This window comes from Pinus tabuliformis, chromosome 7 (assembly GCF_031772625.1).
Source record: "Pinus tabuliformis cultivar Carrire ecotype Pingquan chromosome 7, CPIR1, whole genome shotgun sequence".
Lineage (NCBI taxonomy): Eukaryota > Viridiplantae > Streptophyta > Pinopsida > Pinales > Pinaceae > Pinus > Pinus tabuliformis.
Genome location: NC_142293.1, coordinates 228,086,258 through 228,158,346, shown reverse-complemented (window position 1 = coordinate 228,158,346; position 72,089 = coordinate 228,086,258). Strand labels below are relative to the sequence as shown.

The window sequence follows — 72,089 nt, the reverse complement described above, 5'->3', positions numbered from 1 at the left end:
TTTGCCCCAATGACTTATTCCTCCTATAATCTTCTCAACAGGCCACAGACAAGGATTTTTCAACATCTAAACTCAGCCTCACACATAGGAGAATATGGTTGACATCATGGGTTTTTCCATGAGTCTTTGGCCCACGAAAATTATAGCAAATAATAGTCCTCCAATATGTTTTCATGTCCCATAGATAATAGGGAAATCAACCCTTCTTTTAGAGTGTAATACGCAACCCATTTTTCCACTGGAATACGCATCTCATGGGTTCACAAACTCATCTAGATATAAAGATGACTTCGACCTAGAAATATACAAAGAAAGTTAGTCTCTTATAGAATGAGATTCAACCCTCTCGAATGGTGCAACTCGTCTAGTTACAGGCATAATTCATCCCCCTTGAATCACTGGTAATTTTGGCCTCTTAGAAACTTCTATGATGGTCCCTTTAGCTCCTAAAACTTGTTTCCTTTCCTTGGCAACTTATCTTCATATTTTTCTTGGAAACCCCACCTGAAAGATGATATATGAAAAATATAAAATCAAAAGATCAATTGATAACATCTATTTACCTCAATATCTCTTGCAAATCATCTTCTACATTGAATTCCAATGGTGAAATCCGAGTGAATTCACTCTCAAGACCAACTAGGGTATATAGTTTCAACACCGAAGCTAGCAATGGTGGATATGGTTTCTCAAACCCTAAGTTTCTCTCCAAAAGCTCTCCAAGAGATTTTTTTCTCAAAAATGCAAGTGATAGAATGAGGAGAGATTCCTCACTTTTTTCCTTTTATAATTGAGTGGCCACTTTTGCCACCATTCTACCTTTTCAATTTTATTAAATTACTTTAGAAACTTTTTCACTTTATAAAATGGAAGTGATTTTTCATTAGCCTAGGATATGTCTCCCTTTCACCCCTTAGGCCTTTATAATGTTTTCCTAGGTGAATCATGTTTCCTTATTAAAAAAAATCCCCGCCTTAATGTATGAGAACTTATTTAGGCTAGCAGAACCTGACTTATATCTCCTAAGCGGTTGGGGACATTACAATCCTCCCCGCCCAAGTTTTCTTACCCTCAAGAAATTTTATCTCTTGATATTTGATTACATTTTCACCTTCCCATTTAGCATCCTCAATAAGTAAATCCTTCCACTTTACTAGGTACTCCTTCAAAGTTTTGTTCCTCAAATTTCATTCCCTTATGTCTAGAATATCTTCTAGAACAAAAATTAGCTCTAGTTCCACATCCAATGGAGGGAGCTCAATAGATGTGACTAGCTGCTTCCCCAAGGAATTATTGAGGCATGAAACATGAAATACGCTATAAATTTTACATCCTTCATGGAGCACAAGTTCATAGGCCACTTCTCCAACTCGCCTCACTATTCTGCATGGCCCATAGAACCTGGGTTTTAGTTTTTTTGTTCCCCTTTGTTTTGAGAAATGACTACTGATGGGGTTGAAGACAATGGTATACCATGTCCCCCACTTCAAAACTAAGCTCCACCATGTCCCTATCCCAAAATATTCGATCTACAAATGTTGGGGCATCATATCCTCATAGTGCTTTGAAGTGCGTCATACCAATGGACATGTGGAAAGTGGTGTTGTATCAGTATTCCCCAAGATGAAACCACTTAACCCATGCCTTTTGTTGGCTAGATACATGATTTCAGAGATAAACCTCCATCCACTTGTTGACTATCTCAGTTTGACCATTAGTCTGCGGGTGATAACTAGTGCTTAGTGTCAACTCAACCTCCATAAGTCTGAATAATTCCTACCATAAGCCACCAATAAATCTATTGTCTTTATCACTCACTATGGTCTTGGGTAACCCATGTGTTGGGCCTCGAATATGCCCATTTTTCCATCATACAAACCCGCCATTTATAGCCTAAATTCTGACACCAACATACTCATTTCACGTCATAATTCCATCATTTATCGCTCACATCCTATGCCTCATGGTTGACTATCATTAGTTTTATTAGATTTTATATGATTACAGATGATTACGCCATGATTTACTAATGACAGTTTCACTAAGCTCATTTTCACAGGGTTCCATCGCCGAGTTTCTTCACTAGCTAGTAGAGTACGGAAATGACCAATTTGGGGCTTTGAAACTTTTGGCATGCTTCTAGAGAAATCGAGAGAGGTTATTGGCATGCTTTTGGATTGCACCCAGGTCACTCATGTGGGTCTCTAAAAGGAAATTCATAAATTTTCCCAAATTTGCAATAATTTTCGAACTGCTCACTTCCGCCTCAATTTCCATGCAAGTGAGGGCGAATGAAGAAAATATGGCACATGGGTTTTGGTCCCAGTATATCCAATTTACTAATCCTAAAACAGTTTTCTAAAATTCCTTACGGTTTGGAAGATATATGGAGTTCTCTGAGGCCAGTTTATATAAAATAGCCAGATTTGTACTTAACAATCAAATTCGGATCTGCCTATTTTTATGCCACAGTTATGGTTTGATAAGTTCTTGTCCTATGTTGGGATTGGTTGAGGGTTTTTTAGGCTAAATCGAACAGGTTGTTCCAGCCACCCAATCTGGAAGATCGATTTAGCAATCTAAGCTGTTAAATTTGCTATGTATGGTCCAGGTCGTTTTCAACTAAGTCGATGCCTATAAAAGGCTGCTCTGTAATAATCAGGAAGGTAGCGAACAGAAGATAGATTGTCATTTTTTATCTTTCAGACTTATTATTTCTAATCGAAGACTTTTACGATGGCTATGCACTGAGTTCAAATCAATTTGTTCGATGGTTCGCTGTGGATTAATGAGTTAGCTATGATTGAAGTTTCTCGTTCTCTGTAAGTTAATAAGCTCCCCAGGTGTGGCTGGGCCCACCCATCTGGGATCAGCTCTGTACCATTGCGTAGGAACATAACTGTGTGATAGACATAATCGCTTTTCGTTTATCTTTGGTTCATCACTTGTTTACATGTTGTGTGGAGATTTCTATTGATTTCAAATGATTTTATTGTGCTGATGATATTATGCATTTTCAGATCCCTTTGCTTCAGCAATTTGAATATATGACTCTCGTGTGATTAGTGCAAGGCAGGAACATACTCTGTTCTCTGAAACCACAAATCATATTACCTTGACTGTGTTGTCATAGATGCATATAAAACTTGTTTGAATCACATTGTCCATTGAATGCTTATGACGAGCTGGTCTATTTACTAAGAGCGCAGAGAAACCCTCTAATGTCGAAGTCGGATAACATACTGAGTAATCAGAGTTGATAGGGTCTGAGTTTAATTATACATTGGATTGTGTTCAGTCAATTTTGAAATCGCATCTTCTTGTTTCTTTCAGTAATCGAATTGATTGATTTCCTTCTAAATTGTTTCCATAGATGCGTGTTGGTTAATTAGAATAGTGTGACTTGTCGTGAGTTTGATCTAGTCTAAAATCGATTGGTTTCTGCTAAGTTATTTGCGTAAGTGTGTATACCATAGAAGCCTTGCTTTCCAGAGTAATTGATTCAAATGGCTTATCATAGTTTGGGTTAGTTTCATTTATCAAATGGATTCTCAGTTTGTTAAGTAGAATTCGTGGATTAATTTTAGAGTGCAAAAGAGTGATTTAGTTTTAGTTTTCAAAGCGATTCCATTTGTTTCATTTGGAATGCTTGATTATATTTCCATAGCTTAGAATCTGGTACTGTGAGTCAAAACGTAGCTCGAATTAATCCCCATCAAATGCATGCCTAATTGGATTTTGAAAACAGGGTGTTGGTTTGCCAAGGTTTCGAATAGGTTTACTTGAATTTAATTTGAAGATTTATGCAACTATAAGATAACTTTTTTAGTACAGTTTTGTGTGCCTGGTAGTAGTTCATAGTTGTTTCATTTTTTTGTCATTTTTCAAAATAGAGTTAAGGCTTTAAGCTTGTTCTTAGGGTTATGATAGATTAAGAATATGTATGCAGCTTAATTGAGTGCAAGAAGTCATGTTTGCTTGGTTAAGTGTGAAACAGAGTATTCAGATTAGTGCCCAGCATCAAGATCTTTTGTTTGTTGTCAAGCTAGTAGGATTCATGTGAAGATTTTCTCGTTCTAGGTTTTGAATTAAAACAGTTATTGAGTGCAGTTTGATTGCTTAGTTAGAGTTGAATTACCATTGCAAGTAGAGTAGATCTTTAATTCTTTCAAGTGAGAATTGTAAGAGTTAGAAATTAGAATTTGGGTTTTGAATGATTAAGTTATGTGTGGAGTCCGCTTGATTAGGCATTCACTTTCATAGCCTGTCAGATTGGAATCTGTGATAAAGAACCAAGTCGACATTTAAGTCCAGATTTCAGTTCCAGTTCCGAATAGGTTAAGTTCATAGAGATTTCAAAGTCTTTAAATTGAATTTGATTATTGATTCTGCCTGTGTTAGCAAGATGGATTGATTTCTTTTGAGTTGTGTGTTTACAAGAATTTGTGTGTTTCATTACTTAGCTAATCATCATAAAGGAAACATTAAAACTCTGACCTACAAATTGAATCAAGAAGTGCAGTGCAACTCATGTTCACGAGCCAGAATTGACATATAAATATTGGAGGATTAATCCATCAATTAAAACTCTCAACACAATGTAATTGGAAGACCTATCTACAGAATAGTTTGACCACCTATGATGTTGTATATTTGGATGGTATGGCAAAGAAGTGTGCAAACTTCATGATTTGATCCACCAATACATATATATAGTCCTTTCCTTGTACTAGAGGTATCCCAGTGATAAAGTCCACGAAGATACTCTCCCACTTCTGCTCATGAATAGGAAGTGGTTGTAGCAACCCTGATAAATGAGTATGTTCAGCTTTGTTTTTCTAGAAGATGTTGCATTATTTCACAAACCTCAACACGTCGATCTTGAGGCCCTTCCAAGTGAACCTCTCCCTAATTTTTCAATAGGTTTTTAGGTACCCCGAGTGTCCTGCCAAAGGTAGGCTATGAGCTGCCTGAATAATTTTATCCTTCAATTGTGATTCTGGTACAATATAGGTCTAGTCCTTATAGTAGATGATTCCATTCATGACTTGATATTTGTCATCCTGTATTAACCCCTCCAGAATCTCACAAACAAATTTGTTTTTTTAATATTCTAGTCATTTGTTATTTCCATGAGTCGGAGAGTGGATGGTATCCTTGAGAGGGCATCAACTACTACATTTTCCCCCCCCTTGGCATACTCGATCTCGAAGTCATCGACCTATAATTTGTTGATCCACTTTTGTTTCCTCTCACTTAGCTCCTTTTGTTCCATGAGGAATCTCAAGTTGTTATTTACCTTGAACCTGTTCCCCATAAGATATTATCGAAATTTGGCCATTGCATGCATGATGGCCAACATTTCCTTTTCATAAATTGGGTAATGTCGCTCACAATCTCTCAGTTTGTAGCTCGCAAATGTTATGGGTTGGTGATCATACATCAATTTTTCTCCTATTCTGGTACTCGAAGCATCACACTCCAACACGAATGGCTAAGTGAAATCTAGTAATGCAAGCACATGGCACGAACTCATCACCTACTTCATGTTCGCAAATGTTTCTTGTGCCTTATCGGTCCAACTAAAAGCCCCCTTTTGGGTAAGTTTGGTAAGAGGTGTTGCCAACTGCGAGAACCCCTTGAAAAACTTCCTATAGTATGTGTAGAGGCCAAGGAAGATTTTTAGTTCAGTTACATTTTTTGGGGCAGGCCATTCGATGATTAACTGAATCTTATATTGATGAACTTAAACCCCATCATTCCCAATCACATTCCATAAGTAGAGTATCTAAGTCATACAACACTTTTACTCCTTTGCATATAGTTCTTGCTCCTCTAGTATAGCCCAACACCTCATCCAAGTGCATCAGACAATCTTCCCAAGTCTTCTTGTAGACAAGTATATCATCAAAGAAGACAATCAAGTACTTCCACAATTGTTTATTTAACATGTGGTTCATGTATGACTGGAAAGTTATGGGGGCATTGGTTAGCCCGAATGGCATAACCAAGAACTCATAATTCCCATAATGGCATCTGAAAGTTGTCTTTTGGATGTCCTATTACCAAACTAGAATCTGATTGTAGCTTGAAAGAAGATCTAACTTCAAAAAATATTTAGATCCTCTCAGCTCGCATATCCTAGGGATATGATATCGATTTTTTATTTTTATCTTGTTAAGAGTCGGGTATTCAATACACATCCACAAGGAATCATCCTCCTTATTGGCCATGACCACTGAAGAATTGAAAAGACTGGAACTAGGCCAAATGTGACCTAACCTCAATAACTCCTTAATGGCCTTCTCAATCTCATCTTTTTAAACCTTCGGATGTCAGTAGGAACTGGTAATGACCACATGTATAGCCTTATCCAATTATATAACAAGCTCAAAACCACTGTCTGGTGGTCTACCTGGAGGAATGTCAGAAAAAACATTTTGGTGTTTACGAAGCAATACATAAATGTTGTCGAGATGTTGTCACAGATGATAATATATTTGGTGGAGACAGATGCATGGACTTCAAAAATACCTTTTTTCCATCCATCAAAATTTGAATTCCATCTCCACGTTCCGTTGATTTGTATTATACTTCCCAATATCGTAGAGCCACTGAAATACTAACAGCACATTGGTTTCCAACACGTCCACCGCAAAGAAATCATTAGTCATTGTGTAATTCCCCATGGTTAGTTGCAACTTGGGGATGTATCTAGCGCAGTCCATTTGATTCCCACCTGGTATGTCTACCACAAAACCATCGAACTCCTTTGTAGGTTTTTCTCGGCATTCAACCATGGTTGCATCTATGAAGTTGTGGGAAGCCTCAACATCAATCAATATCGTCATCTTGTGCCTCGCTAAAACTCCTTAATCTTTGACAGTATGATATATGGAGAATCCTGACATGGATGCAATAATAACGGCTTTTCCCCCACCCTGTGATTTCCCACCCCCAAATTTTTGTTGTACTTGTCCCTATACTTTCTTTGGTGCTAGCTCCTCCTCATCATCATCATCATCATTGTCACTATTTGAATAGACCTCAATTTAATGGGCCTTAACCACCTTATCATTTCCTGCACACTTGTGTCCTGATGCCCAAGGCTCGTGACAGCTGAAATTAAGCTTCTTCTTTATCATCTCCTTCCAAGTTTCCTCACCTATCTTTGGTTTCCCAGTGCCCTCCCTCTAAAAAGGATTGTCTTCTTTGATTTTTTAGGGAAAGGAAGGCTTAGGAAGTAATTTTCTCTTAGGAACAACATCCTCCATGTCCCTGGATTTGTTAATTGTCACACGGAGAATGGTTGTTTCAAATCCTTTGACCCAACCACGTAGAGGTCCAGACAACCCCTCCACAAATAACATCTCCAATCTAGCCTCCGAGATATTCATGACCATAATTGCTAGTCTCTGAAACTTTGAAATGTAGGCCTCCAGACTGTCTGTCTGCCTGAGTTGGGCCAGCTTCCTTAAATGAAGCTCCAATTCCTTCCTATCAAATCGCTCTATGAGACTTTAAGTGAACTCAGTGTATGAGGTGATGTTTTTGTGACCCATCATCATCAACCCATGGTACCACCACTCATGGGATTTCCCATCCAATTGTAATGTGGCTAATTCAATGGCCTCCTTCTCTGTCATATAATGCAACTAAAGATATGTATCTAGCTTTTGTATCCATGACCGAGATGAGCATTTAGATGGCTTTTCAAAGCAAGGGATGGTCACCTTCCTCAATTTATTTTTCTTTTTAACTGGAGGTGACATAAGTAAGTGAAACTCATAATGGTTTGGAACTCATGTCCCAATGCTCTATACTCCTCCAAATAATTTGCATAAGGAATCCCCTGACTCATTTTCTCTATCTGGTCCTCTGTTGTCTCATGTATGAATTGAGGCATGTTGGGCCTAGGTTCTCTACTATATGCACGTGAACGGTTCTACATGGAAGTATGTGCATGGTTATCCTTTGCACGGTTAGACATGTTACCACTCAAACTAGCAGGGGTACTAAAAGGGGATCCTATAGGGGAAACTGCTAAGTCAAGGGTAACAATGGAGCAATAGCCCATTACCACAAAGCTCCCTACTCTTTACAGACTTTCACCGATGGGAGGAGACCCAGTATGAAGGGAATCACCTAGATGAATTGTTCAATAAAGGGAAAAGAGTGATTCCTAAAGAGGCTTATTCACAAGAGAGGCTCAATATATGGCTTGCTTGCCCAAGAGGCAAGATGAAAGGCTCTCTAATAAGGGCCAAGATTGTATTAGGGGGTAGGTTTATGGAATGAGACTTCTTTAGGAGGGACCTAGCTCTAAAAACCCTTATGAAGACTTGGTTTCCAAATGGTCTTTGAAGAATTAACTTCCAAAAGTTATGGGACCATACGGGACAAAGTGGACCCCAGGTTAGGTCAAGGGGATAGGATTGAGCAACCAATGATGTGTTTGACCTAATTAGGGAGGAGAAAGGGATCAAAGAAATAATTTTCAATGAAAGGTAATGAAATGATCCCAATGAGGTCACTAGCCAAGGGAAACCTAAGGAAGGAAACGGTCCTTGCTAGGGCTCACAATATCTTGAGATCTCATTGTCAGATTTGCTTCAAATTTGGAGGGCCTCTAGAGAAAATTCCAACACAGTTGTGGAACAAAAATCAAAGCATTTGCATGGATAGATTGTGAGATAAGTGATGCCCTAGGTGACCTATGTAGGCTAGCCCTAGAAAGAAAGGGAGAAGGTGAGAAAAATATGATTTAATTTGATCACCTATGGAAGAACAGTGCCTATTCCTTTGGGAGAAATGGAGTCAAGAAGATTTCAATGATTAGGATGGTTTCATTTAGTCAAGGAGGCATCTAGAACAATTTTGCATGACAATTAGGGCATGAGGAAAATTGCTTCAAGGTCTTTATACTTCAATGTGCAATATGTGATAAACTACCGAGATAAATTTCAATGAAATGTATCTAGGAAAATTCAATTATTCAAACATGGTTGATAACATGATGCAACGCTAATAAAAGACAAATTTATACTCTTTCACCAAAGAAAAGCAGCAAAATTTCGCTCTAGTATAGCGAAAATCCCCACATCATTTATGTGACATAGAAAATAATGACAAAATAGCATTAAAAGAGCACTTACATGTGAGAGCAGGTATATCCAATCATCATCATATGCCAATATAGAAGCTCCAAGCCAAAAATGAAGATATCCAAACATCAAAATTCATCCATCCATCCAATTTCGTCCTCCAAAAAGATTAGAGAAAATCTCTTAAGAGAGAATGATCAATCCAAGTGATGATGATAGAATGAATCAACTCATCATCTATTTATACAATGTCTAATGAATTTTATTTAGCTTATTTTGGCCTAATCTAGCCCCTAGAATAAAATAATGTGCAAAATAACAAGTACTTTTGGTGACAAGCCCACCAAATAGCTCAATAATACATGAATAAGCCTCTCAAGAGGGTCAAATGATCAACTGAGTGAGTCGTTGGGCCATTGAGGAGGCCCAATGAAGTACAAAGGGTTCCATGATGTACAAATGGACTCCTAACATAGTGGACAAGGGGTTGGCCCCTTGTTTTCCAAGCAAAAACCTATGGTGCTCCCAAGTGGGTGTGGGGGACATGAGGTCATCCGCATGGGTCTCCAAATGGATTGGAAGTTCCTGTAGAAAATCTGTAAGGGATGGAATGATCACATAAACCTTGCCTCTGCAGTGGGGAACAATCCTCTTGGCCTTGGAACATCTGCCAAGTGTATGGTGCATCTATGGTGCTGGTTGGGCTTGGTGAACCAGGCAGTGCTTTAAAACTCTGACTCCGGTTCAGAAATGGCCGAGGGTCGGCTCTGATTCCGACTTTGACTCGGTATCAACTCGGACGGTTTGATTTCAATGACTCAGTCATTGTAAAAAATACATTAAATATTTATTTTTTAATAAAAAAACATAATTTTAAAGATTTTCATTCATGTTTCCAAACACAAAGCTTTAGAATATAGATAGACAACAACATATGGTCAAAATAGGCCCATGAATATATCCATTATATCAAAATGGCACCCAATGCACTATCCAATACATAAATGATATAGAGATGAAAACAAAAACACATAACCAAGGAGGCTCTAAATGGCCTCTGCAACAAAAGTAAATTGTAAAACATCACTAGTCACCAGTACTACTGGCTACTGCTAGAGGATCCAACATCATCTGGCTCAGACTCTGAATCAGAGTCAGACAAGGAAACCCATGGCTCGTCCTCATCATCATATCCAACTGCAACTATTGAAATGGTAGCACTAGCAGTGATCTGGATTTAAACATGAATGCAACAAATTACAGATATAACCATAAATACAGAGATGCAACATAAATAACACTTCATTTCATTAATATCAAATACTAAAATATGCTTACAAACAAAATGGAAGTAAGACTAGCTCGAGCGATGCTAGCTTATCTCTAAGAAGAGATGTGGCAGCTACATGCCTCTGAACTGTGTTACAGTGAGGCTCAAAGGCCTATTTATTATTGAGAAACAATGGAAAACCCTAAACATCCAAAAACCTAACCCTAGGAGATGAAGCGCCAAACTATTGGCCCTGTTTGGTTAAATTGGTACATCAACTTCCCGGGGTCGTAACTTTGGCATACAATCTCTGTTTGACTCGCTTAATACCTCGTTAGAAAGATCTATCCGAGGACTAAAACTTTTGAATGGCTAACATTGGTCCATGTCCCATGTTGGCCCCGATTTTCCCAAAAAAACGTCATTTGGGGCATCAAAACGGTTTCGGAAGTTCAGGACACGAAAAACTACCAAAGATAGTAAATTGTGCTATAAATAAGGAAACTGAAAAACTGAAAGAAACAATTGTGGGGATCCAAGTGGCATAGGCAGGTGGCCACCAATATCCACTTGGATCATTCCTCCACCTTATTATAGGTCTATTTGGGCACATCACTCCCATCATTCAGATCAGTACTTTTAGGGCTCATCAAACCCTAATTTAGTTGCTACATGCCCTAGACAAGTCATCATGAATGCCATCATTCCTGAGAGTTTCTTCGCCTCAAGACATCCTGAAATGACTCCTTGAGGGACCAGTGCAGCCTTGGTCAAGGGTAAGTTTGTTGTGGAGCACTTAGGCCCATTCAAGCCTGCTCTGCAGAGTACCTAGGCCCACTTTGACCTTCACTCGGAAAGATTGAGCGAAATCTTCATAGGGTTTTGGGAATATTCTTTCATTCCAGATAATTCTAGAAGATTCCCACCTCTTATCATCTCCTATGAGCTCAAAATCGGATAGGGAATGAATCAGATAACCTCCTACCCTCTCATCCCTTCCTCCATGGAAACTAAATCCCAAATTGGAAAGCCATTCAATGGCCAATTTATGACAAAACCACCTCCATTTCCCTATAAATTGAGCACTCATCATAGTGATCAGGGGCTAGACTTTGAGAATTTGTAAGGAGATACTGCTGGTGTGAGGTTTAAGATTGTAAGCAAGTATTATTATGCTGCCAGATTGTTGTGCTTTTGATGTGATGTTGGATGGAACTCAAGATGGAGGAGTGACATTGGATCGGACTTCATGGTGGTAACTCTTCATTCTACTTAATAAAGTTGTTTACACCTTTTCCCATATTCTTGTCTTTAAGTATGATGATTATATGTGTAAATGCTTTCGATTCCATTTGCTTATAGTAGATAGCTCTCTTGCTTTGATTGGTTTGTGTCCTCTGTTTATGATTGTAGGTAGTTGTCAAGAGAATTAAGTTTGAGAAGGAGTGACGAGAGTCATACAAAGGAGACAAAGGGGAAGCAAAAGATAGCAAGTAGGTCCCTTGTCTTATTTATCTTCTATAGAAAAAGGATAAATGCTTTAAATCTGTTGTTCTAGGTGTAGCTACCCACCTAGGGAAATTGTATTTATCCGTAGATGTTGTTATCTCAAAACTAGACCCTAGAAGGCTGCTGACTAGGAAGACTTTGAATAACTATTTCAAACCTACTTCAGGCTGAGGCTTAGCCTCCCCAACCTGAGAGGGCTCTCTCAAATGATTAATGATTTTTTGATTATGATCGAGATGACTAACTCTTGTGAAACAAAGGTAAAAATGTAATTGGTGGAAACACAACTAAAAAGTATCCATTGGGCTTATGGATTCAACATTGTTTCAGTATAACAATGATATCAACCTTACATAGAAGTCAGGGCATTCAGGATTCAACACATTTAGAACATACAGAAACATATAGGACCACACATTCTATTAATGTATAAAGGAAGTTAGAGCACCATGAGTGATTTCTAAGTAATTACACATTCATACTACTACAAATATTGAGAAAAGAATAATACAACACATTCTGAGCATCGAATCCCTCTTGATTCCTGAGAAGCAAAGCCAATCTTGCATTACTAAAACAGAGTCTTTACATAAAGCCAAATATCAGAGCTTTTCTGAATAATTTTCCAACCCTTGGTCCATTGCTCTCTCTCTTATTTATAGAATTATTTCCATAGCTGAGATTCCTCCTCCAGCATGAGGGGAATTCGAATTCTGCTTGCTATGACACCTATTCAAACTTTAACTAACTATTGAATGCAATAAACTGCTAACTAGAAGTTTTAGAAACCTAAGACAATTAGGAGTCTAATTCTACATCATGCTGGTAATAGCATTGATTACAATCAAATCTCGTTCTCTGACAAGTGGTCTCCTTCAGTTTAGCTTTGGTGGATGTTTTTAAAACTCCTTGCTGGTCCTTAATGTATCATCTCTTTACTGCTCCTGAAAAGTAGGAAGCTGCCCCTGTTTTTCTGCTTTAGGTTTCCTTAATGATATTCGAAACCAATTCACCACGTTGTTCTTCTTTGATCACAAAAATGTATTGGAGTGCCACGTTCCTCATGTGCTGTAGACCTTTCCCATATACCTGTGTGAAGACAAAACCTCTTCGAAGCTGCTTGAACAGATTGTCACTGGTGATGCCTATGCTGCACAAAGTAGCTTTTCCTTGTTCTCATACATTACATCAACTAATATGACAAAACGATATGCTGATGTCCTGTTGTGTACTCCAAAAGTAGGTACACCTTCCAGTGCAAGAGTATGGAAAATGCTTGAAAAGCCCAAAATAATTTGCTGCACCCAAAGGTTTCTGACAGAGGTCTTCAAACTGGAAATAAGCACAACCATTGGCTCCAAAAGGAGTCTGTAATGTCTGTCTCATGACAACTTCAACAGCTGTTGGAGTGGCCATATATCCACTTATCAATTCTCGAAATTTTTCTTTGAGCAAATGAGAAGAATCTTTGCCACCAAAATACAATCCTTTCTGAGCTGAAGTGAGCTTTCGATAGTCAGTGGAAGATCCAATCTCATGAACAACACATCACTCCTTCAAAAGTGAGATGAAAGGCAAGAATAGATTCCTCTGAAGACCACCTTCATATAAATTATCAGGAGCCCTGTTGGAAGTGGAAACCAAGATAATTCCTTTGTTAAATAAATATCTAAACATCTGATTCAGGATCAATGCATCTACCACATCTGTTACCATGAACTCATCAATGCACAACAGAATTGCTTCACTTGAAATATCATTAGCAACAACATCCAAAGGATCACTTAGACCTCTTTGCTTTTGAAGAAGGCTATGTACATCCAAAATAAAATCATGGAAGTGAATTCTCTTCTTCCTCCAAGATTCATGCAGTTGCTCATAGAACATGTCCATTAACATTGTTTTGCCTGTGCCTACCCCACCATATATGTACAAACCACGAACAGGTAACAAAGAAGCTTGTGGCTTTATGAATGAGAACCAGCTGTTGGATTTATTAGAAGGTGCGGATCTTTCCAATCCACAAGATTCAGCTGCATCTACCAGCTCATCATATAATATCTGGGAAGCTCTGAGGGTCTCTTCCTGACATGTGTCACCTGCCATGAGTTCTCCTGCTGCTATCCACCTTTCATACTCTATTAGAGGACCCCCTCTCTCCACATCTTTTCATAGGGTAAGAGAAACCCACAAGAGAACACTTGCAGTTGAAGCTCTAAATAGAAAATAATCTACTCAGTAACAGACAACGCTGAAAGCTCAAATGGCCCTAGAATGGATTTGATTGTGCAGATTCGAATATAATTCACACATGAACAGGATCCAGCGCTTGTACTTAGTATATTATCCACATTGTTGTCTACACTGGGGGATATGAAAACACCTAAGCTATATGGCCAAGAGTCAGCAAATGAAGTATCTGAGAATCCAATTTTGCTGGACGAGTTGTTGGCAGATATGGTGGTGTTTGTTATAACAGGAGGCCAATTGGATTTCAGGCCAGAAACTCCACAAAATCCACCAGCGAAAACACCAAGAGCTCTGCGGGGAGCATTGTGTAGCTATGAACAGGCAGCAGTAGTATCTAAATAGTAAATACATATACATGAAATCTCAATTTCATGATAAAGTTCAAGATGATAATTCAGGGTTTCCACTGCATTTATTTTCAGATCTCTTCTTGAATTGCACTATGATGATGGTCATGTTATCACAACCCTCACCTAAAGCTGTTGATGGCGCAAGACATTTGGCAAGCACTTTTTCACAAACTGTTGAAAGTTTATCATCAACATTAATGTGCTCATGTATAAAGTCCACAACTTGTTGGCTAGACATGACATCCCAGACTCCATCGCATGCCAAGACAATGAACTCATCATCCTCGCATAGCTCCACAACATTTATATCTGGATTTGCAGTTACAATCTGTTTTTCAGCAGGGAGAAATTTGTTTTGTTTGAATTCCATATCTCCAATAGCCCTCGCCAAATTTAAGCTTCCATTGATACGTCCAGCATGAAGGAATCCTCCAGCTCGAAGAATTCGATCCCTTTCGATCTCAAGCTCTGGCTTGTGATCTCGTGACACGTTGTATGCCTGGACCTTTCTTGAGAGGACACAACGGGAATTACCAGCATTTTCCACAATAAGATGATTCTTTTGAAAAAGTGCAACACATGCCGTGCTTCTAGAAGTTGGCCTAGAAAAATCAACATGTGGTCCCTGTTCAAATGCCCAGTCATCTTCTTGATCTTTATCTTTTTTTCTCTATGTTTCCTGGAGAAGAAGACCAAATAAATCCCTCTGATAAGCCAATGAATTTGTTGAACTTATCCCCAAGTATAGCTAATTTCCTCCAGCCCCTTTGCCCATGCATCATCTCATCCATCCTGTAAAATGCTCTTCGAAGACTTCCACATAAATCACCATTTGTGTAGGCCTCACTCTTCAAAACTTGTGTATGAAGATATTTTAGAACAACCTTCTGATAGATAATTTCATCAAGTTCCTTTTTCTTAGTGACTTTCAAATTCAGGATACCTGATAAGATGTTTATGAGATTTGGCACTTGTTTAAGTAAAGGCAGTTGGGTGAAATTTGCTATGGATCATAACGAATCTCCGATTTCGTAGCGCAGCTAGTTCAAAATATGGTTTTTGCGCTACGAAATCACCTAGACAAGGTTTCTGCGCATAAGAACTTTGAAACGAGTTTCGACATATGATATTCATGTGAAATATGAGACCAATGATAGGCTAAAGCAGAGAATTGACCCCTTTTGACATACCAACAAGACTCTAAAACAAGATGAAAAGACTAGACCCAAAACTGACACCAACCCTTTGACAAATTTAAAAAATTGATGTTCAGAATTTAAAATATTTTTTCTTGAGTGATAACAGATGCAAAATTCCACATAACACCCCATTAGGAAGCAATGGTCCCCATTCCATTGAGTTCCTCCATGAGATGAGGAAACTTTTGCTGAACTTGGTCCCTGGTGAGCCACTTGCCCTGGTTAAGGAGTTGACCTGCTTTGACAACTCAATATAGTTGTATCCTTTGTTGTTGGGTTTTCTTGATCTACATGTCCATGATTCGATCAGTTGTGGCTTGTTCCATGCAGTCTAGATTTAACTCTGAAGGTGTGAGTTGTTCTACAATGTCTAATGTGTCCAGCAATGGTGGGAAGTATGGTTGAAGGCCGTCCACATTGAACACTAGGTGCAAGCCAAGGAATGGGGGAATGCTGAGCTAAAATTCATTGTCTCCCATAGCCTTGGTAATGGTGTAAGGACCATATCAGAGTGGTCCGAGTTTCTGATAGGCTCCGGTAAGGTGTTCCTTCTGCAAATGCAACCAGAGTTTGTCGCCCACCTAAAACTTGTGTGGCACCTGATGTTGATCATGTCGTTGCTTGTACTTTCCATTTGATTTCTCTAGAATAACATGGACCTGATGGTAGATGTGTTGGATGTGCACAATGAATTTGTCTACCTTATCAGATTCAGACAGAACATGAGCTGAATCTCCTTGAGTAGCTGAAAATGGTATGGCCACATCAATGGGACATAGTGGTTGGAATCCCAAGCCCACCTAACAAGGGTTGTGGTCAATGGAGCTGTGAAGAGCCCAGTTATACTATGTTGGACATAGGGGAGGCTCTCATCCCATGTGTGTGGATGCTTTGAGTTGTACATGCGCAGAATATGTACAATCATCCTATTGACAACCTCTGCCTGGACATCAGTTTGGGGATGGAAAGTTGTGGACTTAGTGACCTTGGTGTCCAGCATCAACCAGAGACTGGACCAAAATGTACTGAGGAAGTTGTTGTTCTGATATGAGATGATAGAATGTGGGATCCCAAAGTGTACCCACACTCATTCAAAAAAGAGTTTAGTAGTGGCTTCTGCTGTGATATTCTTCTTGCAAGCCGCCATAATGGCCATCTTCGAGAATCTATCGATAACCACAAAAACACAATCATTGTCATGCTTAGTAGAAGGAAGGCCCGACATGTAATCCATGGATATGGATTCCCAAGGTCGACTGGGGGTAGGAAACAAAGTACGAAGGCCTTTCTTCTGAATGGCCTGTATGGCAATGGCGCGCGCAGTGTAGGATCTGATGTACTTCCCAACATCATGTCGAAGATTCAGACAATAGAAATACTTCTACAGTATTGCCACCATTTTCTCGACCCCAAAATGCCCAATGACACAACTGTAGAGCACTTCGCAAATCATCTTGGCACGCTCGCTTGAAGGAACATAAAGGTGTCCCAGGTGGCATAACAGGGCATTCCGGAGGTGAAAATTTGGAACTTGCCGACCCTCCAAGAGCATTTGGTATGTGTGGCCGAATTCAGGGTCACTTTTGTAAAGAAGTGGCCAATCAGAAGTCTCGTGCCAACAAGAGTTGAGCACAGTGGTGAACGCCATGATCGGTGGTCGGCTGAGGTAGTCTGCAACATTATTGATGTTGCCCTTCTTGTACTTGATATTCAAATGGAACTGTTGCAGGTATGTGGACCACTTCTGATGATGATCATTCTGCAACTTCCCTTGCATCTGTATGTACTGTAGAGATTGGTGGTCTGTGTGGATGACCGTTTCCTTCCCCAAAATGTAATGCTTCCGTTGTTGGTAGGCCTGCACAATGGAATACATCTCTTTGTTATAGGTGGGATACTTCCGAACTATGTCTGAAAGTGTCTCACTGTGATATGGCACTGAATGCCCCTGTTGAGTAAGGACTACCCCAATAGTATAGTCAGAGGCATCTGTCTCGATCTCAAATGGTTGTTGCAAGTATGGTAATGTGAGCACTGGTGCAGAGAAGAGGCGATGTTTCAACTCTGTGAATGCCTTTTGTTGATATTCAGACCAAAATATTTTTTCTTTCGCTCCTCTCTTGGTGACTTGACTCAAGGGCCAAGTGATATGAGAGAACCCCAATACGAACTTGCGGTAGAAATTGGCAAGACCCAGAAAGCTGCGGAGCTCTGTCAGAGTGGTTTGGGTTGGCTAATCACGAATGAATTGGATCATGGCCGGATCTACATGCACCCCCCTTTCATCAATAATGTATCCCAAATACTGAACCTGGGTCATGCCAAAAGTACATTTCTCCAAATTAGCACACAGCTTTTGTTGCCGCAGTGTTTGGAGAACCTGTCGGATGTGGTGGAGGTGCTCTTCCCAACTCTGGATGAAGATCAGGATGTCATCCAAGTATACCACTACAAATTAGTTGGTGAATGGCCACAATATTTCATCCATTAGCCTCATGAAGTTTGCAGGAGAATTTGTCAAACAGAAAGGCATAACCAAGCATTCAGAAAGGCCCTCCTTGGATTTGAAGGCAGCCTTCCACACATCGGAGGGTTCGATTGGTACTTGATGATATCCGGACTTCAAGTCAATCTTGCTGAAATATTTTTCCCCCTTGAGTTGGTCCAGAAGGTCATCAATCTGTGGGATCGGGTACCTATTCCAGATAGTGATCTTGTTCAGCGCCCGATATTCAATACACAGTCTCCAAGTCCCATCCTTCTTCGATACCAAAATGATCAAACTCCCATAGGGCGATGAACTTGTCTAGATGTGACCTTTCTACAGTAGCTCCTGAATCTGCCTCTTGATTTCCTCATTCTCCAAAATAGAGCATTAATAGATTGTTCCATTGGGAAACGATGCACCTGGAGTCAGATCGATGGAGTGCTTGACCTGACAGTGCAAAGGCACCCCTATGGGGGAGGTGAAAATGTCCTCGTACTCCTCCACGACCTTGTCCATCTGTTGTTGTCGCAAGGAGGTGCCATGTCTGGAGGTCATGGCCACCATCTTCTTCTTTCCCTAAGGGCGTATTATTAGGAAAACAAATTTCCCGATTTTAGAAATGAGCTTACTGCATTGTTTTGCAGTAACCAAAGAGATGGTGGTAGGTGGTGCGACCTCTGGTATCCTGTACAATTTATTTCCCAAGGTAACAATAACAACACAAGGCCTTGACTCATACACATCATGTCACTTCCACAAGTATGTTTGGCCTAATAATACATCACAAACATCAAGGGGAGCAATGTCACATAATACCTCATCCGTGAAGGGCATGCTGCTGTATGGAAGGCACCATTACTGGCTCACGCAAAGATCCTGTCCTTGGTGAAGCCACCCGATGGTGTACAGTTGTGGGTGTGTTTTGGTCAGTAAGCCCAGCCGCTTCACGACCTCTCTGAAATTATGTTCTTTTGGCTCCCACTATCGACAATGAACTGTAGCAAGGAACCCTTTACCCACATCTGGGAGTGGAAGAGGCGCTCCTCCTCCTCTGGATCTTCGAGTTCCTCCTTCTGGATCTTTGTGGTGGCAGCAGTGGAATTTGGATCCGCATCAATAATCTGCTTCCCTTTGTCATTCCCCTTGTAGGGTTTTGACTCATAGTATGAACATGCATCTGATTCCAAAGCCTTCAGCTTGGCCACCAATGATTATTTGGCCCGACACTCACTTGTGCTGTGAGTGGAGCTCTTATGGAACTCACACCACTTTCCTATGTCCTTCTTCGGCTTCGCGGTGTTGTTCTTTGCTTGTAGCTTTGGTGGGTTGTCCTGGGCCACCCCGCCTTGGCTTTGTCCTTTGTTTATTGGTTTGGGGGCACCTTTCCCTTGCTTCGGATTCGCAGATCCAAAGTCTCGCTTTTTTTGTTTAAACTTTTGCTCAATCTTGACGACGTATGAGTACGTCGTGCCAAGCGAGGAGATGACCAAGAACTCCATCTCATCCTAGATGTACCTTTGTAGGCAGCCATGGTACTTGAGTACCAAATTTTTCTCAGAATCCTTGATACCCATCTTCGTGCGAAGGGTATGAAAAACATTGGTAAACTCCAGCACATCTTGGTCCCTTCCCTATCATAGTGTGGTCCACTTTATGTATTTATCCGCATAGCTCCCAACAAGGTAGTATTTCTCCTTGATGGCGTCCCCGAATGAATTCCAAGTGGGTGTAGCTGAAAACAGTGAGGTCGTACTTCATCCTTATGCTCACAGTAGGTTTCCCACCAATCCTTGACATGGGGGGTGGCTTTGAGAAGAGCAAAAGTAATCTTTTTCCAGCTGGAAAAATCATGAACTGAAAAATATCCTTCTAGCAGATTTAACCATTTATTTATGGCGTCTATAGCTATTTGTCCCTCAAATATGGGAATGTCAAAGTTTACTTGTACCTTAAAAGGAGTGGAGCCTCCAGAGTGGCTATTGGATGTGGATGTGTCGTCGGTGGGCAACCATTGAAGGATCTGGGAAAAGTTATCCATCATCGCGTTCCTTTGTTTCTTGAGGGCCTCCTCGAGCAATATTTTGATAGGATCTTCCGCTCCCTCGTCTTTCTTTTCTTCCCCCATGGGCGGCTGTTGGGGTTTGTGAGGCTGATATTGCAAAGGTTTAACCAGATCAAGCCTTAACTCCTTATATCCTGACCTCGTTGGGGACATGCAAAGAAAAATAGAGAAAGAGTATACCACTCTGATACTATTGATTCAGATTTAAACAGGAACGTAAAAAATTATAGATATAACCATAAATACAAAGATGCAATAGAAATAACACTTCATTTCATTAATATCAAATACTGAAATATGCTTACAAACAAAATGGAAGTAAGACTATCTCGAACGATGATAGCTTATCTATGAGAAGAGATGTGGCGACTACATGCCTCTGAACTGTGTTACAATGAAGCTCAAAGGCCTATTTATAATTGAGAAACAATGGAAAACCCTAAACATTCAAAAACCTAACCCTAGGAGATGAAGCGCCAAACTATGTGCCCCGTTTGGGTAAATTGGTACATCAACTTCCCGGGGTCGTAGATTTGCCATACGATCTCCATTTGACACACACAATACCTCGTTAGAAAGATTTATCTGAGGAATACAACTTTTCAATGGCCAACATTAGTTTATGACCACTGTTGGCCCCAGTTTTCCCAAAACAAAACGTCGTTTAGGGCCTCAAAACCGTTCCAGAAGTTTAGGACCCGAAAAACTGCCAAAAATAGTAAATTGTGCTACAAATAAGGAAACTGAAAAACTGAAAGAAAAAAATGGTGGGGTTCCAAGTGGCATAGGCAAGTGGCCACCAATATCCACTTGGACCAAACAGGTTGTCTAGCAGTTGCATGCTGAGATAGACGAGATATGCGCTTTTGTCATGGTTGAGGAGAGGAAGCGCCTGCAACTGGAGGACTTGGGGCTGAGCCTAAGGTTGGTACAAGTGGATCTTGATTCAAATGAAAATTTTGTTCAAGTGATGCCTCCATCTATAAATCCAAATCAAGATCCTCATCAGAATGAAACTCTATTGGATGACTCTCCACTACCCAATCTGATGTTGGATCAATTTCTTCCAACACAATGGGATCTGAATCAGGTTTTTTATTCAAAAATTGGTTGCTTCTGAGCTAGAGGTTGTATTGGACATAGACTAGATCATTTAATTGTTTTTTATCCAAACGGTTTCTCTTCTTCATGTGAATCCTCTCAAAGACAGACCAATTGCGCTCACACCCAAGTTTGACTCAAAATACAAATTGCAAACTCTTGAAATTAAGGATAATGGCTACCAAAAGACTCCCACCATTGTGTCGCAAAATACATAGCAGTGTAAAGAGTTAGGTCAAAAAATTAAATCCAACAATCAACTTTCAAATTATAAACAACTTAAGAAAATAAGAATTTGAAAATTTGTTAAAATTGGCAACTAGGGAAAAACTTCATGTGGGTCATCTTATTCATGGCTAATAATATGTTCATTAGATTCCTCTTGTCGAGAGGTGTAGGATTGATATAAAGATCATGCGATTCCGATAAGTATTCATGGAGTTATGAATTTATTTTGATTATGGAATTATTATCAAGCCGACCTACAACTCATGTAGGCTCAGAAGCCCAACAGTTGCATCTATTCAAACACCAACATTGTGTATAAATATAGGAGGACCTTTCCCATTTGGACTCACTCATCTCATCACATCTCTCTCTCTCTACTGCGCAGAAAAGAGTCTCTTCTCTACTGTGCAAAAAAGGGTCTCTCCCTCACACATGTGAAGCCGGAAGCTGCTGAAACTGAAGCTGCAACTGCAGAAGTAAAGTTTGACCTATGTGGACTAGAATATCTCCTCATCTGAACTGTGTTGTAGGTTCATCTGAACCTCCTCTGAAAGCCGCAACTTTTGGTGGTGGAATCAAGTCAATCTGACGGACGGTTTGCAAGATATCGACTGCCCTAGTTTGAAGGAAGCTGCTGAAACTGAAGCTGCAACTGCAGAAGTGAAGTTTGACCTGCGTGGACTAGAATATCTCCTCATCTGAACCTCCTCTGAAAGCCGCAACTTTTTGTGGTGGAATCAAGTCAATCCGACGGACGGTTTGCAAGATATCAACTGCCCTAGTTTGAAGGACACTGCTAAATCTGAAGCTGCAACAGCAGAAGTGAAGTTTGACCTGCGTGGACTAGAATATCTCCTCATTTGAACTACACTATATGTTCATTTGAACCTCCTCTAAAAGCCGCAACTTGTGGTGGTGGAATCAAGTCAATTCGATAGACGGTTTGCAAGATATCGACTGCCCTAGTTTGAAGGAAGCTGCTGAAACTGAAGTTGCAACTACAGAAGTGAAGTTTGACCTGTGTGGACTAGAAGATCTCCTCATCTTAATTGCACTATAGGTTCATCTGAACCTCCTCTGAAAGCCACAACTTTTGGTGGTGGAATCAACCCGATCCAACGATCGGTTTGTGATATATCGTCTGCCCTAGTTTGATGATGAAGTCGCTAATGCTGATGTTGCTGATCTAGGGTTTGCTACTGCTGATATAAAATCAGATTTATTGTACTATTTATCTCTACTGAATTAGTGAAGATAAAAGAAGATTTGATCAAAGGGTTTCCCCACACATTGTGGGGTTTGTCCCTGGATAGCCGCCACATCTTGTGTCTCTTGTCTTGGCTTGTTTTCTGTCGATCATTTAATGTTCTATCTGCACTTTACTTTATGTACATGTGATTGCTAATCTGTGGAATATAATAAGAAAAAGAAGTAAATTGTTATAAGCATAGAACATACCATAACTTAACATGGTATCAGAGCTGAGGTGAAGACAAAGCCCGAGCAAGAGCAAGAGCAATCACCGAAGAGAAGATTGGCAAGGCTATCCTAAAAGAACGATGGGGTCCTCAACATTCTTTCTTGCCGAAGACAAGCACTGTGAGAAAGTTGACTATCACAGATGGAAGATGTCTATCAATCTAACCCTTGAGGATCAAGGAGTGTTGGATTATGTGAGAAGCAATATTATTGAGCCTCCATCAAATGCACCTCCTACTGCCAGGAACAAATGGAAGAACAGTGAAGTTAAAGCAAATAAGATCATCCAGGACTCTATCGACAAGCACTTGGTGGCCTACATCTCTGAACTGGACACCTCTAAGGAAATTTATGATAGGCTGGTAAGTTTATTTAAAGTTAATGATGCAAATCAAATTTTTTTTCTTAGAAATAAGTTGAGGGAAATCAAGAAGGGTAAAGATGAGAGTATGCAAGCATACTTCTTAAGAATCAACGAGATCAAGAATGATCTCCTATCTATTGGGGAGACTATTATTGACAAAGAAATGGCACTCACGACTCTTGGAGGATTACCATCCGAATGGTACGTGTTCAGGACTACTCTTCTGAACAATAATGTAATTCATGTTTTCGAGGAATTAATGGCTAGATGCATTTAAGAAGAAACAAGGGTAGAAGAGCAAGAAATGCCCTTACCTAAAGGTCCTCCTGCTGCCTTTTCTTCTCATGCTAACAAAAGAAATAATTTCGGGACTAAATCAAAAGGAAAGGCTAGACCTAAGGGTGGAATAAAAGGACAATGTTACATCTGTGATAAAGCAGGTCACTATGCAAGGGAGTGCCCTGATAGAAAGGACTCACACCGGGACAATGATCAAAATCCCTCTGATGGCAATCATAGGAATGACAAATTCAATAGAAAAGGTAAGAGGAGAGATGGGAATCAAGGAGAGGACAACCATTCAAGAAGGCTAGAAATTTCGGGATGTATTAAATGCACCTGACCTCAAAAAGAACCTGGTGTCCATCTCCGCAATGGAAGACAAAGGCTACAAGGAAACCTTCAGTAATGGCAAGGTACATATATGGAAAAATAATGTTAAAGATGCCTTCACTCTTGGGTTTCGAGTTGATTCATTATATCAGGTCGATGGAAGTCCGCTAGGTGTCATGTCTTATGACACATCTCTTTAGTCTGAACTTTGGAATTGGAGGTTTGCCCACCTTCATTATAAATCTCTACTCAGTGTAAGACAAATGGTGACAAGGATGCTCGAATTCCGAGTAGAGAAAGAAGGTGTATGTCCAGGATGTGCCGAAGGAAAGCTCAAAAGGGGACCATTCCCCTCAAGCCAAAGCAAGACCTCCGATATATTATAGTTGGTTCACTCAGGCATATCTGAGGCTGGCATCAAGAGGGAGACTACTACACCATATACTCTTGAACAGAATGGTGTGGCGGAAAGGAAGAACCGCACGATTATGGAAGCTGTCCAGGCCATGCTACATGCTCAAAGACCTCCGAAGTTTCTGTGGGATGAAGCTGCAATCATTGCCGTATATGTACAAAATCGATGCCCTCATCAAGCATTGGGTTCCAAGACTCCTGAAGAAAAGTTCACCGGTAAGAAACCTGATGTTTCTCATTTTAGAATTTTTGGAAGCCCTATATGTTTTCATGTGTTGAAAGAGAAAAGAAATAAATTGGGTGCATCTGGAAAGAAGGGAATTTTCATGGGCTATGGTGAAAATACTAAAGGCTATAGAATCTATGTAGCTGGTCAAAGGGAAGTCGTGATTAGTCATGATGGCACCTTTGACGAAGATATGGCTCTCAGCAAGGTGGATAATCTTCCGACTTTGAGGAGCTCTCAAGAAGCCGACACCAGGGAACCGAAAGAAAAGGATGATGAATCAATGCCTGATGTAGAAGAACCCATGGATCCAATTGATCCTCCTCCACATGAGCCTTCCTCTTCTAGGAAGAGGCCTTCATGGCTTAGGGGGCTACTTGATGACGCTGAAGGACATGCTGCACCCCAAGGAAACTTTCATGAAAGTAAGAAACCTAATAGGTATCAGGGATACCTAACCATCATGAGCACGATCATTCAAAATGAGCCTTCATCATTCTTAGATGTCGTCAAGCATAAAGTATGGAAGGATGCCAGGACAAGACAATTGTTACTTCCAAATGGCTTTACAAGATAAAGCATGCAGCAGATGGAAGTACGGAAAAGCATAAGGCTCATTTTGTTGCTCGTGGTTTCTCCCAGAAGGAAGGTATAGACTATGATGTGATATTTGCACCTGTTTCCAGATATACGACCATTCGCTTGATCATATCCCTTGTGGCTTCACAAGGATGGAACCTACATGAGATGGATTTTAAGACCGCATTCTTGCGCAGCCTGATCAAAGAAGAGGTCTATGTGGAGCAACTGGAAGGATTTGAGATTTACGATTGAAAATCTCATGTATGCAGGTTGAAGAAGGCTCTCTATGGGCTGAAGCAAGCACCCCGAGCATGGTATGAGAGGATCGATAGCTACTTGATGAAGTTGGGATTCACTAGGAGTGAAGCTGATCCTAACCTTTATTTTAAGGTTGAAGATGGTAAGCCTCTCATACTAGTGTTGCATGTGGATGACCTCTTTCTAACAGGTGCATACCATCTCATTCACAAATGTAAGAGGGAGTTTGCTTCTGAATTTGAAATGAATAACCAAGGACTTGAAGCGTGGCAGAAGCCAAGGGAAATTTTCCTATCTCAAGGAAAATATGTGGTGAAGATTCTGAAAAGATTTGCTATGATGGACTGCAAGCTTGTGACTACCTCGAGGATCTTAACTTTCGGAAGTTATATGGTAGTGATGTCGGACCTGATTTGGGAAATGCCTATGAGTTATAAAAAACTCATTCGCGTTGATGTTCTTGGTGAACCTCCATCCGAACATATGTTTTGCAGTTAGCATTGTGAGCTCATATTTGGTTGAGCCTCACTAGATTGGTGCCAAGAATCTTTTGAGATGTCTTCAGGACACAATCTCTCATGGATTGAGATACACTGCCAGAAATATGAAACTACATGATTATTTGAATGTTGCTTAGGCAGATAGTGTGGAGGATCACTGGAGCACTTTTAGTGTTGTTTCTCCTTGGATTCTGCTTCGATATAATGGATGAGCAGGAAGCAGAAGTCGGTTTCCATAAGCATCGCCGAGACCAGATACATATCTAAGAGTATGATCTCATATGAAGCTGCCTGGTTGGGAAAGCTCTTCAGTGAGATGTTTGAACACATACCACTATGATTCTCTGTAACAACCAGATGTGGGATTCAATTACTGAGGAATCCTGTATTCGTCGGTTGCTCCAACAGATAGACATCATCTGGGATACGGTAAGTCATTGAGCAAGGAGGCTCCATCGCATTAAGATGATCTACAGGTCAATACACCTTGTCAAAGCCCCGAGGAAAGATCTAATCTATTATTTTCCAAAACAACTTGGAGTCATCAAGAAACCCTTGTACAAGGGTCCTGCATGTTGCATACATTGAGCTATGGGAGCTCTGAGGGCTTGTGATTCTTACTGGAGCAACATACGACTACAGGGTGACTCACCCTCCCCTGGTGGTGCGCACTGGAACAAGATGATTCGCTCTCTTGTGGGACAAGATGATTCACTCTCTTGTGGAACAGGATGATTTGCTCTTCTGCGTAGCAGGATTGATGTGTTCTCTTGTGAGGCCTGGATTGATGTGTTCTCCATGGCAATTGTAGCAGGATTGATGTGTTCTACTGTGAGGCCTCGATTGATGTGTTCTCCATGGCGATTGTAGCAAGATTGATGTGTTCTCCTGTGAGGCCTGGATTGATGTGTTCTCCATGGCGACTGTAGTAGGATTGATGTGTTCTCTTGTGAGGCCTGGGTTGATGTGTTCTCTTGTGAGGCCTGGGTTGATGTGTTCTCCATGGCACTTGTAGCAGGACTGATGTGTTCTCCTGTGAGGCCTGGATTGATGTGTTCTCCATGGCGATTGTAGCAGGATTGATGTGTTCTCCTGTGAGGACAGGATTGATTAGTTCCCCTGTCGAGGCATCCTACCCATGCAGTCTGGGATTCATGGGAAGTACCTCTCATCTGATCAATGAGAAGGGAAATGAAGTTAGGGACCATAGTAGTACCGATGGATGCATCGTTGTATCTACCGTAGTCCCTACACTAGGATGACCTCCATTGATCTGGGATCAATGATACTGGTCTAGGACCAATGGTAGGAGTGGTACTTACTATGAAGCTGACTTCGAGTCGATTGAGACTGGTCTAGGACCAGTGGTACGCACTCTAAGACTGACTTTGAGTCAGTGGAGGATGATACTGGTCTGGGACCAGTGGAGTTGTACTCACTATGACGCTCACTTTGGGTTGGTTGAGACTGGTCTGGGACCAGTGGTACATACTCTAAGACTGACTTCATGTTAGTGCAGTATTGGTCTGGGACCAGTGAGAGTGGTACATACTATGATGCTGACTTCAGGTCGGTTGAGACTGGTCTGGGACCAGTGGTACACTCCCTGAGACTGTAATACTAGTCTGGGACCAGTGGTAGGAGTGGTACTTACTATGAAGCTGACTTCGGGTCGGTTGAGACTGGTGTGGGACCAGTGGTACGCACTCTGAGACTGAATTTGAGTCAGTGGAGGATGATACTGGTCTAGGACCAATGGAGTTGTACTCACTATGACGCTGACTTTGGGTTGGTTGAGACTGGTCTGGGACCAGTGGTACATACTCTAATACTGACTTTGAGTCAGTATGATACATCCTCGATCATTTCTTCTTCTTCATAATTCGGACAAAAGCAGAGCAGAACAGAACAAAGCAGAGAAACGCATAACAGAGCAGAGCCGTACAGATCAGTACATGGCAGAACAAGACAAATCAGAACAGGTAGAATAGAGTAGAGCAGGTCAAGGGTCAGGCTGTACAGGCCAGTGCATTTGGTGGATGAATAGTAACGACCGATAGACAGATTGCAGATGAAGTTCTCCCTAGTTGAGAGGGAGTGTTAAAATTTGCAACTAGGGCAAAACTTCATGTGGGTCATCTTATTCATGGCTAATAATATGTTCATTAGATTCCTCTCGTCAAGAGGTGTAATATTGATATAAAGATCATCCGATTCTGATAAGTATTCATGGTGATATGAATTTATTCTGATTATGGAATTATTATCGAGTCGACCTACAACTCATGTAGGCTCAGAAGCCCAACAGTCGCATCTATTCAAACACCAATGTTGTGTATAAATATAGGAGTACTTTTCCTCATTTGGACTCACTCATCTCATCACATCTCTCTCTCTCTCTATACTGCGCAGAAAAGAGTCTCTTCTCTACTGCACAGAAAAGGGTCTCTCCCTCACACATGTGAAGCCGGAAGTTGCTGAAACTGAAGCTGCAACTGCAGAAGTAAATTTTGACCTGCGTGGACTAGAAGATCTCCTCATCTAAACTGTGTTGTAGGTTCATCTGAACCTCCATTGAAATCTACAACTTTTGGTGGTGGAATCAAGTCAATCCGATGGACGGTTTGCAAGATATCGACTGCCCTAGTTTGAAGGAAGCTGCTGAAACTGAAGCTGCAACTGCAGAAGTGAAGTTTGACTTACGTGGACTAGAAGATCTCTACATCTGAACTATGATGTAGGTTCATCTAAACCTCCTCTGAAAGCCGCAACTTTTTGTGGTGGAATCAAGTTAATCCGATAGACGGTTTGCAAGATATCGACTGCCCTAGTTTGAAGGAAGCTGCAGAAACTGAAGCTGCAACTGCAGAAGTGAAGTTTGACCTAAGTGGACTAGAATATCTCCTCATTTGAACTATTTTTTAGGTTCATCTGAACCTCCTCTGAAATCCGCAACTTTTGGTGGTGGAAACAAGTCAATCCGACAGATGGTTTGCAAGATATCGACTGCCCTAGTTTGAAGGAAGCTGCTGAAACTGAAGCTGCAACTGCAGAAGTGATGTTTGACCTACGTGGACTAAAAGATCTCCTCATCTGAACTGCACTATAGGTTCATCTGAACCTCCTCTGAAAGCCACAACTTTTTGTGGTGGAATCAAGCCGATCCGACGATCGGTTTGTGAGATATCGTCTGCCCTAGTTTGATGATGAAGCCGCTAATGCTGATGTTGCTAATCTAGGGTTTGCTACTGTTGATATAAATCAGATTTATTGTACTATTTCTCTCTGTTGAATTAGTGAAGATAAAAGAATATTTGATCAAATGGTTTCCCCACACATTGTAGGGTTTGTCCCTGGCTAGCTGCCACATCTTGTGTCTCTTGTCTTGGCTTGTTTTCTGTCGATCGTTTAATGTTCTATCTGCACTTTACTTTATGTACATGTGATTGCTAATCTTTGGAATATAATAATAAAAAGAAGCAAATTGTTATAAGCATAGAACATACCATAACTTAACAAAATTGAAGATTCTGTTTACCTGGCTCATATGCTTCCCTTGCAATCTGTTCTTGCCAAAGGTACCTGTGGCTTTTGCTAAAACAAGTGACCTGTTGGTGTATCTCTAGCTGATCACTCTCCAATGGGATCATGTGATCAATGAAGTCAATCAATCCATCTCTAACCTCCCCACCCAAATCTCCTACCTCCAAATCTTTATAATGATACCTTGGGTTCAAAAGATACCCAGTTGCATGTATAGGGTGATGGAGTTGCTTGATCCATCTTTCATCAATGATTGCCCAAATGAGCCCATACTTAGCCACTCTATCCTTGTATTCCCGCTTTATTTTCTCATTTTCTTGATCCATAGCCTCATAAATGAAGCCCATAGCCAATCTTTCCCCATCCACCAACCGCAACACCTTAACTAGTGGCTCAACAACCTTCACAATCTTTGTTGCCTTTTTCCAAAATATTTCTTCATTAACTTTCTTTTTCAAACCATTGCCATCATGTTTATTAGACCACTGGCTTTGATTCCATTCATCACTGGAAAACATATTTTTGCAAGTTTCTATGTTGGGAAAGCATAGATTGCAATGTCAAAAAATGAGTTGCAAATCCAGTGATGGCAGGCCTAATAATATCTTTGCCCCCTGTGTGTCTCCTCATCAGGATCAAAATCCATGAATGATTGTATATAAATTTTGTTATGCTTTTGGCATGATCTACGGTGCTCTTGACCCAATCTAATTTGCCAATATCCTCAAGCATGAGGCCTATGCAATGTGAAGTGCATGGGGTCCAAAAGATTGTTTTGTGTTTTTCCTCTAACAATTTATCAGCAAGAACATAGTTAGAGGCATTATATATGATTATTTGAACAACATTAGCCACCCCCACCTCCTCAACAACCTCATCCAATAGCTGAAACAACAATTTTCCATCTTTCACCCTATCAGATGCATCAACTGATTTTAGAAACATGGTTCCATGTGGGCAAAAGATAAGAAAGTTTATGATGGTATGGTTCCTTTGATCAGTCCATCCATCTGAAATGATGGTAGATCCTATTTTTTCCCATGATTTTTTGAAATCTTTCAAATACTCATCAATGGAGGAAATTTCTTTCTGCAAACGAGACCCCCTTAACTCATGCATAGTAGGGCCTTTGAAGCCTTTTCCAGCAACAAATATGGCATCAAACATAGGCTCATAATATGGTGAACAAGAAGCATTGAAGGGGATATCAATAGCATGCCACCATCTAGCTATGTAATCACAAGAATTATCCCTCAATTCTTTCTTCCAACGGTCATCTAAAGTGGGCTACAAAGTTCTACTAGCTTGAGGACCATGTGCATTTGATGGAGAGGAGGGTGTGACAGTGAAATAACTTTTGATATTCATATCACCCTTCTTTTTCGTTTTACCCTTATCCTTTTTTTCTTGCATGAACTCCAAAGAGGGAGGAACATAGCGAAAGGGGTTGGATAATCAGTACAAGGGATAGATGAAGAGCCCTCAAAATCAAAATGGGGGTTGGTAGCCATCATTTGTTGTATACTCCTCTTCCTCCTAATTTCAGCGTCTATTTATTTTTGCCTAGCTTTTTCTTCATGAAACTTTTCAAAGCTATTTAACAACTCCTTCCTAATCTCCCCAATTTTTGGTGATTCACATGGAGTAATTTGGCCTCTAATAGCTGCCAAGTGTTGTTTCAGCCTATGAATGCCCCCAAGACCCTCCTTAATTTTTCTATGGAAAAATTTTCAATGCATTTGATTATCAACCATTCCAGAATATGCCCAAGCATCATCTTTCACTCTAGGAGCCATTTTTTTACTTGCAAATGAAAGGAAAAAATCTGAAAATTAAGACAAAAAAATAACATTGCTTCAATGTTCATTTATTTCACAAAAAACACTCTTTTCAATTTCCAGATTTGCACAAAAAATAAATAAGAAAAAACATATTTTAGAAGTGAAAAAAAATAAAAATAAATAAATACCTCTAGGCACAAACTGCCTCCTTAATGTTGCTCCAACAAACCAACTCTTCAATGTTGCTCCAATGGCTGCCCAAGAAGCTCCTCATTGTTGCTCCAATGCTTGCCCAAGGCTCCTCATTGTTGCTCCAAAAACAAACTCCACAACTCTTCACAATCTCCTCACAAATTCTCACACAAATGCAATGAGATAGTTGTGAGGAAATGAGAGGGGTTGGGTAGCTTTTATAGGGTTGGGAGAGGTAAATGGACCTCAAAATAACCCTAAGCCAAATTAGAATTGGCTTCGGGGTCCTTCCCCCTCCCCCCCAAAAAAAATCCATAGGCCACAAATTAGCCACGGTCAATGAGTGAACCGAGTTAGCTCAGGCTCAGCTGAGCTAGTCGGGTTGTTACCAAGTCGGCTGAGTCAGTCACCGGCTCGACCGACTCGGTAAAAACCCAACCAGCCGAACCGTTTCGGCCACTGAGCCGACCCATCCAGGAAATGGCTCTGTCTGGCTCAGTCGTTTCGGTTTTGACTCGGCAGTTTCTTAAAACAATGGAACTAGGTGCATCATCCTCATCCAAAAGGTGGAATAAGAGAAATCAACAAACTTTGTTAGGGATCCATGAAGTAATCTCAGCTATGGTGGAGGCCCATAACTCTCAACGCTAACCCTACAAGTGTCAATATATCCCTCCAGAGGGCTAGGGCCCTGTATAGGGAGACCAAACCCCAAATGGCAATCCACTTGCAATCCTACATAAGATCCAATGGGTCCCCTTGCCCTCCAATACAACAAATTATTAGAATAATCAAGTAAAACAACTTACAATTCATGGAACCAGTGGGGCACTTCATGGTGGCATGCCCTTCCATAGTGGGCTTTGGTATGTATAAGTGTCTCCAAGCTTAATTGGGGGTTAGCCAAGGACCCTACTAAGTGGTTGCAACCTCTAAAGGGGGTGACATGTCCATGGTGCATCCTTTAAGTGGAAGGTGGAAAATGATATAATAATGGAATGGAGTGGGGATCAAGGGAAACATCTAGGCCACATGTCAAGGTGCTAGGGTAACTATAATAGGGGAAGCCCATACCTCAGTATATAAGTGTAGGAGGGAGAAAATTGTGGTACATGAGTTACTCTGACCTTTGTTTTTCCACCCTTCTTCATATGCCTTTTTAATTTTATTATTTTTTCCTCATAATTGCTTGGGGCTCAAGGGAATGAGAGCATGATGTGTAAAGTATAGCAGCAGACACCCCTTTTAAGGTGGCAAAGTTCCTTTCCCACCAGAATTTGGGACAATCATGGGTTTTTGAATGATAGAGGAGGCAGATTTAGGGCCTATAGGAACCAGGGTGATGGCCATGGAAGGGTGTATAGCTAATGTATTGGCTTTTTCCCATGTGCTAAATGAGTTTGTCCCGACCATATTTTTCATTTTTTGGTACAATTTCTTGTTAAATGTGGCTAATTATGCTTTTTATTTTCTTTTTAGCTACATAAACCTTTGGGGCATCGTTCTATGCCCAAGCCAAGGTGTGGACAAGGGGAGGGGGAGGCTAACCCCATATGGACCCAGTGGAGACATGTGGACCCTAATGGGAAAATAGATGAATGGGAGTAAAATGAGTGGAAGGGGAGTGATGTAGGTGGTATCGAGGAAGCGATACCATGCAACCAAAATCAAGATTTCTCGTGTAGTGTCAACCCAAAAGCCAAATGGTCAGTAAAGGAGACCCCACGGGACTAGAATACAAGGGTAACCATGAAATCAGGCAATGGAGACAAGAATATAAGCCTAACCCACTCTTTCTGCCGAATCCCCCCACTAATCTATGTCCAAAAGTGCCCATGACAAGTAAGGAAAATTACTCAACTATATCAATGAAAAGCCATACCTTTGGGGTCAGAAGGCCCGCCTTCAAACATACATTCATGAAAAGTGGTTGAGGGACCACATGATTAGTTTAGGTGGTGAAGAAAATGGCACATCAAGCTATCTCATGGCTACAAGGGGTTTTTTGCTACTGACTGAGGACCATCTAGGTGAAATTCTTTCTCCCATATACACTAGCCACAGGTGGTGGGTTACAAGAGCTTCTCCATTAAAAGGTTGCTTCTTAGTGGAATTCCTTTTGTTTTTTATATTTCTCATCAAGTCTACCATCTCCTTTTGGCCCTTATCCAAATCATTCAAAGCACTGAGCAAGTTATTAAATGCTTGGTTTTCCTTATCCCCCATGTCTATCTCTTCTCTTATAGGTGATTCTTCTATCCCTTTCCCCTTCCTAGGGGTCTCTTCTTTCTCTCTTCTCTTCTCTGGAGACTCTTCTTCACAAATGGGAGTGGGTTCTCTGATTTGAAGGCTCCTTTTGTAGGTTACCCCATTGAAACGATTTCCTTCTGAACCCATGAATAATTAATATCAACCCCTATACTCCATAATTGTCCAGGAACATGCTATGATACCATTGTAATATTCCCACATGGAATTGAGCCAAAAATATCACTGAGTTTTCTTAATATGATTGATTTTTTCAATAAGTTGTTTCATCAAACAATTTGTAAATGGATTGTTGTAGGTGTATGTTCTTGTTTATTCATCAAAAATAAATGTACAGGACCAAGTCAATGTTCATATAGAAAACCCATCACATAGTATAATAATCATATGGAACCCAACATCTTATTTCTCATTGAAATATGAATGCTACAATAGTCAAAATACTTGTTTCTCCATTACGAACAAATCAAAAGAATATGTTAGCAAGGATGCAAGCTTTACACATTCATTTATTGAAGATTACAATGCAAAAAATTAAAAGGAACCCAATCATTAATAATGGTTATATGCTTCAACACCACAACATATTTGACTATCAAAGAATTGGCCCTACTGACTTGTCCCTCCTATCACTTTCTCAAAAGGCCACGAACAATGGATTTCAACATCTAAACTCAGCCTCATGCATAGGAGAGGGGTCTTTGGCCCACGAAAACTCCAAGAAATAATGGTTCTCCAATATGTTGTCACATCCCACCGAGAATAGGGAACTTGACCCTTATTTTAGAATGTAACATGCAACCCCTTTGTCCACTAGAATACCCAGCTCGAGGGTTCACAAACTCCATCCAGATATAAATATGACTTCGACCCAGAAAGAGACCAGAAAACTCAACCTCTTGTTATCACCCCAAGAAACTCACCTAGGTTGTAAATCAGTGATGCTCAGGAACATTAAAAATTCAACAATTATGGTTGGATAAGATGATAGATAAATGAAGATATGCTACACATTTAAGCCAGATAACCACTCCTACTATGACTATCCCCAGACATGGGTGAAGACCCCCAAACTACAAGGCTTTCAACTACCAACTACTCACAGTTTAAGGTAAAGGTGATAATGGAGAAGACTAATTGCACCAGCAGATGCACAGGACCCTGTGATGGCCAGCTGCAATCAGTTATAAGATCTGTGAAACTATTGTTTAACACACAGGCAGGATGACAGCTCCCTGAGGTCAAAGCAACAGCAATCTGCAAGCAATTTCAATGGACCACTAAATTATAACATAGAGGTGGGATGACAGCCCCTCTGATATTAAAATCCACAGCACATCAAACAAATGCAAGCAGGCACAGCCTGGAACAAGAAAGAGAAGTGGAAAGTGAGCATATGACAGCAAAAGAAGCTTGTATTAGTGAAGATCAAGACCAGAAGCTGCAGGTCTCATAGTATTTACAGTCTCCAGAAGTTAAAGGCAACAACAAAACTATCATTCATCAAACACTCATCAATCCCACTACATCTGTTTTTTCAGTATATATGGTGTCTCATTACACAATCTCTCTGTTAGCTATGCATGGAGGAGCCCATAAATGGCCACCAACCACATTTGCATTCAGAAGTGGACCTCTGGTACAAATCTGGCTGTGTTGTAAATGGATTTTACCCATCTGTTGCTCTGCAGTCCTCCGATGAGCAGGTGGCGTGAAATACCAAAGGAGACATAACCATTGAATGCACTGATCTGATAAACGGTGTCCTGCTTCCTTCTCGGCCATACTGTTGATTAATTGCAGCAGCTGAACATTAAAAATGGCTCCATTATGACTGTTTTGCTTATAAACAGTGAAACGATGCCCAAACTGTTCATTCCCACCCATCATTGCTTCAATCTTGACTTTAAAAGGTTCGGGCATGGTTCAATCATCTATCGGGTCCGCCTTTCGGGTCGCAATGCATATATTAACCGACCAATCCTTTGTTTCTTTATATTTCCTTATACACAGAAAATGCGCCAAAAACCATTTAAAATGGCTTAAGCGCGGATTTGAAATTTTATAAGAAATGATTCATAAAATATCGGGTCCGACCCATCGGGTCCGAACTTCATCACAATCGGCACCTGCCCAAGGCCTCCTTTGTAATTTCTTTATACAAAGAAAATACATTAAAAAACATTAAAAACGCGAAGGCCGCAGACCCGAAATAATATGAAATGGAGTATTGTATGGCCGTCGGATCTAGCCCATCGCTTCGCAACATAACTCATGTTAAAGCCCACCCCTTTGAAAGCGCCGATAGCGATATTGCCGCGGACCCGATAATCTATCAGAAGGAATTAATACTACCGTCGGGTCCGGCCCATCGGCGATCACTCATATATATGCAAAAGGCCATGCTCCGTTGGAAATGTCGATGCAATATCGGCGATCGCTCATCGGCGAAATATAAAAGCCCTTTTGTAAGTCCTCCATTACAACTCGTCGATGCGATATCAGCGATCGCTCATCGGCGATGTCTTGTGCCCCAATCGTTGCGGACCCGATAATCTATCAAAAACAACTTATAACGCCATCGGGTCCGACTTATTGGGTCGGAAGCATATCATATGTGAAGGCTCTGTCCCTTTGGCAACCCCGATAGCGAAATGCCGACGTGATCTCGGCCGTTGATTCGGATACGTGATCGACGGTCCTCACAAAATCGCCGATCACCATCTCCATTGCCTCTTTTTAAAAGTGTCGATACGATACACGATGCGATATCGGCGATCACTCATCGGCAAGGTCTCCTTTGTCGCTGCCACTGCCTCCCCCCGACTTGCGATATGCCGACGCGATCTGGACCGTTGATCGGCCGGATCTAATGGCTGAGATTGATGCAGATCCTTAAGCCTGCGCTTTTGAGTTTTACATGGTTTTTGGGGTATTTCCACCTCCCGATAGTGTATTTCTGCCCTCCAAAGGGCTTTCCCCTTGCAATTTTTTCGATCGATGGAAGACTTTTAGCCATAATTTGAGAATTTGAACAGCAACCATGGATCCTTTGGCATATTTATAAGTGTAATTGCAGCCTTTGAGAGTGTTTGAATCCATTTTTGATGCTTTTGCACAGCAAAGCTAACACTGGCTCCTTCTGGGGATGAGATCCTCCCTGTGAGGTCTCAAGAACCTGCAGATCAATGCCTTTCCAGCAACAAACAAATTAGCCAAAATTCCTAGTGTTCCATTGGGCATGGAGTCTACTACAGCTATACCTAAAACTGATAAAAGCACAATATTTACAGCTTTTAAGGCCAAAAGACCTTAAATCACATAGTTTTTTAAAAACCGCCCATTAACTGGGCCATCAAAGACTGGTTCTCCTCCCATACTTTTCAGTATGAAGGTATTGTTCCCTTGAATCTGTGAAATGATGAAAGGACCTGTCCAGAGAGCATCAAACTTCCCATGATTGACTTTCTTTTCTTTAAATTCATCCCATTTCAGAACCAAATCCCCAACCTGCAAACTATTCCTTTTTGCCTTCTTGTCAAAGAGTTCCTTGATCTTTTGCTGATGTGTTGTAGCTTTTTCAATCAACTGCTCTCTGATCTGATATAATTCTGTTAAATCAGTGATTCTATTTCCCATATCATCTTCTTCATTCTGCGTTGTTTGGAGCAACTTTGCCACAGGGAGGGTAAGTTGAATTGGAAAAACAGCATCGGTACCATATACTAGCTTGAAAGGAGAGCAGCCTGTAGATCTCTTGATGGTCACTCTGTCTGCCCAAAGCGTATACTTGAGCTTGGCATCCCAATTCTTCTTATTTTCCTCTAATAGCTTCTTAATAATTCTGATCAGACTTTTATTAGAGGATTCTGCTAGACCATTCCCTTGGGGGTAATCGGAGGTGGAATGAACAAGTTTAATGCCCATTGAATCACACATTTCCACCAACTCTTTTGCCTTGAAGGTTGCTGCATTATCTGTTATCAGCTTATGTGGGCAACCAAATCTGCTGAAAATGTTTTCTGATAAGAATTTCATGACCACATTATGATCAGCCTTCCTTGTTGGAATTGCTTCAATCCATTTTGTAAAATAATCAGTGGCAACTAATATCCACCTGTGATGGCCACTGGAGTGTGGTTTGATTTCACCAATGAAATCCAAGCCCCACTGCTGAAAAGGTCCTTTTACAATTATTGGCTTTAGAGGCAGGGATTTTAATTGCTGCTTACCTTCAAATCTTTGGCACCTGTCACAAGATTTAACAAAATCAAATGCATCAGAAAATAAAGAGGGCCAATAGTACCCAGCTCTAAGAATCTTTTGAGCTATAGTCCTCCAATAATGATGTCCTGCACACATGCTGTCATGGAACTGCTGCAAAACTTCTATTGGCTGTTGTTTATCCAGGCATCTTAAAAGCACTCCAGATGGATCCCTCCAATAAAGCAAGCTACCATTGATGCAATATTTCGTTGCCTTGAGCTTTAACGTTCTTGCTTGAATTTGAGAAAATTCTGAAGGAACTTCTAGCTTTAGAAGGAAATTAATTATTGCAGCATACCAGCTACATGAAGCTAAGTTCTCGGCCACTGACTGTCCTCTCTGCGATTCAGCAGTTTCATGCTCTTCTATTTGACCATTTTCTGCTATATTGAACAAGAAATCAATGTCCAAAGACCTCCAATTTTCTTCAGCCAACAGTTTAGCAAGCCCCTGACCTCTTACCAGCTTGGTGGGCTTCAGTTCTATGTTGAATTCTATCATTTTTGCAATCCATTTCGCTCTTTTTCCATCAGCATCAGGCTGCTTTAAGACATCCTTTATTGCAGCAGAAGGCACATATGCAACTATTTTGGAATGCAAGATGTATACTCTGAAAGCTTTCAAAGATTTGATAAGAGCATAAGCCTGCTTTTCAATAATATCATACCTCAGTTTAGCATCCCTCAGATTCTTGCTAAAAAGGGCCACTGGATGCTCTTGACCTGCTTCATCTTGCTGCAACAGGACAGCTGCAATGGTATCCTTAGAGGCAAATGAAAATAGGTGAAACTCCTTGCTATAGTCAGGGCTTATTAAAGTAGGGGCTTCCACAATAGCCATCTTAATGGACTCAAAAGATTTTCTGGCCGCATCAGTCCATTTTACCTCTGCTCCTTTTTTCAACATGGAGGTTATGTGCTTAACCAGCTCTGCAAAATTAGGAATGAACCTCCTTACAAAGTTAATTTTGCCAAGAAAAGACTGTATGTCTTTCTTTGATCTTGGAAGAGTCAAGGCCTGAATCGCTTTGACTCTTTCTGGGTCAATTTGAACACCTGCAGCAGACACTACATGCCCCAACAGTTTGCCTTCTTCCAAAGAAAATTGGGATTTTTTGGGATTGAGTGAAATTCCAAATTTCCTGCACTTTAAAAACACCTTCTTTAAATGTTGTAGATGATCATGATGGCTGCCTGAATAAACAGTTATGTCATCAAAATATATCAGCATGAATTTATCCTTTTCACCCACAAAAGCAATGTCCATAGCGCGCTGAAAGGTGGCTCTAGCATTCATTAGCCCAAATGGAATTTTGGCATACATGAACGTGCCCCAAGGAGTAGTAAATGTTGTCTTTTCTTGATCATTTGGATGCACAGTGATTTGATTAAAGCCTGAAAATCCATCTATAAAAGACATTACTTTGGCACCTGAGACTTGCTGCAACAAATGCTCCATTTTTGGCAGGGGATAATTATCCTTTTTAGAGCGTTTATTTAGATTCCTGAAATCAACACACAATCTGATTTCTCCATTCTTCTTTCTCACAACAACCAGATTGGCCACCCATTTAGAATATCTGAGAGGCACTATAATCTTAGCAGCCAACAGCTTTTTAATTTCTTTCTCAACCAGAGGAAGGAGCATAGGATTCATTGGTCTCAGTGTCTGTTTGAAAGGAATAGTGTCTTTCTCAAGCGGAATTTTATGCTGAATTATATTCCTGTCATATGTTTTCATATCACTGTATTCCCAAGCGAACACATCAGCAAATTGCTTCATTAATTTGCAATATTCAGCACTCTGATCAGCAGATAAATTAGTGGACAAATTTATGAATTTGGGCTGACCTGGACTTCCTATATCATGCTTACAAACTGCAGACTGATCTTCTTTTTGGGCAGCTTTGTAAGGCACATCATTGTGGTCAAACAATCTCTCAAGGGGAATTAGACCCTTAGGGATATGGTTACTAGGAAGCTGGACTATGCTATTCTTGCCAATTTTATTTCTAAGTTAGGTCTTGGGATCCTCTAACAAAGCATCATTATTTTGGTCAATATGCATTTCATAGAACTCATCAATGACTTGAAGGAACCTATTTAACTCATCATCATCATCAAAAACCTTCCAATGGTGGACATTATCAGGCACAGAGGGTCTATACTTCATTTGTACCTCATAAACTAGTTTGGGAGGCGATGGAGGGATGAACAAACTAGCAAAGACAGCAAGGGAATCAGCAAGCTGATTTTGGGCTCTAGGAATATATGAAATGCAGAAAAAATCAAAGAACTCTTTGACTCTCCATACCTCATCTCTATAAGCTCTCAGCCTTGGATGCTTTGCTTGGAATGTTTTATTTACTTGCTGAATTATCAGATCAGCATCTCCAAACACCTTCAAATTTTTTATTCCTCTAACTTTGGCTTCATGAAGGTCCAAAAACAGTGCTTCATATTCTGCTATGTTGTTTGTCACCTGAAAAACCAGCTTTAGAGACAACTGAACTGTTTCTTGTTGTGGAGATACTAGCACCACCCCTGCTCCTGCAGTCTCCTTGGTACATGCTCCATCAAAGGATATCTCCCAAATCTGACCACCTGTATCATGCTCAGCCTGAGTTGTTGGCTTCCTGATCTGCAATGCAGCCTTCTGAGATTCTTCTATTTGGAGAATGCAAGCTCCAAAATCAGTTTCCACTGCATATATGGGATGGTTTGTAGGATTCTTCTCATCACTAATGACATATGTCAGCTATGCTTCTCTATATAATCTCCTGCTTTCTCCTCCAAACACTGGAACCGTTGCATAAGATAGATCATTCTGCAATGTCCCACCTAGTCTCTTAATCCATCCTCTAGACAACATCATACCAAACTTCGGAGGAACATCAGCCACCACTATATCCATCATCATACTTTTCATGGGCAGCTGGGTTAAGGTAATGGCCAGATCCTTAATTAATCCAAGGCATTTTACCTTCCTTGAATCAAAAGAGAACAAATCATGATAAGGTCTAGTGATATCAAGGCCTAACTCTTCCATGACAGTTTTAGGCATTAAATTGTGGTTGGCCCCTGTGTCTAGCAGGCAATTGTGGAGGATTTTATCATGGATAGCTAATGAAACATAGAAAGATGGAGAACTATTATCAGCAGGTTCAATCATGGGGCTAAGCACAATAGCAGGCTTGTCATCTTGCAAATTGACAGAGTCAATGGAGGTTAGTTTAGATTCTAGTTCAAGGGCCTCAAGGATGGGTTTTTTGAATAATTCACTCTTCACCAATTCAGCCAGAGGCATGGATATTTTCAATTTCTGAACTTCTGACTCAAGACTAAAAGAAGAGAATACTTTATCAGCAGTTTTTACCTCTTGAACTGGAGCTTTGAGGGTGATAGGATCAGCTGCTGATGTTCTTTGCCTGCTATTCTATGGCATTGTTCGAGCAACTGCTTCTTGTGCAACATTTTCTTTGAAATTCTTTGCATTGGATCTTAAATTATATCTTTGCTGCTGCTCACCAGATTGCAGAACAGCACCACTGTCCCACCTCTGAATGTTTTGCTCTTGCAGCAATGACTCTTCATATTTGGCCAATGTTAAAAATGCAGCGCTGCCTTTATCCTCCAAGCAGTGAATTTCATCCTCATCTTCTTCAAATTGTTCCCCCTCCATGACTGCATTCTGAAAGGGAGCTTTTACTTTATGATCTTCTTTTGCTTCTTCACCCCTTTGCATAGTTTGTAGCTGCTCATTTGCTTTTCTAAATGGGTTTGTATTTCTTGAAGCAAATGTGTTTTGCTGCCTTGTTTTGCCTGAAATCTGCTCAACCTTTAACTTAGAAATTTCAGCAGCCAATGACTCGATCATTTTAGTCATTTTCTCTAATTTAGGCTCTGAAGTTGATGCAGGGGAAGAAGAAGCCTCACCTCTCGGCCTTCTTCTATCAACTTGACTCTTTAACTTCTCTGTTGCCAAAATATTGGATTCCACTTCCAGGGCTGCCTCTTGCATATCCCCCAAAGTAGCACATCGTCTTTCTCTCAACAATAAGAAGAAATCAGAGTCAAAAGCATTGGCATATGTGATTTTAGCAGCAATGGGGGTAGGCTTTACCTCGGCTGGTATTTTACTATACATTCTATTAAATCTTTTATTGGAGTCAGGCAAAGACTCACCCTTTTCTCTTTTCAAGTTTCCAAACTCTGTATGATAATACAGCAAGTCCTTCTTATCTCCCCATTGCTTCAAAAATGCATCATCTAATGCTTCAATATCTATTATGGATCTTTGGGGTAATTCTCTAAACCCCTTCCTGGCCTCTCCATCAAGGCTTTGGACAAAAACTCTCATCCATACATCATTCTCACTTATATCTAAATTATCAGCATAACTGTAAAAGGCTTCAAGATGTTCTTCTGCTGTCACCCGCTCTGTTCCAGTAAATTTAGGCATATATTTTTTATATTCTCCCACAGGCATAGGATTTAGAGGCACAGGAAATACCAAAGGTCCATATCTAGCAGCAACAATCCTCTCAATCCTAGTAGGTGCTTGCTGTCCTGCCATGTTTGGAATATGTGGAAGAACACTAAGAGATGGAGCAATAGGAAATAATGTAACGGATGGCAGAGATATTGGGATGTTTTGGACAGTATGGGAAGCTTTCTTTGGACTGAGATTCAAAGGGGAACTAACTGCACAAGGGGCTGAACTAATCTCTGAAAGAATTTATTTATTAACAGTACTGGGCTCTAAGACTTCAAGTTGTAATTCTTCAGTTATAAACTCATCTTTCAGAGATAAATTGGAGTTTTTAGGCTTACCTGATCCTGATGCCCCTTTCTGTGATGATTTCTTCGATTTAACAACTTTCTCAGGGTCATGCAATGGTTCGGCTGGAGACTTCTGCGGATTTCTTCTAGTATGCCTCACAAACTGAGCCAGAACTTCAACGTGGAGTCACCAAAGGATGGTCTTCCACCAATGGAGTCCAGGGAAAATTTTAAAAACCCCCCCTAAATTTACATGTATAATAAATGGGCGAATCTCCATGGTATATAGGAAAAATGAAAGGCGATTTTATCAATAATATGATATGTATATATAATTTTTTGGCGAATCTCTCACCAGGCATGGTGAATATTTTACTCAATTATAAAATCTTGTGTTTATTGAATACACAAATGAAATCATTGCATTTCTTTAAAATATCTTTTGAAATCAAAATTACCAAAATTACATATCGATAACCTAGTGGGTGTAGGATAAAATTCACCTGTGCCATTCACAGAAAGCATGAGAAAAAACCTAATACTATATATAAAACCAAGAAAAATTCAAATTCATCACTTCTAGGGACCTCGTAACCACCCTGTCAATACACAAGTATGTTCCTATTTGCAATTAGAAAAATTACCCAAATTACAATCTGTTTACTCCAGCATATGTTGGAAAGTTATAAAAGGATGACTAGTGCAATCAATCCATTCCTTTTAGCCCTGGATTTGTTTTAGTTTAAAACATAAGTATACAAATATACTTGTCCAATGTCTATGCTTTAACCATTCACCTTAAGATGTTTTTACAATATAATTTCCTAAGTCTATTTAATATCTTCATTATCATAAAAACCAACCTATACCCATCTTAACTCCACATCTACCACTCTTACGGGGATGAAATCTATTTATCCCTCTGAGCACTTGGTAGACCCAGAATTAAAATGGATCTAAGATGATAGAATTTCCCCTTTAAATACTCTATTCTCACATGAATACCATGGTATTACCATGGGTCAATACCATGGGTTATCATAAACCTGGAGCTTAAAAATTACTATTAGTAGATTATAAAAATTAATCAAATTAATAGTTGATTTTTATTTTATTTTTTATTTTAACCAAGCTAAAATGTTTAACATACATTAAATTACAACACCCATTTTTACTCTTGATCGGATCAAATATTTTTTCACTCTATGCTAGTTTGCATATCACGATATTTGATACCTCTCGTAGATCCAGAGTAAAGATGGACCTATGCTGGTTTAATTCCCCCATTTAAATAGGCTACATTCCAGGTGAATATCATGGGTCAATACCATGTGCCATTTTGGTGAATACCATGGGTCAATACCATGTGCCATTTTTATTTTTATTAATACTAATATTAGGGTTAATAATGTTTTTTGCATGGTATTAATAACAATCTAGTCCATGGTATTGTCGCATAGTATTTTGTCCATAGGTTTCACCTAAATATAACGCATTTTTTGAGTGTTCGTAAATATAAGGTGACTTATGGAGTAAATATAAAAAATGTTTTATTTGTTTACCATACCTCTCGTTTATTTATATTTTTATTAATTTACCATACCTCTTTTACAAATATGGTATTTGGCCCATAGGATTCACTTAAATAAAACCTCTTTCTTGAGCCTTCATAAATAGAACGAGAGTTATGGACTAAATATAAAAAGAGGTTTTATTTATTTACCATGCGTCTAGTTTATTTATATTTTTATTTATTTACCATACCTTTTGAGTAAGTATAAAAAGACGTTTTATTTATTTACCATACCTCCACTTTACTTATATTTTTATTTGTTTACACCCTTGCACGTATATAAGGTGACTTATGGAGTAAATATAAAAAATGTTTTATTTATTTACCATACCTCTCATTTATTTATATTTTTATTAATTTACCATACCTCTTTTATAAATATGGTATTTGAGCCTTTGGCCCATACGATTCACTTAAATAAAACCTATTCTTGAAAATGGGCGAATGGATTCACTTAAATAAAACCTATTCTTGAAAATGGGCGAACGGAAGGTTGTAACTCCTAATTTCAAGGGCTAAATTTACCTTTTTTACCCTCTCCCTTAATATAAGGTGGGCTATTTGAGGTGATTTGTAAAAATGTACTATGATACAAAATATTCGCCCACTAAAAATTTAAAACCCCTTAATTTCGCCAAAGGGCGAACATTCGCCCCTAAAATTTTCTATGATGGAGTCGCCAGACAGAAGATTACAACCAATACTATGTTCAAATATTGTCTGTCATCAAAGCTTGAAACTATGTCGTTTTCCCAGGGAATCTTGAGCTCCAATTCTCCTCTCCCTGGCAACGGCGCCAATTAATGTTATCACCCCAAGAAACTCACCTAGGTTGTAAATCAGTGATGCTCAGGAACATTAAAAATTCAACAATTATGGTTGGATAAGATGATAGATAAATGAAGATATGCTGCACATTTAAGCCAGATAACCACTCCTACTATGACTATCCCCAGACATGGGTGAAGACCCCCAAACTACAAGGCTTTCAACTACCAACTACTCACAGTTTAAGGTAAAGGTGATAATGGAGAAGACTAATTGCACCAACAGATGCACAGGACCCTGTGATGTCCAGCTGCAAACAGTTATAAGATCTGTGAAATTATTGTTTAATACACAGGCAGGATGACAGCTCCTTGAGGTCAAAGCAACAGCAATCTGCAAGCAATTTCAATGGACCACTAAATTATAACATAGAGGTGGGATGACAGCCCCTCTAATATTAAAATCCACAGCACATCAAACAAATGCATGCAGGCACAGCCTGGAACAAGAAAGAGAAGTGGAAAGTGAGCATATGACAACAAAAAAAGCTTGTATTAGTGAAGATCAAGACCAGAAGCTGCAGGTCTCATAGTATTTACAGTCTCCAGAAGTTAAAGGCAACAACAAAACTATCATTCATCAATCCCACTACATCTGTTTTTTCAGTATATATGGTGTCTCATTACACAATATCTCTATTAGCTATGCGTGGAGGAGCCCATAAATGGCCACCAACCACATTTACATTCAGGAGTGGGCCTCTGGTATAAATCTGGTTGTGTTGTAAACGGATTTGACCCCTCTGTTGCTCTGCAATCCTCCTTTGAGCAGGTGGCGTGAAATACCAAAGGAGCCATAACCATTGAATGCACTGATCTGATAAACGGTGTCCTGCTTCCTTCTCGGCCATACTGCTGATTAATTGCAGCAGCTGAACATTAAAAATGGCTCCATTATGACTGTTTTGCTTATAAATAGTGAAACGCTGCCCAAACTATTCATTCCCGCCCATCATTGCTTCAATATTGACTTTAAAAGGTTCGGGCATGGTTCAATCATCTATCGGGTCCGCCTTTCGGGTCGCAATGCATATCTGAACCGGCCAATCCTCTGTTTCTTTGTATTTCCTTATACACAGAAAATGCGCCCAAAACCATTGAAAATGGCTTAAGCTCGGATTTGAAATTTTATAAGAAATGATTCATAAGATATCGGGTCCGAACTTCATCACAATCGGCACCTGCCCAAGGCCTCCTTTGTAATTTCTTTATACAAAGAAAATACATTAAAAACGCAAAGGGCGCGGACCCGAAATAATATGAAATGGAGTATTGTATGGCCGTCGGGTCCGGCCCATCGCATCGCAACATAACTCATGTTAAAGCCCGCCCCTTTGAAAGCGCCGATAGCGATATTGCCGCGGACCCGATAATCTATCAGAAGGAATTAACACCACCGTTGGGTTCGGCCCATCGGCGATCGCTCATATATATGCAAAAGGCCATGCTCAGTTGGAAACGCCGATGCGATATCGGCGATCGCTCATCGGCGAAATATAAAAGCCCTTTTGTATGTCCTCCATTGCAACTCGCCAATGCGATATCGGCGATCGCTCATCGGCGATGTCTTGCGCCCCAATCGATGTAGACCCGATAATCTATCAAAAACAACTTATAACGCCATCAGGTCCGGCTTATTGGGTCAGAAGCATATCATATGTGAAGGCTCTGTCCCTTTGGCAACCCCGATAGCGAAATGCCGACGTGATCTCGGTCGTTGATTCGGATACGCGATCGACGGTCCTCACAAAATCGCCGATCACCATCTCCATTGCCTCTTTTTAAAAGTGTTGATATGATACGCCAATGCGATATCGGCGATCGCTCATCGGCAAGGTCTCCTTTGTCGCTGCCACTGCCTCCCCCCGACTTGCGATATGCCGACGCGATCTGGACCGTTGATCGGCCAGATCCAACGACTGAGATTGATGCGGATCCTTAAGCCTGCGCTTTTGATTTTTACATGGTTTTTGGGGTATTTCCACCTCCCGATAGTGTATTTCTGCCCTCCAAAGGGCTTTCCCCTTGCAATTTTTTCGATCGGTGGAAGACTTTTAGCCATAATTTGAGAATTTGAACAGCAACCATGGATCCTTTGGCATATTTATAAGTGTAATTGCAGCCTTTGAGAGTGTTTGAATCCATTTTTGATGCTTTTGCACAGCGAAGCTAACACCTCTCATAGAATGAAATTTGACCCTCTCCTATGGTGCAACTCGTCCAGTTACAGGTAGAACTCGTCCCCCTCCAATCACTGATAATTTCGGCCTCTTAGAAACTTAGAAAATGGTCCCTTTAGCTCCTAAAAATTGTTTCCTTTCCTTGGAAACTTATATTCATATTTTTGCTTGGAAACCCCACCTGAAAGATGACATATGGAAAACATAAAATTAGAAGATCAACTAATAACACTTCTTTACCTCAATATCTCCTACAAATCATTTTCTACATTGAATTCCAATGGTGAAATTTGAGTGAATTCACCCTCAACACCAACTAAAGTGTGTAGTTTCAACATTGAAGCTAGTAATGGAAACAAGGGTTTTTCAAACCTTGAGTTTATCTCCAAAATCTCTCCATGTGCTCATTTTCTAAAAAATGTGAGTGACAGAATGAGGAGAGATTCCTCACTTTTCTCCTTTTATAATTGAGTGGCCATTTTTCTACCATTTTACCCTTTTAATTTTATTAAGTCACTTTAGGAACTTTTTCACTTTATAAAATGAAAGTTAATTTTCATTAGCCTATGATATGTCCCCCTTTTCACCCCTTAGGCATTTATAATGTTTTTCTAGGCGAAACGTGTTCCCTTATTAAAAAAAAATCTCCACCTTAGCCTACAGGAACTTGTTTAGGCTAGCAGAACATGTCTTATATCTCCTAAGTGGTTAGAGACATTACACACTTTGAATTAAAAGTCTGTACATAAATTATAGCATGTCCATGAAAGGGAAAATGTTTTGTGTATTATCAAATCACCCAAAATTGAGGGGCATTTTAATTGCTTTCCTTTTGGAGAAGTTATATCAAAATGCACAAAAAAATGTGTCCAAACAATTAGAAATCAAACAATTATACGGTCGTAGGAGTTGTCACCATGTAGAAAATAGGCCACAACACTTCATTACCATCAGTTTGATCAATCCAATTTTTTGCAAGTGAAATGCAATTTATAGTTGAGACAAATACAATGTTCCAATTTTACAAAGAGACTATTCATGAAATTGATGTAGGTGACATCACCATTAATCAAACTAGACTATTAGACCCCACTAAGTTCAAATTTTGCATCAACAACCATATGTTGTAATCCTTGACACTCATAAAAAATCTCTGGAATGATTCCCAAAATGAAAGATGAATTTTGGGTTAGAAGAGATTTGAAAAATATGTTTTGTTTTCATGGATTATGTACATAACTAAATTCAATTCACCCATAGGTTTTACTATTGTGTCCCACATTGTTCAGGATATGGGCCATTGATTTGAAGCAAGGGAATAATAAGTATAACTATCAATGCCCATCAATATTGAGACAACAAGCAAACCAAACAAGGTGTCTATGTTGTGTTACAACACGAAGAATGTTGTGGATCTCTTGTGATGATCTAGTAAACCATAAACATAAGGAAATAATCCATAGCAAAGAGTGTTTGTGCACATTATAAATTAAGAAACCCACACTAGAGCCACACAATTGAATAGACACATATGTATTTCAACATTTAAAGAGGATTTTGTTGAGTTCAAGAGATAATACAATGTGGTGAGCTATGCACAAAGTTTGTGTATTGTTACTCAGTGGAAATACAAACTTGCAAATGGTCGTGGCTCAACGCCTTTTCATATTGTGGATAGGCTCCTTAACTCCCTCATGCTTCAATTTTCAAGCAATTTGTCCTCTTCAAGCTCTCATTTCTACTATTGTCCTCTCAATTTCTCCTTGTATTTGCATTGTTGATCTCTTTATTATAGCCTTCATTTCTTTTAATGGGTTTTGTTGTCACGCAGAATGTTTAGGCACCACGATAATGGCTCAAATCGAGGGTTGTCATACTGATCCCCAATCACGTTGTTTGAGTTGTCTCTCAATAGAAGACTAAGGGGGGTAGACTCTATGGAAATGGAAAAAGGAAAGATTAGTTGGGAACCAACCAACCTGGGAGACACAGCAGCCAATACTTGTTTTAAATTACACAAGATTTTGAGGATTCAAAATGATTTGAAGAAAATGATACTAGTGCCTTGTGGAGTCAACTATCTTGCAAAGAAAATAAGGTTTAAGTAAAGGATGGGAAATTGGTGTTGAAAAGTCTCAACTGTCTCATATGCAAATGAAAAATTTAAAACTATGTGAAATGCATGGACTTGGTTAATTTTAGTTAAACGAGGGCCTATAATTATTTCTGAAATGTCTTAAATGTTACTTAACTTAAGGCTCAGAAATGTGGTGATCTAAATGTGAAAGCAGGTACTTATACCAACACTGCAAAATGTAAAATCTGCACAAATAATTATTGAAATGCACAATGCACTGAAATGTAGAATGCTAGAATAAAACACCTTTAAATTCAAAAATTTATTTGTATGAAATACTCAATCAATATCATTAGATGCATAAGTAAAACTAGATTAGTCCTACTTGCATAAGCATGTAGAAAACAAATAAACTTCGAAAATTAAACTAAATGTTTTAAATTCATATCACATTAATGAAATATCAACCTAATAATCTGCTCTTACATCAAATGTTAAAACCAACAATATATTCTAAAACAACAAAATCACATTAATGAAATATCAGTCTAATAATCCGCTTTTACATCAAATGTTAAAACCAACAATATATTCTAAAACAACAGGATCACATTAATGAAATATCAATTTGGTAATCTGCTCTTACATCAAATGTTAAAACCAACAATATATTCTAAAACAACAGTCATGTAACCATGCAATATTTATAAATTTCTATGTATAACAACAACAAATTTTAAATGACAAACTAATAACTACAATTCAGAAAATTTCTAAGTTTAATTATTTCTAATCTATTGATGTATTTGATCTAAAAAACTCAAAAATAAACTATTGAACAGTAGTAAACAATTTTCAGAAATTTGTTTGCAAAAGTTACTGAAGCCAACTTCTATTTTTGCAATTATACAACAGTAAAAATGTAAATTAAATCTGCTGCTAAATTCAGAAAATTTCTGAGTTTGATTATTTTTTATCTATTGATATATTTGATCTAAAAACTCAGAAAATTACTGAAAAACAGTGAAATAATATTCAGAAAATAGCATGCAAAAGTTTCTGAAAGTAATTATATTTCTAAAATGTAACGTAGTGAAATATGCAAACTAATTTGCTGTTAAATCTTCGATAACTAAAATTTTATGCCAGTATTAATGTTGCTTTCAAATAGATCAATGAAAGAGGTACGGGTTTAGAGGATGTGCACCAGTCAGCCCCTAACAGCTTGAAGCCACTTGAAGATAGGTTGCCCAAATGACTGAAAATTCTCCAATGAAAATGTCAAACTCAGAAATTTTTTGTTAAAATTTCTTAAATTTTTTAGGGAAATTTATGGAGAAAATTTAATGATGAAGAGGGTGAAGAAAGGAAGACTGAAAGGAGAATGATGGGAGGTCGTAAGGAGGTGGGAGATGTCTAGTGCAAGGCCTCAAGGCCCTAAAAAAAATTTCCCACGATCTTCTTGCAATTTTTCTTCAACCTGCAAGCAAAATGGAGATACCATCCGAGGCTTAGATCTTTCTCCGTAATCCATAAAAATCACCTACAATTTTCAGATTTTTTTCTTGCACAAATAAAATATAGAAAACCCCAAAGCATGTATATACAAAAATATGAAATACCCAAAACCCCAATGAATTAAAAATTTATATTTACAAATCTACAATAATATTTTACAGATCCAGCAGATCTGGAGATCAAAGCCCTCTATTAGCCAAATTTAAACAAATTTTGCACAATATTTAGAAATAAATTTGAAATTTTAAAAAAGCACAAGCCCAAGAAAAACCTTGTAAGTAAGATATTCTATAAAATGACTTCATAAATTAAAAGAACATTGGACTCTTTTAGATTCTGCAAACTGAGAGTCAGTTGGTCCAGCTGAGAACTTCTCCAAACGCCCAAATCTTGAATGATAACTTCTACACACTTAGATATGATTGTTAGATTAATAGAGATTTAAAAATGATCATAAAATTATCAAGAAATAGAGATACTTGCTACTTCTATCAAATCAAAATGATATTCTAAAAACCCTGAAATCTGTGTAAGATACATGTACACAAATCAATCATCAAAGACTATTAACCAGCAAATGCAAATAAAAGAAGCAAAGTATTAAGAACAATATTACCACGTAAATCTGAAAGAGGGACACCACAATTTGAAACCCCAAAGTCTTTGTGTTTTATTCACAAGAAAAAATTACAAGAGCTTTCTTAAAGAAAGTACACAATTCAAAAATCGGATCCAAATAATGGAGAGAGGCCTCTCATTTATAGAAAAAAAAAATTAATTAATTAATTAAAAAAAAATTTCAACGACTAGTTGGTTTGATCCTCGTCAAAGCAATCTCAACCGTTGATGAAGATCAAATGATCTTTTAATCATCACTGTTGAAATAAAGTTATTTTTTTGAAAAATTCAAATTTCGCTTTTAATTTCTTTTTAATTAACTCAAAAATGATTATTTTGAGTTAATTGCCGCAAAAAGTTGACTTTGACTTAACTACTATGGCCCAAGGATTCAAAATATCGTAAAATTTTCAATATTCCCTTGGTCGATGACCTCTAAAAATTAAAAACTTTAAAACCCATGAATTTTAAATGTTAGAGAATTTATTTTTTCGTAGGACCTAAATTATTTAAATTTTTGGCTTTAGCATTTTAATTTATTTTAGCGAGAATTTTTAATTGACTCATGAGGGGATTATTAATTTTTCCAACCCTCTAATATTTAGCTGTGATGTCTAACTATGAGGGACCATGCGTTAAATATATTTTACATGAAATATTACATTTCTAACCCATGAAGAGCGAACACCCATTCGTTATAGACCCTGAATAATTACCCATTTCTGCAACACAAAATATGATCTAGTAAATTAAGTGACTTGTCATAAATTAATCTAACCAAATAGTAAGAATTATTCCCAAAACACTTTTATAGAGGCTCGATAAATAACACTAGGACTCATTTAAAATCCTGACAACAAAATCCATCCTAGCTTTGGGGTGAGGCTGGAGGGAAAACTTTGCCGATCATCCGTGTTTAAAAACACACATGAATCGGTGAGACTAAAAACCTCCTAAGATAAAAATCATCATCAGAGAAATAAATTTACTTAGGTTGTTACATACATTTGTCTTACTAGGATCATTTACATTACAAAATGCAGAATGGGTCTACAAAACTCTAGTGTACATATAGCTGATAATGATGAATCTGTGGATCATTTGAGTGCTCAGACATGATGGAAATCCATGCGCGAAAAGATGTATAGCTATGGGGTAGTTGACATGGAGTGGTCAACAATTTTCCTTTGGAAGACCAATTTATCACAATGGTTTGGTCCCAACTCCAATTTACAAAATAAAATAAAACAATGACAAGCTTATAACAAAATTTACAAGAGGTAAAGCAATTAGGAGCTTATTAAATAGTTTGACAATGATGCAACTAGGATCACACCTTCCCATTTGCATTATTTTGGTCCCCAAAAGCTTCAATACCCTTCAATATTCTTCTTCTCCAATCACCAAGCAAGCTTCGACAAATCTTCAAGAAATGTTGCCTCCATTACAGGATGCAAGATAAGAGCTAAATAGGGGTTACCTTTGACATAACTCTTATATCCTTCTCATGGCTAGATGACATTCACTACGGTACTAGGTCGTTGGATAGCCACTGCTCCTTGAGCTGCAAGTCAAAGAAACTCCTTTTTTCCCTTCACCTTGACTCTCCAAGCTTTCTTCTTGGTTCTTCAGTTCTTGGGATGGAGCCCCATGTGAAGCCTCCAACATTTTCCCTCCAAATGTCCAGTCAACCTTTTGTACCATTTCCTCCAAATGTCCATTCATGTGACCTTTGGAAGATTTTTTTATTCACTGATAACTTTGTGACTACCCTATCTTAGAGATGGCTTCTCAATCTTGCTCAACCAATTATGTTGCCCAAGCCTATCCTCATCTATTAGTTTAAAGGTATTGTGTTTTTATTTTGGCTTATAAAACTTGACAAATATGTTGCATTGGAAAATTAATGGGAAACTTTATTTACATACTTTGAATTAAGAGTGTGGGCATCCATTCAAGTGTTTCCATGAATGGGGTAATATACCATAGAGCCCAGGATTGAAGGGTGTTTTAATTGCTTGTGTTTTGGACAATTCATATCAAAACACCAAATAAAAATTGGTCCAAACACTAACAAAATCAAACAATTATATATTCGTAGGAGTTGTCACTGCTCACAGAAAATAGGCCACGAAGCTTCACTACTATTAGTGTGATTAATCCAGTTTGTTGCAAGTGAAATGCAATGTATGGTTGAGACAAATACAACATCCCAATTTTAAAGAAAGGGTCCATTCCCATTTTCAGTAGGCATTAGGTGGGATTATTGTTCAAGAAATTGAAGCGACATTGCCATCAACTAGAGTACACCTTTAGACCCTGCTAGGTTCAAACTTGGCATTAACAAACATATGTTGTAATCCTCAACGCTTGAAAATAGTCTTTGTGATTCCCAAAATTAAAGACAAGCTTAGGTAAGCAAAGATTATTAAAATGTGCTTTGTTGCCAAGGATCGTATTCATCACTGACTTCAATTCATCCATATGTTTTGCTATGTTCCATGATTTTCAGGGTCTGGGTCATTGATTTGGGGCTAGTGAATTGGTATTATAATTGTCAATAACAATCAATATTAAGATAACTGGTGAATCGAACAAAGGTCTTTGTAATGTGCCACAAGGCAAGAATGTTGTAGCTCTCTTGCAACTATATAGTAATTCATAAACACAACCAAAACATCTAGAGCACGAAGTGTTCAAGCACATAAAAAGTTAATGATCCCAGACCAAAGCCACAAAATTGAAATAGTTACATACAGATTTCGACATTTAATGGAGGTTTTATTAAGTTCGGTAGTTAAATACAGAGGGGTGAACTTAACAAAAAGTTTGTTTATTGTTACTCAATAACAGTACAAAATTGCAAATGGCCATTACTCAAAAGCACCTTCGCTCATCTTGGACAGAAACATTGACTCCTCCATCCATCGATCCAAGCAAGTTGTACTCTTCAAACTCCCATTTCTGCTATCATCCTCCCAAGTTCTCCTTGCATCTCGCATCTTGATCTCTTCACTGTATCCTTCATCTGTTTCATCTCTTTTAATCGGATGCCTTAGGAAGACCAACCAATCTCTTCACTGTATACTTCATCTCTTTTAATGGGATGCCTTTGAAATGCCTTTGGAAGGCTAACCAATCTCTTCATTGTATTCTTCATCTCTTTTAATGGGATGCACTTTGGAAGGCCAACCATCATATTGGGTAATTTCCTCTTCCAATTTTGCCAAAAAGATGAAATAAAATAAAACAACATGAGATGCTTAATACAAAGTTCACAAAAAGTAAAGCAACTAGGTGTTTATTACAAAGTTCGGCAAATATCCAATTTGAATCACTTACCATGCAAATCCTAATGTTGGTTCCAGAATGGCACTTTAATCCGCCCTTGCTATACCACAACCTTACGTAGTAGTAACGAATCAATGGCAGGAAATATTGCATGCTTACACTTATGCTTTGCTCCTAGGAGCTGCAATCCTCATATACAATGAGGAACACAAGAGAGATAGTTGTATATATACATGGGCAAGACCTTAATAATAGCTTGGCTTTATTTCTCCCTTAACATTGAGCAAAGTCTTTTTCTTGGTGAGGAAAGAAAATATTGTTGCATTAGTAGTTTGAGGAAAGAAAGAAAGAAATCGTGCATTGAAAAACACAATGGGATGGTAGAGATTCATTACCAAAGGCATTGAGAAGGACCTTTTCATTGTTTATTTATGATTAACTTGATGCCTAATTGAGAAGCTTGCCTTTTCCCTTCTAAACTAAATATTGACTACACCTATAGTCACACTAATCTTTCCAGTAATGACTAATGGCAAGCCAATTTTCCTTTCTCAAGTTGCACTAACCTTCCCAAGTAATGACTCATCGCAAGCCAATCTCTCTTTGTTTGGAGATTAAGGGAGATTCTACTTACCAACGAGGGAGGTATTACCTTATCTTGTAGGTATTACCTTATCTTGTATCAAATCCTTGAGGAAAGAAAAAAAGGGCCATGATCTTAATGCGAAGCCTAAACATATGAGGACCACAATTTACTTCTTGGGCTTGAGGTTGGGACTTATTGAACCTAATTTTCTTTACATGATAAAAGTCATTCTTCTAACTAATTTATTTTATTTTATTTTTCTCTTAGTGTGAAAATATAATAGGATCTTCTATAGATATCAATTCAAATATAGTGTAGAAAACCCACTAGTGTGATTTTTTTTATTCATAGAGAGACACATTTGGTTTTCTCATTTTATTTTCTTTGCCATTGATTTTCCCAACAAGTACCTTTTGATTCACTTTGTCATTGATTTTCCCGACAAGTATCCTTTTATTCACTTCTTATTAAATAAGTACAAGTCACCCTACCACTAATCCCCTTACCTTCGAAATAGCCCCTCTCCTTCCCATTACTTTTTCCCTAGTAAGGGAAGAATAAAGGGTTAGTAATTTCCTTACCTATATAGTGGTGTAAGAGGTAAGAGAAATAGTCCCTTTACCTTCCAATACTAGTAAAGGGAGGAAGATGGGATAAAGGATAAACCTGTAAGGCATGGTAATCCCCTACCTTTCTATTTCTTATGTTGTTACCTGCTAACTCATTCTCTAATATCTTATATAATGTAAATGATCACATGAGTTGTTCATTCCATACAAAGACTTTTCTCAACTTCTCAAAAACCCCTAATATAGTAGAAGAAGAACATTAAGAAAGTGTGACACCCTTATCATTAATCCCCCATTGATATTGTAGTTAATTATGGTAATGATGCTTGTATAGGTGAGTAAATGTAAATGGCTCAAAGACCTTGAACAATTGTAGTATATACTTATTAATATATTATTAAAGTTGAAAAAGAGGAAGAGCATACATGGATCCTAGATCCCTAAGGGTAAGCTATAAAGGGGAATATTAAAGGTCTCGCTATCTACCTAACTTAGTCAAACCTTTGACCTGGAAACAAAATCACCAAATTTCCAAGTGTATAGACCACATACCACATTGGAGATTTTTGTAATGTCCCTTTTTCCAGACATTGGGAAATGAGAGCATTTGAGTAGCTTGGGTTACGTATTAAAATTAATTATGGCCTATGGGAGAATTAATGAATTAAAAGTGACTAAAAAAAAGAACTATTATAAATCACTTTAATAAAAAATAAAAAGACCCATTGTATTCAGATGACCCATGGTATTCTGATATTCCATGACTATTAAAAGAGACGAGCTGGCTCCTTATGCATGCATTTGGATTATTGTGTTGTTGTTGAGTTAAGATCTTGGAGCTTGTCTAAATGAGAGCCCATATTATGTAGAGGGTTAGTTTCAGTGCTAAGTGATCCACCCTAGTTGAGCTATTTAGGAGGGGTTTCAGTATTGAGAAATATACCTTAGCCACTTGAAAAATGAGGGATCAAATCAGAGCCACTCATTCGGCTTAACGTGGAGATCGCAAAGAGAGGTCAATCAGATTTGTCCAAGGTGCATAACATTTGAGGAGTATCGTCAACCATATTGATATCTTGATGGAGTTTTTTATAGGTTTTGATCCAGATTTGACATGTAATATCATATTTTATTTAATAAAATAAAGTTGAGGTTCTGATAAATATTGTGTGTGTTTTTCTTGCTAAGTTTCTGCACAAGTGCCATGGTATTATTTAAATTCAATGGAAAATTATCTGTGTAATTTTTTCTAAAGAATTATAAAGAGACAATTTATTGAAATTTTTAGAAAAATAATTAAAAGGAATATTACAATGGTATAAACGCTGGTTTTCTTGCCCATCTAAGGGTTTCCTTGCCTTGTCAAATTTGCCCAGCTAGATTTATCAATTGTAAGAAGGTTAGATGTTAGACTGAAGGGCCAAAAAAAATTTGAATTTTTGGGCCAAATTTATCATATTAGTTGGGATCGAAATTGATTATAGATATAGCGGTCGAGCTAGCTTTCCTGCCGGGGCTGAAAGTAAGCTGAAATTGTCAATTGAATAGGGGCCGAATTTTATTGTTTGTTGGGGTTGAATCAGACCGGATATCCGTCAAGTTACTGAGGAAAAACTTCACCTTGTTTAGGGTTTTTTTACCTGGGTTGAGTTCACTAATTTTGCAGGAGCTGGAGAGGCCGTAAAATGGTTAGAAATTATGGAGGCCGAATCTTACAGTTTGTGATGCTGAATTCGTGGGTTTTTGCGGGAGTGAAATTTACCCAACTGCTGAAGCCGAAATTACGGTTCCTACAGCGGCTAAGTTAACCATTGCTAGAGCCAAGTTTTCCTAAGTGGTAGAGGCCGAATTTCAAGGGTTTGAATCATACAATCCGTGAGGCCAAACCCGAGGGTTTTTCCTGGAGCAAAAATCACCCACTGATGAAGCCGATTTTAATATTCTCCAGGCGGTTGAGTTAAACTTTGTTGGAGCTGATTTTCTTGGATCGTGAAAGCCAAATTCGAGGATTCAATTGGGTCAAACCCATCAAACCTGCAGGCCAAAAACCCTAACTCATAAAAGTCAAATTTGCTACAATAACCAGGGGACGAATTTGCAATAACATAGGGTATTTAGTTGAAGCCAAAGACACCATTGTTGAGAATGAATTCATAGTTTCTATAGGGGCCGAGTTTTTGCTTAGGTCGAATTGATGCAAATTGCTCACTGGGAAGGGGCCAAATTATTAAAGAAAAAAAGAGTCGAATTTACCAGTGCGAAGTTAGAAGTGGGTCGGAATTAGCAGTCCGTGGAAACCAATTTTGGGGAGTTGAGTTGTGAACACATTCATTTATTTGCCAAGGCCGAACAAGGAGGTTGAATTGTTCCTTCAGGGTTACCCTGCACCTGGAGATAAATCATGTTTTCATGGGCTGCAGTGCATAGTCGAAACCCCTAGCAGAAGGATCGAATTGATTCCATATCATGGAAAGCAATTTCCTGAAGAATATTGGGCATTGTGAAAGCCAAGATGAATAATGTTTTGTCTTTGATTTTAGGTGATGATGATGTCATTTGCAAGCAGCTACGATCAAAGGTGTTGGCTATTTGGAGGAAAGAACAAGTTGTTTCACTTGTTGCTCAGGAATTCTCAAGAAGATTGATTGAGCTCATTTGCTCAGGAATTCTCAAGAAGATTGATTGAGCTCAACGTTAAATGGTTCAAATGGAAGCTACTTAAAGAGATCTAAATTCATGGGGTGGCAGGTCACACATTATTCCAGCAAGGGTAAGAACCAAAAGGGAAGGAAGAAAAATTGTCCATCATAGATGATAGCAAGAAAGGAGGACAGTTGGCCATTCGCAATGAATTGGTAAAGAAAAATATTTCTTGCAGTTAAAGGGTGTTAGGGAAAAAAGAGTAGGTGAAACTATAGAGCATGGGGTCAATGCCATACCCTAAGAAGAAAACATGTACATGTCAGTTGATGAGGAACCCACAAAAGAAGAAAGAGTTGGTGAAGCACAATCCTCATCATCTACATATACTATAACACAGGAGGATGACAAAAGTAGTGACACCTAAGATCGAATGGGTGATTTGAACAAGTACGAAGAAGTTGCGGATTTGCAGGAGGCCCCTTATAAATAAAGGAAAAACTCAAGAGGCTAAAGGGCACAATATTGAAGAAGGATAGTGAGCTTGAAGAATGGAGGATCAAGAATGCAAGATCAATTGTTAAGATTTTTACTATTGAGGAGCAATTAAAACACTTAAGAGGGAAACAATAAAAACATACTATTAAGTTTATCTTAACGAAAGCAGGGAGTGAGACATGAAACTACCCTCTTTAGAGGTACATAAGCAAGGCTTGCAGCACATGGAATTCAAAGTTGCAAGGAAGTAGAAATGTGAGTAATGAGAATCTTTGCACATTATTGCTTAGCCCACATAAGGAGAAGGTGATGGATGGATGGTACAAGGAAGCGAGAATCCAATCTTGCAAGTTGTTAGAGGACGATGGTAAGTATATCAAGATGCAAACTCAGAATTCAAAACTATGGCATTTTGGCATCTCAATTATAATCATAGTAGCATATCATCAATATGTTAGCTTGTTCAGGGATTGTTGATGACTAGTGGGAGAGGCACTCTCTAAGAAGTCATGGACTCAAGAGATGTTATGGTGGAAATTGAAATCTACTATGATAGAGAAGACCAATAGTTAGACTAGAGGGAGATTATGAGTTGGTACCCCATTAAATGGGAAACTTATGGGAGATTACTTTTAGCCGGGGTTACAACATAGTTGGGGTGTTTAGACATTAGAGATGCTACATTCCCTATTTGGAAGTGGGATCCAAGAATTGTTCTTGGCATACAGATTATGGATTCCATCCTAGTGATGCAACATGAATTCTTCATATTCATTTGGAATATTGGTATCGAGGTTAGAATTGCATGGATTCAAGCAATTTTGGGAAGGGAGGACTACATTGTATTTTTTTCTACACATTGGGAAAGAAGAGTAACACATTAGCTTGGGTTACAAATTAAAATTCATTATGGCATGCGGGAGAATTAATCAATTGAAAGTGACTAAAGAAAGAGAAATATTACAAGTCACTTTAATAAAAGAATAAAAAGATTCATGGTATTATGATAGTCCATGACTATTAAAGGAGATGAGAGCTCACTCCTTAGGCATGCTTTTGGATTATTGTCTTGTTGTTGTTTAGTTGAGCTCTTGGAGCTTGTCTAGGTGGAAACCCATATTATGTAAAGGGTCAATTTCGATGGTAAGTGATCCACCCTAGCAAATCTATTCATGAGGGGTTTCGATATTGAAAGATATACCTTAGCCACTTAAAAAATGAGGGATCAAATTAGATCCGCTCATTGGGCTTAACGTGGAGATCACTAGGAGAGTTTAATCAGATCTCTTACAAGTGCATAACGTTGGAGAAGTCATCGTCAACCATATTGATACCTTGTTGGATTTTTAACATGTTTTGATCCAAATTTGGCATGTAATATCATATTCCATTTAATAAAATAAGGTTGAGTTCTACTAAATATTGTCTATGTTTTTCTTTCTAATTCTTTGCATAAGTGCCATGGTGTTATTTAAATTTATGGAAAATTTGTCGATGTAAATTTTTGTAAAGAATTCTAAAGAGAAGTTTATTGAAAATTAAAAAAAAAAAAGGAATATTACAACTTCGGTTGGCCCACATCTCCCAAAAGGGATCCCCATGTTGAAAAATAGTGAGTGAAGGTTTTCTTGAATCGTTCCTTAGTCAAGATATACTTCGCTCAAGTCTTCCTTTAGCATACATGTGTTCGCGAAAAGATGTATAGCTATGGGGTAGTTGACATGGAGTGGTCAACAATTTTCCTTTGGAAGACCAATTTATCACAATGGTTTGGTCTCAACTCCAATTTACAAAATAAAATAAAACAATGACAAGCTTATAACAAAATTTACAAGAGGTAAAGCAACTAGGAGCTTATTAAATAGTTTGACAATGATGCAACTAGGATCACACCTCCCCATTTGCATTATTTTGGTCCCCAAAAGCTTCAATACCCTTCAATATTCTTCTTCTCCAATCATCAAGCAAGCTTCGACAAATCTTCAAGAAATGTTGCCTCCATTGCAGGATGCAAGATAAGAGCTAAATAGGGGTTACCTTTGACATAACTCTTATATCCTTCTCATGGCTAGATGACATTCACTACGGTACTAGGTCGTTGGATAGCCACTGCTCCTTGAGCTGCAAGTCAAAGAAACTCCTTTTTTCCCTTCACCTTGACTCTCCAAGCTTTCTTCTTGGTTCTTCAGTTCTTGGGATGGAGCCCCATGTGAAGCCTCCAACATTTTCCCTTGAAATGTCCAGTCAACCTTTTGTACCTTTTCCTCCAAATGTCCATTCATGTGACCTTTGGAAGATTTTTTTATTCACTGATAACTTTGTGACTACCCTATCTTAGAGATGGCTTCTCAATCTTGCTCAACCAATTATGTTGCCCAAGCCTATCCTCATCTATTAGTTTAAAGGTATTGTGTTTTTACTTTGGCTTATAAAACTTGACAAATATGTTGCATTGGAAAATTAATGGGAAACTTGGTTTACATACTTTGAATTAAGAGTGTGGGCATCCATTCAAGTGTTTCCATGAATGGGGTAATATACCATAGAGCCCAGGATTGAAGGGTGTTTTAATTGCTTGTGTTTTGGACAATTCATATCAAAACACCAAATAAAAATTGGTCCAAACACTAACAAAATCAAACAATTATATATTCGTAGGAGTTGTCACTGCTCACAGAAAATAGGCCACAAAGCTTCGCTACTATCAGTGTGATTAATCCAGTTTGTTGCAAGTGAAATGCAATGTATGGTTGAGACAAATACAACATCCCAATTTTAAAGAAAGTGTCCATTCCCATTTTCAGTAGGCATTAGGTGGGATTATTGTTCATGAAATTGAAGCGACATTGCCATCAACTAGAGTACACCTTTAGACCCTGTTAGGTTCAAACTTGGCATTAACAAACATATGTTGTAATCCTCAACGCTTGAAATAGTCTCTGTGATTCCCAAAATTAAAGACAAGCTTAGGTAAGCAAAGATTATAAAAAAGTGCTCTGTTGCCAAGGATCGTATGCATAACTGACTTCAATTCATCCATATGTTTTGCTATGTTCCATGATTTTCAAGGTATGGGTCATTGATTTGGGGCAAGTGAATTGGTATTATAATTGTCAATAACAATCAATATTAAGATAACCAACGAATCGAACAAAGGTCTTTGTAATGTGCCACAAGGCAAGAATGTTGTAGCTCTCTTGCAACGATATAGTAATTCATAAACACAACCAAAACATCTAGAGCACGAAGTGTTCGAGCACATAAAAAGTTAATGATCCCAGACCAAAGCCATGAAATTGAAATAGTTACGACATTTAATGGAGGTTTTATTAAGTTCGGTAGTTAAATACAGAGGGGTGAACTTAACAGAAAGTTTGTTTATTGTTACTCACTAACAGTACAAAATTGCAAATGGCCATTGCTCAAAAGCACCTTCGCTCATCTTGGACAGAAACATTGACTCCTCCATCCATCGATCCAAGCAAGTTGTACTCTTCAAACTCCCATTTCTGCTATCATCCTCCTAAGTTCTCCTTGCATCTCGCATCTTGATCTCTTCACTGTATCCTTCATCTGTTTCATCTCTTTTAATCGGATGCCTTAGGAAGACCAACCAATCTCTTCACTATATACTTCATCTCTTTTAATGGGATGCCTTTGAAATGCCTTTGGAAGGCCAACCAATCTCTTCATTGTATTCTTCATCTCTTTTAATGGGATGCACTTTGGAAGGCCAACCATCATATTGGGTAATTTCCTCTTCCAATTTTGCCAAAAAGATGAATAAAATAAAACAACATGAGATGCTTAATACAAAGTTCACAAAAATTAAAGCAACTAGGTGTTTATTACAAAGTTTGGCAAATATCCAATTTGAATCACTTACCATGCAAATCCTAATGTTGGTTCCAGAATGGCACTTTAATCTGCCCTTGCTATAGCACAACCTTATGTAGTAGTAACGAATCAATGGCAGGAAATATTGCATGCTTACACTTATGCTTTGTTCCTAGGAGCTGCAATCCTCATATACAATGAGGAACACAAGAGAGATAGTTGTATATATACATGGGCAAGACCTTCATAATAGCTTGACTTTATTTCTCCCTTAACATTGAGCAAAGTCTTTTTCTTGGTGAGGAAAGAAAATATTGTTGCATTAGTAGTTTGAGGAAAGAAAGAAAAAAATCATGCATTGAAAAACACAATGGGATGGTAAAGATTCATTACCAAAGGAGTTGAGAAGGACCTTTTCATTGTTTATTTCTGATTAACTTGATGCCTAATTGAGAAGCTTGCCTTTTCCCTTCTAAAACTAAATATTGACTACACCTATAGTCACACTAACCTTTCCAAGTAATGACTAATGGCAAGCCAATTTTCCTTTCTCAAGTTGCACTAACCTTCCCAAGTAATGACTCATCGCAAGCCAATCTCTCTTTGTTTGGAGATTAAGGGAGATTCTACTTACCAACGAGGGAGGTGTTACCTTATCTTGTATCAAATCCTTGAGGAAAGAAAAAAAGGGCCATGATCTTAATGCGAAGCCTAAACATATGAGGACCACAATTTACTTCTTGGGCTTGAGGTTGGGACTTATTGAACCTAATTTTCTTTACATGATAAAAGTCATTCTTCAAACTAATTTATTTTATTTTATTTTTCTCTTAGTGTGAAAATATAATAGGATCTTCTATAGATATCAACTGAAATATAGTGTAGAAAACCCACTAGTGTGATTTTTTTTATTCATAGAGAGACACATTTGGTTTTCTCATTTTATTTTCTTTGCCATTGATTTTCCCAACAAGTACCTTTTGATTCACTTTGTCATTGATTTTCCTGACAAGTATCCTTTTATTCACTTCTTATTATATAAGTAGAAGTCACCCTACCATTCCCCTACCACTAATCCCCTTACCTTCGAAATGGCCCCTCTCCTTCCCATTACTTTTTCCCTAGTAAGGGAAGAATAAAGGGTTAGTAATTGCCTTACCTATATAGTGGTGTAAGGGGTAAGAGAAATAGTCCCTTTACCTTCCAATACTAGTAAAGGGAGGAAGATGGGATAAAAGATAAACCTGTAAGGCATGGTAATCCCCTACCTTAATATTTCTTATGTTGTTACCTGCTAACTCATTCTCTAATATCTTATATAATGTAAATGATCACATGAGTTGTTCATTCCATACAAAGACTTTTCGCAACTTCTCAAAAACCCCCTAATATAGTAGAAGAAGAGCATTAAGAAAGTGTGACACCCTTATCATTAATCCCCCATTGATATTGTAGTTAATTATGGTAATGATGCTTGTATAGGTAAGTAAATGTAAATGGCTCAAAGACCTTGAACAATTGTAGTATATACTTATTAATATATTATTAAAGTTGAAAAAGAGGAAGAGCATACATGGATCCCGGATCACTAAGGGTAAGCTATAAAGGGGAATATTAAAGGTCTCGCTATCTACCTAACTTAGTCAAACCTCTGACCTGGAAACAAAATCACCAAATTTCCAAGTGTATAGACCACATACCACATTGGAGATTTTTGTAATGTCCCTTTTTCCAGACATTGGGAAATGAGAGCATCTGAATTAAAATTAATTATGGCCTATGGGAGAATTAATGAATTAAAAGTGATTAAAAAAATATATATATATTATAAATCACTTTAATAAAAAATAAAAAGACCCATTGTATTCAGATGAGACGAGGTGGCTCCTTATGCATGCATTTGGATTATTGTGTTGTTGTTGAGTTAAGATCTTGGAGCTTGTCTAAATGAGAGCCCATATTATGGAGAGGGTTAGTTTCAGTGCTAAGTGATCCATCCTAGCTGAGCTATTTAGGAGGGGTTTCAGTATTGAGAAATATACCTTAGCCACTTGAAAAATGAGGGATCAAATCAGATCCACTCATTCGGCTTAACGTAGAAATCGCAAAGAGAGGTCAATCAGATTTGTCCAAGGTGTATAACATTTGAGGAGTATCGTCAACCATATTGATATCTTGATGGAGTTTTTTATAGGTTTTGATCCAGATTTGACATGTAATATCATATTTTATTTAATAAAATAAAGTTGAGGTTCTGATAAATATTGTGTGTGTTTTTCTTGCTAAGTTTTTGCAAAAGTGCCATAGTATTATTTAAATTCAATGGAAAATTATCTGTGTAATTTTTTCTAAAGAATTCTAAAGAGACAATTTATTGAAATTTTTAGAAAAATAATTAAAAAGAATATTACAATGGTATAAAAGCTGGTTTTCTTGCCTTGTCAAATTTGCCCAGCTAGATTTATCAATTGTAAGAAGGTTAGATGTTAGACTGAAGGGCCAAAAAAAAAAAAAAAATTGAATTCTTGGGCCAAATTTATCATATTAGTTGGGATCGAAATTGATTATAGATATAGCGGGCGAGCTAGCTTTCCTGCCTGGACTGAAACTAGGCTGAAATTGTCAATTGAATAGGGGCCGAATTTTATTGTTTGTTGGGGTTGAATCAGACCGGATATCCATCAAGTTACTGAGGAAAAACTTCACCCTGTTTAGGGTTTTTTTACCTGGGTTGAGATCATTAATTTTGCAGGAGCTGGAGAGGCCGTAAAATTGTTGAAATTATGGAGACTGAATCTTACAGTTTGTGATGCTGAATTCGTGGGTTTTTGCGGGAGTGAAATTTACCCAACTGCTGACACCATTGTTGAGAATGAATTCACAGTTTCTATTGGGGCCGAGTTTTTGCTTAGGTCGAATTGATGCAAATTGCTCACTGGGAAAGGGCCAAATTATTAAAGAAAAAAAGAGTCGAATTTACCAGTGCGAAGTTAGAAGTGGGTCGGAATCACCAGTCCGTGGAAACCAATTTTGGGGAGTTGAGTTATGAACCCATTCATTTATTTGCCAAGGTCGAACAAGGAGGTTGAATTGTTCCTTCAGGGTTACCCTGCACCTGGAGATAAATCATGTTTTCATGGGCTGCAGTGCATAGTCGAAACCCTTAGCAGAAGGATCGAATTGATACCATATCATGGAAAGCAATTTCCTGAAGAATATTGCCAGCTTCATCTCAGAATTTCATGTAAACATTAGTTGCAGCTTTGCAACTTTAATTTCTGAGTAGCATTTGATTAATAGTTGGTCATTTTACATTGTATAAATTATGGTGTTTGTGCCAAAAACAAAAAACAAAAAATATTAAAAACCCTAGAATTTTGGGAGGGATTTTTAATGGTCGGAATGGAAAGGGGAAATCATAGTATCCATGTAATTCCTTGAAATTAGTAAAGAGGAATTTGAAAATTTTCAAGTTTATGGGCTCATAGATGATAGGTGGGTACAAAATTTATAAGTCCTCACAAATGTCATAGATAATTTGGCATAAGGGTAACAACAATTCAACAATACTTCAATGGATTTTTTGGGTAGGATATTCTTACGAGGCAAAGAACAAGACAAATTAGCAAACCCTTCTCCAAAGGAATTCATATTGCTCTTCAACAAAAGCAGCGAAGTGATCTGCAAAAACAAAAAATGTGGGAAATTTGTTCTTTGTACTTGAATCAAATTTAAAGTTTATGAAGACAAAGGATGTTCGCTCTCAATTAGAGAGTTGAACACATGCATGTCGAAAGTAGCCCAATATGATTGGAGGATATTAAGTTTGGCGGTGAAGCCATCAATACTTGCCTCTATCGCGCGTAGGTTCATGGAACATCCTTGTAAGGAGGTAAAACATGCAGTTGCTTCTTGCCTCTGTGAGATCATAAGGATAAATGCTCATTCCCCTCTACAACAGTGACATTCGAAGAAGGGTCTTACAATTGATTGTGGAGAGCTTCCAAGGATTACAGGATATCGAAGACCTTACCTTTGGTAAGAAACTCAAGATCTTAGATATGGTGGCTAGAACCAAAATGTGTGCTAGTATGTTAAATCTAGACTGTGGTAATTTGATTTTCCAAATATTTTGTTGTTTCTTCACCGACATCAGAGAATACCATATGGGCATTGTAAAAGCCAAGATGTATAATATTTTGTCTTTGATTTTAGGTGATGATGATGTCATTTGCAAGCAACTACGATCAAAGGTGTTGGCTATTTTGAGGAAAGAACAAGTTGTTTCACTTGTTGCTCATGAACTCTCGAGAAGATTGATTGAGCTCAACGTCAAATGGTTCAAATGGAAGCTACTTGAAAGAGATCTAAATTCATGGGGTTGCAGGTCACACATTATTCAAACGAGGGTAAGAACCAGAAGGGAAGGAAGAAAAATTGTCCATCATAGATGATAGCAAGAAAGGAGGACAGTTGGCCACTGGGAATGAATTGGTAAAGAAAAATATTTCTTGCAATTAAAGGGTGTTAGGGAAAAAAGAGTAGGTGAAACTATGGAGCATGGGGTCAATGCCATACCCTAAGAAGAAAACATGTCAGTTGATGAGGAACCCACAGAAGAAGAAAGAGTTGGTGAAGCACAATCCTCATCATCTACATATACTATAGCACAGGAGGATGACAAAAGTAGTGACACCTAAGATCGAATGGGTGATTTGAACAAGTACGAAGAAGCTGCGGATTTGCAGGAGGCCTCTTATAAATAAAGGAAAAACTCAAGAGGCTAAAGGGCACAATATTGAAGAAGGATACTGAGCTTGAAGAATGGAGGATCAAGAATGCAAGGTCAATTGTTAAGATTTTTAGTATTGAGGAGCAATTAAAACACTTGAGAGGGAAACAATAAAAACATACTCTTAAGTTTATCTTAACGAAAGCAGGAAGTGAGACATGAAACTACCCTCTTTAGAGGTACATAAGCAAGGCTTGCAATGCATGGAATTCAAAGTTGCAAGGAAGTAGAAATGTGGGTAATGAGAATCTTTGCACATTATTGCTTAGCCCACCTAAGGAGAAGGTGATGGATGGATGGTACAAGAAAGCGAGAATCCAACCTTGTAAGTTGTTAGAGGACGATGGTAAGTATATCAAGATGCAAACTCAGAATTCAAAACTATAGCATAGCGGCGTCTCAATTATAATCATAGTAGCATAGCATCAATATGTTAGCTTGTTTAGGGATTGTTGATCACTGGTGGGAGAGGCACTCTCTAAGAAGTCATGGACTCAAGAGATGTTATGGTGGAAATTGAAATTTACTATGATAGAGAAGACCAATAGTTAGACTAGAGGGAGATTATGAGTTGGTACCCCATTAAATGGGAAACTTATGGGAGATTACTTTTAGCCAGGGGTATAACATAATTGGGGTGTTTAGACATTGGAGATGCTACATTCCCTATTTGGCAGTGGGATCCAAGAATTGTTCTTGGCATACAGATTATGGATTCCATCCTAGTAGTGCAATATGAATTCTTCATATTCATTTGGAATCTTGGTATCAAGGTTAGAATTGCATGGATTCAAGCAATTTTGGGAAGGGAGGACTACATTGTATTTTTTTCTACACATTGGGAAAGAAGAGTAACACATTAGCTTGGGTTACAAATTAAAATTAATTATGGTATGTGGGAGAATTAATCAATTGAAAGTGACTAAAGAAAGAGAAATATTATAAGTCACTTTAATAAAAGAATAAAAAGATTCATGGTATTATGATAGTCCATGACTATTAAAGGAGATGAGAGCTCACTCCTTAGGCATGCTTTTGGATTATTGTTTTGTTGTTGTTTAGTTGAGCTCTTGGAGCTTGTGTAGGTGAAAACCCATATTATGTAAAGGGTCAATTTCGGTGGTAAGTGATCCACCCTAGCGGATCTATTCATGAGGGGTTTCAATATTGAAAGATATACCTTAGCCACTCAAAAAATGAGGGATCAAATTAGATCCGCTCATTGGGCTTAACGTGGAGATCACTAGAAGAGTTTAATCAGATCTCTTACAAGTGCATAACATTGGAGAAGTCATCGTCAGCCATACTGATACCTTGTTGGATTTTTAACATGTTTTGATCCAAATTTGGCATGTAATATCATATTCCATTTAATAAAATAAGGTTGAGTTCTACTAAATATTGTCTATGTTTTTCTTTTTAATTTTTTGCATAAGTGCCATGGTGTTATTTAAATTTATGGAAAATTTATCAATGTAAATTTTTCTAAAGAATTCTAAAGAGAAGTTTATTGAAAAAAAAAAAAAAAAGGAATATTACAACTTCGGTTGGCCCACATCTCCCAAAAGGGATCCCCATGTTGAAAAATAGTGAGTGAAGGTTTTCTTGAATCGTTCCTTAGTCAATATATACTTCGCTCAAGTCTTCCTTTAGCATGCATGTGTTCCTAGGAATTAGGATGAGTCATGGAGCAGTTTGATTCATGCGCAAAGCTGGGGAGGCAGTTGATTCGGTCTCCAAGAGCAAGTTATATCTGGAAATGAATGATTTAGAGAGCTTCTAGTTCTATTTTGAGGCAAGAGAAGTTGAAGAGTCGGTCCAAATCAGTTGACAAGTCAAACTCAACTCGCATTCCAAAATTAACTTGCTAGATTTAGCTAAGTCAAATTGTATAAAAGGAGGTCGAAAGGAATAATTGTATCATCATTGTTTGAGCACGATTTATGTGTGAAAGTTGGTTGTTAGGAAGAGTGTACACAGAGAGACCTATATGAAACTTGTGACAAAGATAATTTCCTTCCAGAAGTGCATTGATATTTAGGAATTAATTCCTAAATAATAGGAGTTGTTCAACGCTAGGAAATAGAAGCATGAACAATGAAAGGAAATAGGGAGAAAATGTCAGTTTCTTACAAGCAGGTTTGAACTAAGTATTAGCAGTGAGAACGAACTTGTTCTCTACTGAAACATATTTCCTTGTAACGAATTCTATATTTCTCAATTCTATCACTAAAATTCTACAACTAGAAAATGGTTTTCCCAATTGGGTTCCCTAGAAAAATATTGTATTGGATTGTGTGTGACAATGTTTCTTTTATTTCTGTTGTTAATTCATCATAGAGAAATCTTGTGTCTTGGTATAAGAAATTGGTTTCAGATTTGTCATCAAAGCAGTTGCAGGATTTCAAGGAAAATCTACATGCTATCAGAGCAAGGAACAACATAAAAACCAACACATGATGATCAGGTTTTGGAGAACAAAGATCATATTTGTGAAGAGAAGTTCCTTCGACAAGGAGGATGGTGTAGTAAGGAATGAGATTTGACCATTGTCTAGAGGGAGCCTTTAACTTTGTCTCTTGGAAAGGGAGGCTCATGATAGTATTGGAGGATAATGGTTAGGAGAGTTTGTCAAGAACACTATACTACCACCTCAAGATCCCCAACAGTTGGCCCAACATACTAAGAATGATGTCAAGGCTAGGAGGATTATTCTAGAAGGGTTCAAATATCACATAATTCCTCATATCTATGAAAAGAAGTCAGCCTTTGAGATGTTCAAAGTTATTTTAGATCTATATTAGAGTTCCAGTGATACGAGGAAGCTTTCTCTTAAGGAAAAGCTAAGGAGTATCTGAATGATACTAAGAGAGCCCAACATCACATATCTTACGAAGTTCACTCAGGTTCAAGATGAGCTAGGTGGTGTGGATTTCATTGTACCTGAGCATGACCTTGCAAATTTTTCCTTACTGGGACTTCAAAAGTCTTGGTATGGCTTCTATGATGATGTCAATGGTAGAGAAAAGTTTCCCAGTGAGGATTATGACTTACTGCATCTAGGAGATCCAGAGAGGAACTCAAGATGGTATATAAACAAAGATTGAGGATGAGGAGATTTTTTCTCTTGCGGGTAAGGCAAAGGGAAGGTCGATTCTTTTCAGAAGGGAAAGAAGAAGACGAAGGACCTAAGTAAGATCAAGTGCTTCCATTGCCACAAGTTTGGGCACTATGCTACTGAGTGTCCAAATTGGAAAAAGAGGTCCAGTAAGAATCATGTGGCCGCATCAGTTGAGGTAGATGGGTTTCCTTCTCAGTTTGAGAATGATTTCTCATTAATAGCTTGCATGGCAAGCTTAGTAGGGAGAAACACGTCGTATATTGATTCTGGAGCCTCTTTCCACATGACCGAGAATAGGGAGTATTTCAGCTAGTTGAACAAGCAAGACATATAGTTTCATATTGAGCTAGGAGATGATGGCAAGTACGTATCTAGGGGAGTTGCTACTATCATCTTTGAGAAGGAGTCTAGGAGCCTTCTCCATATCAATGATGTCCTCTAAGTTCCAAGCTTGAAGAAGAACCATGTTTCAATAGCTACCCCTGAGGACAAGGGATATGATGTCATCTTCAACAGAGGTAAGGCGTACCTCAAGCACTTAGCTTCTGGAGAAGTGAAGCAAATAGGTGTGAGGGTGAAGAACATTTATAGGTTGTAGTTTAAGACATGCACAGCCTTGAGAAGCAAGGCAGGTGGTGAGTAGAGTAGAGATGTTGGAGAACTTTGGCACAAGGCCATGAGACACTTGCATCATGGGGCACTGAAGATTCTTCAGCAGATAGCCATAGGATTACCGTCATGAAGTTTTTATCAGCGTGATGTGTACAAGGGGTGCACACATGGCAAGTATGTCAAGACTTATTTTCAGGGGCAAGACAATAGAGCCAAAGGGAATTTGGAGTTGGTGCAATCAGATGTATGCAGGCCCTACTCTTCTCTATCTCTTATGAGACACAAGTATTATGTGACTTTCATAGATGATTATTCTTGTAAAACTTGGATATGATTTGTGAAGACGAAGGATGAGGTCTTCCCTAAGTTCATGGAGTATAAGGCCTTGGTAGAGAACTAGACCGGGAAGAAGATCAAGGCAATGAGGAGTGACAATGGTGGAGAATATGTCTCCAATTCCTTCGAGAACTTGTGTGCGAAGGAAGACATTAGGAGAGAGTTGATATCACCTCATAACCCTCAG

The 72,089-nt window shown here is 38.7% G+C and overlaps 2 pseudogenes; both read right to left on the bottom strand.

Moving 5' to 3' along the window:
* Positions 1–12,944: 12,944 nt before the first annotated feature.
* Positions 12,945–14,196, bottom strand: LOC149246685 (uncharacterized; annotated as a pseudogene).
* Positions 14,197–14,444: 248 nt separating this feature from the next.
* On the bottom strand, positions 14,445–35,703 carry LOC149246684 (putative protein phosphatase 2C 60 pseudogene; annotated as a pseudogene).
* Between the last annotated feature and the right edge of the window lie 36,386 nt (positions 35,704–72,089).